General features: G+C 41.0%; 3 protein-coding genes across 3 annotated transcripts in view; 2 read left to right on the top strand and 1 right to left on the bottom strand.

Annotated features, from left to right (window-relative positions):
• Window positions 1-14,227: 14,227 nt before the first annotated feature.
• rab15 (RAB15, member RAS oncogene family) lies at window positions 14,228-45,474 on the top strand. Its single transcript, XM_008111622.3, has 7 exons — window positions 14,228-14,578; window positions 32,240-32,300; window positions 34,239-34,299; window positions 35,561-35,638; window positions 37,157-37,246; window positions 39,947-40,012; window positions 41,834-45,474. Exons 1-7 carry the CDS (start codon window positions 14,455-14,457, stop codon window positions 41,993-41,995), a joined length of 642 nt encoding a protein of 213 aa, XP_008109829.1. The 5' UTR covers window positions 14,228-14,454; the 3' UTR covers window positions 41,996-45,474.
• A 117-nt stretch (window positions 45,475-45,591) lies between these two features.
• Window positions 45,592-54,851, top strand: gpx2 (glutathione peroxidase 2). The gene is made up of 2 exons (XM_008111631.3): window positions 45,592-52,541; window positions 54,134-54,851. The coding sequence occupies exons 1-2, from the start codon at window positions 52,272-52,274 to the stop codon at window positions 54,482-54,484; spliced, it is 621 nt and encodes a 206-aa protein (XP_008109838.2). The 5' UTR covers window positions 45,592-52,271; the 3' UTR covers window positions 54,485-54,851.
• Window positions 54,852-59,012: 4,161 nt separating this feature from the next.
• The window catches only part of churc1 (churchill domain containing 1), a 15,171-nt gene continuing 2,094 nt past the window's right edge, over window positions 59,013-72,089 (bottom strand). Inside the window, exons 2-4 of the mRNA XM_008111640.3 lie at window positions 71,778-71,913; window positions 70,943-71,013; window positions 59,013-60,897 (exon numbers count right to left, since the gene is read on the bottom strand). Of these exons, the coding sequence (XP_008109847.1) occupies window positions 60,805-60,897; window positions 70,943-71,013; window positions 71,778-71,913 (300 nt within the window). The 3' untranslated portion in view covers window positions 59,013-60,804. The remainder of the gene's footprint in view (window positions 60,898-70,942; window positions 71,014-71,777; window positions 71,914-72,089) is intronic.

Here is a 72,089-nt window from a genome sequence, read left to right on the forward strand (position 1 = left end):
AGTAGAGTCTCACTTATCCAACCTTCACTTATCCAACCTTCGCTTTTCCAACATTCCAGACTATCCAACGCACTCTGCCTCCTGCCCGGATCCACAGCTGTTTCTTTAGGCAGCAAGAACTGAACTTTTTACAGATTTAACTTCTGACAATGTTGCTACTGTAAGTTCATTTTATGCAATTCTACCTTTATTTGTAGTCAATTTGTTAGTAGCCAATGTTTTTGTAGTCAGTGTTATCAATACATTGTGATGTTTTGGTGCTAAATTCATAAATACAGTAATTACTACATAACGTTAACGTGTATTGAATATTTATTTTCTGTCAATTTATTGTAAAACATGATATTTTGGAGCGCATAATGTAATTTGACGTTTAATAAGCTTTTCCTTAACCCCTCCTTATAATCCAACATTTTCACTTATCCAACATTCTGCCGGCCCGTTTATGTTGGATAAGCGAGACGCTACTGTAATGAGATATTTCGAAATGGGATCCAACTGTGACACGAAGTTCATAGTATACACACAGTCTGAAGGCAATTTTATACAATAATGTTGTGCATGAAACAGTTTGTGTACACTGAAGCATCACAACGTAAAAATGTCACTCACTGTCTCAGTTACCTATGTGAATAATTTTAGATTTTGGAGTATTTGAGTTTCAGAATTTTAGATAAGGACTGCTCAACTTGTATTAGAAGACATGCAACATGATCACAGGACCTTCTTCCCATTCTTCATCTTACAGCCCTTTGTGCCACTTGAAACCTACTGCAGAGAGTTTCCAGAGCAGGCTGAGAGTGCAGTGGGAGGGGGGGATCGCTCTCCACCTCCAAGAAAGCTGACAGAAACAGTTCTGTCAGCAGATTGACAGAGTTGGATTATACCCAGAATGTAGGATCACTGTGCCGCAAAGCATGAGCATTAACCATATGTTGTGAACCACAATTATTTGGCCTTCCCAACCTTGAAATTCACACATAAAAGGGATTCTATTGAATCAAAAGGAATTGCATTTATCTAGCAACCTGTTTCCAACCGTGATTGTATCAGACACCAATTAAAGCTCCATTGCCATTTTAAAGAGTCTCCCAAGCACCTTGCTTTGGACACTTTCAGTTTTGCCTGGAAAAGTAGGGTAAAGGTAAAGGTTTCCCCTGACTAAGTCTAATAGTGTCTGACTCTGGGGTTGGTGCTCATCTCAATTTCTAAGCCAAAGAGCCGGTGTTGCCCGTAGACACCTCCATGGTCATGTGGCCAGCACAACTGCATGGTGCACCGTTACCATCCTGCCCAAAGCAGTACTTATTGATCTACTCACATTTGCATGTTTTCGAACTGCTAGGTTGGCAGAAGCTGGGGCCAACACTCCGCTCCTCACATTCGAACCGCCAGCCTTTCGATCAGCAAGTTCAGCAACTCAGCGGTTTAACCCGCTGCCCCACCAGGGCTGGAAAAGTAGATTAAAGTAAAGCTTCTCTAAATCCAAGGTCCTTTGTTGTTCTCTTATCTTCTCCATATTGTTAACCAGGTGAATGCTGTTTATGTAATTTTTTTCCAGTTCTTGCAATAATCTCGATGGAAAAATTGCTCTCAACACTGAGGATCTCTTTGGCTATACAGGCAGTCCTAGAGTTACAAACATCTGACTTACAAATGCCTCATAGTTAAAAATGGGGCTGAGAGAAGAGGAAGTAAGAGGAATCTCCCCGAGACTCCTGAAAGAGTTATCATGAAGAAAAGGTGTCTCTGCTGAAGCTTGCTCACCAATCCTTATTTTAACAAGAAGCCATTTTTTTCTAAATCCAATTATCACAGGGATAGAAAGTGAAGTGAAATCTTCTAAACAGGGACACAGACAGCAAAACAAACATCACAGGGGTGTTAACCCTTCCCTATACTATCCTAAGCTAAAGATATGTATATTTTTAGCTGGAGTTACACTTTAAAAATGTACCTGTTCCAGCTTCCATACAAATTCAGTTTAAGAAGAAACCTATAGAACCTATCTTGTTTGTAACTTGGGAACCGTCTGTATCATGATCAGTAAGAATTGGAGCCCCCGGTGGCACATCGGTTTAAACCACTGAGCTGTTGAACTTGCTGACCAAAAGGTTAGAGGTTCGAATCCGGGGAGCGGGGTGACCTCCTGCTGTTAGCCCCAGCTTCTGCCAACCTAGCAGCTTGAAAGCATGCAAATGTGAGTAAATCAATAGGTACTGCTCCAACAAGAAGGTAACGGTGCTCCATGCAGTCATGTCAGCCACATGGCCTTGGAGGTGTCTCTGGACAATGCCGGCTCTTTGGCTTAGAAATGGAGATGAGCATCAACCTCCAGAGTTGGACACGAATAGACTTAACATCAGAGGTAAACCTTTACCTCTACTTTAAGAATTGGTAGACTTATCCCCATAAATTTGTCTAACGCAGTTTAAGAATAAAGTAGTAGCCTTTACTATGGCCTGTGGCAGTGGATTTCATAAATTAATTGTGTCTTTGAAGAAGGTAAGCAGCATTTAGGAAGAATTATCAATCAGGGATAATGGGTGTTCAAATAGTCCAAATATCTGGAGGGCACCACACTCAGGGAAAGTTACATTTCCTACCTGTATTTCTTCCAGGGATCTCAATGTGGCATTCCCTGGCAGCGTGACCATGATGTAATCTCCACTAAAATGGATAGGAATTGCTTTATTTATATCCTTCATTTCTTCTTCTATGAGACCCAAAGCTACGGCCACAGGGCTTTCCTAGATGCTGTCCACTGGGGGGAAAAAATCAGTTTCCAAATGGAGAATCATTGCTTCAGAAGCCTTCAAATGACATTATTCTCCGTTTTAAGGTTATTTTGGATATCTTTTATGAACCCAAAATACTTTTCTGAGCCTGTGACTTCTGATTTTTTTTTAATAGGCAGGTATGGCTCACAAAGCCTGGGAGTGGGCTGCAAAATGAGGCAGGTGTTCCTCCCTCTCTCCCTCCTGTCTGTTGTTGCCCATCTCTGATTTAGAACCTCTAAAAGCAATACTTGTTCAGTTAAAATAGAGGCATTGATTCTGACAAAAGTAGTCAAATAAAATGAAGCTAACCAAATGTGATTTAGAATTTATTGTTTTTACTTAGGGTTCTTCAGTATGAGAGTACATTCACACTGAAGATCAGATCGTAACATTTACTTTTCTGCACAATAGCTCATAGAATTCCCCTGGCAGCATGGCCATGATGTAATCTAAAAAAATTAACCTTTTCAAGGCCTGAGTCAAGCAAGATGCAGCATATCAGCCATACATAGAAGAGTTCCCCCTTCAGCTTTGGCCCTCAGAAGGCAGCATAGATAGATTTTGTATGACAACCAGAACAAAAGGAAAAGGTAAACTTAAAAAGAAAAGAAAAAAGAGATCATCCTGGTGCCATCCTGGTTGTGACATCACTACTATCCAGTCCCGGAACTCCATCCTTTTATGTGCCCAGTAAAGTCAATAAAATATTTGCATTTCCAAAACTATGAAATGTCAACAAACCGTCTACAGAAACACACATGTCACATAATTGAAACACAGGCAATTTTTTAAGTGCAAGAAGACTACCGTACACATTGCTGTTGAAAGCAATGGAGATAAGGCTTATGTTATGGTTAAATCTGAGTTTCATAGTTTTCCTTTTGGGAAGTTGGGTAACAGCTCCTACAACTGATGTGTGATCAATTTAGTCACAGAAATCAATTGCTCAGGAAAGACAAATTTAGTATAAGAGGTTGTATCTGAGATATAGACTGGTATAACAATTTTTCCTCTTTTCTCTCTCCCCTGTTGTCACTTTCATTGAAATGCGTATGGGTTTGGCTTCTATAGTGTACTATTCTCATCATGCTGTATAATATTCATATTTCATACATTCACAGAAATATAGTTGGATGATACCCTAAGCGCCATTCAGCTCTATTCCATTCTGCCATGTAGGAACACACAATCAAAGCACTCCCAACAGATGGCCATCCAATCTCTGTTTAAAACAATATGAAACTGGATCCCTTTCACACTAGTCACATGAATCAACAACCTCCACATGGTTTTATTTTTAGCCAGCCATTATGCAGCAGATTTTATTTGATCTTGGAAACTAATCAGGGTCAGCCCTGGCTAGTACTTGGATGGGAGATTACCAATGAATTCCAGGTGCTGTGTGCTATATTTCACAGGAAGGAACTGGAAAAACCACCACATCTGAGTATTCCTTGCCTGAAAAAGCCCCTCTATGAAATTAATGAAGTCCCCCAAAGCACACAAAGTTTGAAAGCACACACACAAACACAAAAATGCAACTTCACGAATCAACAGCTGTTTTCCTTCAGGGTTTAGTTCATTTCCTACTTGAAGGGGGAGTCAAAATAAGATTTTTAATCTGCATGAAGAAACAACAGCTGTATTTTTAGGACACTAAAACTGTGTTGGTTACATGGGCAGAGGAGTGAGAGATTAAAGCTACTCCAAACAGCTGTCCCATTTAATGTGAGCATCTGTTTTCTGGCTCTGGATATTTGGGTGTTATGAGATACTCATGATTCTGCATCTACAAACATTCCTGGGCACATGGGACATTTTAATGCACTGCAACACACTGAAATTCCAGTGAGGTCAAAAAGTATTCCATAAGTCACTAGATGCAAGCTTTTTTATCTGCTTGAACAAGGTAAACAGCAAACCCAGACCATATGTTGCTCTTGTCCAAAAGTCGATTTTGAAAGAACATGTTTAACTTGCACTTAAAAGGAAGAAGGAAATACATCGGGACAAGACCAGATTTCACAAGCTGGATGCCTTTGAAGAAAAAGCTACCTTAGGTTGAATTGCGCACCGACACACGTTTGGATCTTTTTAAATAGCTGGTGATACTGATACTGAAATTAAACAATTCAGTACAGGTCAAAATGGGGGACAGACTCAATCCTCAAAGCAAATTTCTTTGGCAATATAAATACATTAATAACTAAGAGAATGATTCCATGGGGAATCCATTAAAAACAACAGCACTTGAGTTAGTCACAACTAATTTAAGTCCTGTTGACTCTGACAGGTCTATTTTAAGTACAGAGTCTAGATCCAACCCAGTGTTGGACACAGTCCATTACTGGGTTGTTGAGAGTTTTCTGGGTTGTATGGCCATATTCCAGAAGCATTCTCTCCTGATATTTCACCCATATATATGGCAGGTATCCTCAATGGTTGTGAGGTCCATCATTTATCACAATTCAGATTGTTTATGATCCAGACAATTGTCTGTTAAACAGAAATCAGCCAAATAAAAGCCAACCTTCCTATCTGTGTTTGAATTCATATCTTACTTTAATTTCTCAAAGGAGAGGTAGGAAGCTGAAAACACTGTTTGTTACTTTATATACTTGAGTGTATTTTTATTACCGTATGTTGTTATTTGGTTCCAAGTACATGTTGCAGGGCAAGAGGGGAAAATAGTCTAAAGGCAGTTTAACCTCAGAGGCACTCTTCATTATGTTACTTCCCACACTACAGAACAGTTTTCCTTTATAGTTGTAAGCTGACCTCTGAGAAAGCCTGCTGTCTAATAAAAGCTTTGAATTCTCTCTTTCTAGAGCAGGGGGTTATATACATGGTGCCTTTGTGGAATGGTCAAGAAATATGTAAGATCATTGGGCTTGGTTCCTAGGAGTAGGAGAAGCTGGAAACACCACCCTATTTGATCTAAATATTATGATTTCTTCTCAACATTGGAAGAAGTGCTCCTGAGCAGCTACAGAGGATTACAGTATTTTCTTCATTGTGTTATTGTTTTATCTTAGATTCCTTCCTTGGAAACTTTTAAACAGAGGCTGGATGGCCATCTGTAAGGGATACTTTGATTGTGCTTTTCCTGAGAGGTCTGGTACCTCCCCAAACGGCATATCCCTTGATCCTATAGTACTGAGCCATGAAGTTCAAGGGGTGCCAAAATGCATTATTTACCTCTAAGGCAGTGCTTCCCAACTTTTTTTTGGCCAGGGTCCACTTGATCAGGGACCACTTTCCAACATTAATACCAAAAAGGTTACAAGTCAGTTTTTGGTCAGCTTTACATTTAGTTAGGTTATTTGGGGTGCTGATTCAGAAAACTGCATTGGATAGACCACATCAGCTCTAGTTTCTGATACAGAACATATGCCATCCAGCAGTCGCCATCTGCTCATCCACAGAAAACAGCATTTAATTATCTAGAACTGATGTGGTTTATCCAATGCAATTTTCTGAATCAGCACCCCAAATAACCCCAGGAACAGGCCTAAAAATGAAAACACCAGGTGCCCCCGCTTCCAGGCGCCACATAGAACAGCCCTGCTCAGGGGGATGAGGAGGAGAAGCAGCAGTCAGGAGGCTTGAGGTTGCGCCTTTCATGGGTAGTCAGCCTCTCCTTTCCTGACATCTCTGTTGCCTATATGAGTGTTTTGCAAGAAGTTGCAGCAGTGTATTTTAGTTCTCAGGGACCACTAGTGGTTCACGGACCACAGGTTGGAAACTACTGCTCTGCATCACAGCGACTAGAGCATGCATGGGCCAATTTCGGCCCCCAGGTGTTTTGGACTTCAACTCCCACAATTCTTGAAAGCCTACTGGCTGTTAGGAATTGTGGAAATTGAAGTATCAAACACCTGGAGGGCTGAAATTTGCCCATGCCTGGACTAGAGCATCTACCCACTTTAAATCTGGTGGCTGCCTCCTGCACAATTCTGGGGTTTGTAGTTTAGGGAGGTCCAGGACCTCTCTGGCTGAGAATTTTAAGGACCCCTCCCTAAGCTGCAACTCCCAGAATTCTGCAGGAGGCAGCCACAGGATTCCAGAAGCAAGAAATGAAAGGAGAAGCCTTTGCCTTGTTTGTGTATGTCTTATTGTATTTGACTGTAAAGCAGTGGTTTCCAGTCTGTGGTCCATGAGACATGCGGGGAAAATCAGCTCTAGATTATTAAAAAGGGTTTTCTGTGGGCAAGCAGATAGTGACTACTGGATGGCATGTGTTCTATATCAGAAAATAGAGTTGATGTGGTCTGTCCGATGCAATTTTCAGAATCAGCATGTTGTCGACCGCGCTTTAGGGGATCGGGCCCTTAAGGAGAGTCCCGATCCGGTCCTGAGAGAATGGACCTTGGCGGAGCCAATAGGAAAATATGAGCCGCAATACAACCTGAAGCCGAAATGAAGAAGGTCCGCCAAAGTTGAAGGAAAATCCGCCAAGGAGTCTTTATTGAGCAATTCAGCTGAAGAGGACTCTGGTAGCGATCATTCAGTCTACTAGGGTACCATATAATCAAAATAAAGCCATATTTATACAAAATTTCAGTCTGACAGCCCTTTGAATTTCCCACCCCGCTCCCCCCGCCCATCTGATCGCTGATAGGCTAGAAGGTTGAACGAGGCGGGCTTTCGTTTCCCGCCTTCCTCTGTTGGCCCAATAGGAAGCTGCCTTTTGTCTCTACCCAAGCCAATCAGGAAGGAGAAGGCGGGAGTTATTGAAACAATGAAGTGACAGGGCAGGAAATATCGGATTAATTCCTGCTAGACCGATTTCTAAAGGGATTAATGGCAGCAATCAAGGATGTCCGGGTTTCTGTCATGTATACAGATTTTAGATATGCCTTGGGGTGTCAGAGGTGGAAGTAAGAATGGGTGGTGATGAGCCATATTTACAGGCTCCGCAGGGCGCCTTCCTGAGGTGTCCTGGTTTTTCCTTTGGATGAGATATGACAATGTTTGCCTTGAGGCGAATCACCTTTAGGACAACACTCCGAATTCGGCGACTCAAGCCCCATATTGTCCATGCAATCTGAATTTGATTGGGTTTAGCGGTGGCAGATTATCCTTTTGTTTTTGGGAAGGGAAGCCTGGGTCATAGGAAATGGGATAGGTCCTGGGGTTCAGGTTGAGTTCAAAATATTTCCTATTTGATTTCATGACTTGACAATTATATGAAATAAAATGAAAAATAAAATAAAGTTGGAATATAAACCATGCTGGGAAAAATACATATTTTCCGGGGATCCCAAAGAGTACAAATACATATAGGCAGATAGATAGATTTCATGGAAATAAGGGAGAATTCATAAAAGTGAGTTACATTGCATAAAAGGGAATCATGAATGATATAAACAATTAAAAATATTTGATAAGAACGAAGTTCATAACATCTGGAGAACCCAGCATGGAAATTCATAAAAGTGGAGTTTTAGCAGCATGATTTTACAATTCATGAAGTTGTTATCTCTTGCCTCAGAGTGCAGGGATAATCCACAGTAAACTCCAGTAAAAAGTCTCAATCACCTTCTACTATAAATATATGGAATATAGAACATAAAGTCTTGATTTTTGAACTATCTTTTACAAAGTCCTGGGGGGGGGGGGGGGGGAGGGTGGTCACCTTGATCACAAGCACCCCAAATAACTAAAACTGAATCTTTTTGTTGTTGTTTATTCATTCAGTGGCTTCCGACTCTTTGTCATCTCATGGACCAGCCCACGGCAGAGCTCCCTGCCAGCCATGGCCACCCCCAGCTCACTTCAAGGATATCATCAATCCATCTTGCCCTTGGTTGGCCCCTCTTCCTTTTTCCTTCCATTTTCCCCAGCACCATTCTCTTCTCCAAGCTTTCCTGTCTTCTCATTATGTGGCCAAAGTACTTCATCTTTGCCTCTAATATCCTTGCCTCCAGTGAGCAGCCGGGCATTACTTCCTGGAGGATGGACTGGTTGGATCTTCTTGCGGCCCAAGGCACTCTCAGGATTTTCCTCCAACACCACAGTTCAAAAGCGTCTCTCTTCCTTCCTTCGCTCAGCCTTCCTGATGGTCCAGCTCTCACATCCATAGGTTACTATGGAGAATACCATTGCTTTAACTATGTGGACCTTTGTTGCCAGTGTGATGTCTCTACTCTTCACTATTTTATTGAGGTTGGTCATTGCTCTCCTCCCAAGAAGTAAATGTCTTTTGATTTCCTGGCTGCAGTCTGCATCTGCAGTAATCTTTGTGCCTAGAAATACAAAGTCTGTCACTGCCTCCATGTTTTCTTCCTCTGTTTGCCAGTTATCAATAAATCTGGTTGCCATAATCTTGGTTTTCTTGATGTTTAACTGCAACCAAGCTTTTCCACTTTCTTCTTTCACCTTGTTGATAAGGCTCCTCAACTTCTCCTCACTTTCATTCATCAAAGTGGTATCAGCTCCACTGGCTGCCGATATGCTACTGAGCCCAATTCAAAGTGCTGGTCTTGACCTATAAAGCCCTAAACGGTTCTGGCCCAATTTACTTATCCGAACGTATCTCCTCATATGAGCCAGCTAGATCCCTAAGATCATCTGGAGAGGCCCTGCTCTCGGTCCCACCTGCCTCGCAGGCGCGGCTGGTGGGAACGAGGGACAGGGCCTTCTCAGTGGTGGCTCCCTGGCTGTGGAACACCCTCCCCACAAATATCCGACAAGCCCCAACTCTTCTGGGTTTCAGAAAGGCTGTGAAAACATGGCTGTGTGTACAAGCTTTTAACGAGTAATATGATAACGTCGACATGGTCTGATTGAAGGCTGAAGCATGAGGTTTTTAGACAAATGGATCTAATTTACTTATGTTTTAATTTTTATAATGTATTTTAATGATGTATTTTTATAGTTTTAATTGATTATATGTACTGTTTTTTGTTTTATTATTACGTTCTTGGCATTAAATGTTGCCAACTGTGTAAGCCGCCCTGAGTCCCCCCGGGTGAGAAGGGCGGGGTATAAATTCTGGAAATAAAAATAAATAAAATCTGCATACCTAAGGTTGTTAATATTTCTTCCAGCAATTTCAACTCCAGCCTTGGATTTGTCAAGCCCTGCACGTCACATGATGTGTTCAACATACAAGTTGAATAGGGAGGGGGAGAGTATGCAGCCCTGCCGTACTCCTTTCCCAATCTTGAACTAGTCTGTTGTTCCGTGGTCTGTTCTTACTGTTGCTACTTGGTCGTTATCTAGATTCCTCAGGAGACAGTCAAGGTGACATGGTATCCCCATACCACCAAGAACTTGCTACTTTTTAATGATCCACACAGTCAAAGGCTTTAGAATAGTCAACAAAATAGAAATAGATGTTTTTCTGAAACTGTCTACCTTCCTCCATTATCCAGCAGGCTGTGGTGCAGCTGGTTAGTAGCCAGCTGCAATAAATGACTACTGACTGAGAGGTCATGAGTTTGAAGCCAGCCCGAGTCAGATTGAGCTCCCGACCATTAATAGCCTAGCTCGTTGTTGACCTATGCCACTTGAAAGACAGTTGCATCTGTCAAGTAGAAAATTTAGGTACCGCTTTATGTGGGGAGGTTAATTTAACTAATTTACAACACCATAAAAACTCCCAGCAGCATTCAGAAGAATGAGGAAGTACTCAATCAAGGACTTGGTGTCACAAGTGAATGATGAAGCGGCAGCTCCCCCTGTGGCCGGAATCAAGCATACCCCCATGATGCCAGAAGCTGGAAAACGTTAAATTGCCTCTGCGTCTGTCTATATGTTGTATGTCAAATGGCATGGAATGTTTGCCATGTATATGTGCATTGTGATCCACCCTGAGTCCCCTGAGAAGGGCGGAATATAAATAAATTAATTAATTTGGTCTCTCCTTCCTCTGCCTTTTCTAAACCCAGTGTTAGGGATTCCTCTTCTTCAGAAGAGGAAGGGGAGCAGGAAAATGTTCATGAATCTGAGGGTGAGTTGGAATCTGAGGAGGAGATTTTGCAAGTACCCTCATTTCAGGAGAGAAAGGAAACAGAGCAGAGTCGTTGTTCAGCTAGCATAGCTGCTAGAAATGCAGCTGAGTAATTAGGAACTGCCCTAGCAGCTGTGAGGGGACCCAGGGCTATAAAGCAGAAACAGGTGCAACCAGCTCTTGCTGATAACAAACTGACTGTAATGCCTTTGCTTCCCGTGTGCCTGCTCCAAGTCTGCATCTGGATTTATTGCTGTTTCTTTGTCTGAAGTAAGACTGCTATTTGTTTTGGGACTGTATCGGAGACTAAGAACTGCATCTGCCCTAAGACTTCCTTGCTTCCTTTTGCATTATTCCACTGAGTGTGCTGTACTTTATGTTTTGCTGAAGTAAAGCAGTTTCTATTTACTTACCACAGTGTCTTAAGGCTGATCTTGCAAGACAAAACAGGACACCCAGCTTGTACATCTAGCAATTCTCCCTCCGTGTATTGCTGCAGTCTATTTGACTGTATGGGGGCCCCTGGTGGCACAGTGTGTTAAAGCGCTGAGCTTGAACCTGAGAAAGGTCCCAGGTTCAAATCCTGGGAGTAGAATGAGTGCCCGCTGTTAGCCCCAGCTCCTGCCAACCTAGCAGTTCGAAAACATGCAAACGTGAGTAGATTAATAGGTACCGCTCCGGCGAGAAGGTAACAGCGCTCCATGCAGTCATGCCGGCCACATGACCTGGAGATGTCTATGGACAACACCGGCTCTTCGGCTTAGAAATGGAGATGAGCATCAACCCCCAGAGTCGATCACGACTGGACTTAACGTCAGGGGAAACCTTTACCTTATTTATTTATTATATCCCGCCCTTCTCACCCAATAGGGGACTCAGGGTGCCTTACAATAAAACACATACAGTAGAGTCTCACTTATCCAACATTTGCTTATCCAACGTTCAGGATTATCCAACGCATTTTTGTAGTCAATGTTTTCAATACATTGTGATATTTTGGTGCTAAATTCGTAAATACAGTAATTACTACGTAGCATTACTGCATATTGAACTACTTTTTCTGTCAAATTTGTTGTATAACATGATGTTTTGGTGCTTAATTTGTAAAATCATAACCTAATTTGATGTTTAATAGGCTTCTCCTTAATCTCTCCTTATTATCCAACATATTCGCTTATCCAACGTTCTGCTGGCCCGTTTATGTTGGATAAGTGAGACTCTACTGTATATAAAATTGTATAATACATTGTTAATCAATTAAAAAGTTATTAAATTACATCAGACATTCATAAAAACACTTATAAAATACAGATGGGAATGTTCGAGTCTAAAAAATACTGGGTCTGTCAATTGAGTTCCAGCGTACATAATAATAATTAGTGCTGCTAATTGTTATTCAAAAGTTACCTTTTGACTGTAAAGCAGTGATTCTCAACCTGTGGGTCCCCAAATTTTTTATTTTCATGTCAGGAGCAACCTGAGTCGCTTCTGGAGTGAGAGAATTGGCGGTCTGCAACCCCAGCACAGTCAACCGCGACATCGGAAATCAGTTTTGCCCGGATTTTCTGAGATGCCAGGGCAAAAAGGGCCACTGTGCTGGGGATGCTTTTAACTAATAGTGTTTTTTTTATATCCAAGGTGTTCCCTGCTTGGGTTTTAATAATGCTGTACTTATTTGGTTTTATCTTGTTTTTAATTATGTTGGTGCTAATCCGTGACATATGTAGTATTTGAAGGGCATATCCTGACATTGATATTTGCAGCATTTTAATGTTTTAATGATTTATATAGGGTTTTAATGGCATGTTCTATATTGTTATTTGATGGTCTGGCTTTTGTGTATTAGTTTGTTTGTCTTGCATGCGAAAGACCTATGGTCTAAGCATTAAATAAATTTGGAATTTGGCTGTCTGCAAGGATATTGCCCAGGGGACGCCTGGATATTTTTGATGTTTTACCATCCTTGTAGGAGGTTTCTCTCATGTCCCCGCATGGAGCTGATAGAGGGAGCTCATCCGTGCTCTCCTCGGGTGGGATTCAAACCTGGCAGCCTTCAGGTCAGCAACCCAACCTTCAAGTCCCCTAAGTCCCCCTTTTATCCCCTATGCCACCGGAGGGTCCCCAGATGTTTTTGGCCTACAACTCCCAGCCCAGGACCGGGCTGTGGTGCAGGCTGGAAAGCAAGCCAGCTGCAACAAATCAACAAATCACTCTGACCAAGAGGTCATGAGTTCGAGGCCAGCTTGCATCTTGTCCCTGTCTCTGTTCTATGTCATAGCATTGAATGTTTGCCTTTATGTGTGCAATGTGATCCACCCTGAGTCCCCTTCGGGGTGAGAAGGGTGGAATATAAATGCTGTAAATAAATAAATAAATACAGTAGAGTCTCGCTCATCCAAAGTAAACGGGCCGGCAGAACGTTAGATAAGCGAATATGTTGGATAATAAGGAGAGATTAAGGAAAAGCCTATTAAACATCAAATTAGGTTATGATTTTACAAATTAAGCACCAAAACATCATGGTATACAACAAATTTGACAGAAAAAGTAGTTCAGTACACAGTAATGCTATGTAGTAATTACTGTGTTTACGAATTTAGCACCAAAATATCACGATGTATTGAAAACAAAAATGCGTTGGATAATCCAGAACGTTGGATAAGCGAGTGTTGGATAAGTGAGACTCTACTGTATCTATGAAATGTCCAGAGTGAGAGAAAGACCTCTTATCTGTTGGAGGCAAGTGTGAATGTTTAAATTGACCACCTTGGTTGGGATGGAGTAGCCTGGCAGCTTCAAAGCCTGGCTGTTCCCTGCCTGGGGGGATCCTTTGTTTTAAAAAATGCTAAAATCGGGACAGTAAATAAACAACTACATTCAGAAGACAGGGAAATTCCAGACAAGAAACAATCAGGGCCAGTTAACACCTCCCAACAAAGGATTTCCCCAGGCAGGGAACAGCCAGGCTTTGAAGCTGTCAGGCTATTCAATGCTAATCAAGTTGGTCTATTGCAGCACTCACACTTGCCTCAAACAGAAAAGAATTATTTCCCTAGTTTCCAACATACCTTACAACGCCTGAGGATGCCTGCCATAGCTGAGGACAAAACATCAGGAGAGAATGCTTCTGGAACATGTTGGATAAGTGAGACTCTACTGTAAATAAATAAATCCCAGCCATTTAACCAGCTATTAGGATTTCTGGGAGTTGAAGGCCAAAATATCTGGGGACCGCAGGTTGAGAACCACTGCTGTAAAGGCCTTGAATGTTTGCTATCTATGTGAATGTTGTCATCCGCTCTGAGTCTCCTAGAGGAGAAGGGCGGGAATATAAATAAAGTGTATTGTGATTATTAAAGTGGATAGTGGTGTGATGATGTCCTTTGTCCTCCAGGTGTTTTGGACTCCGACTCCCAGAAGCCCTCCGCTGTCTTGGCTTGTGAGCGAGCAGGGGTTTCGGGAGCTGAAGTCCAAAACACACGCCTGGAAGGAAGAAAGGAGTCCCATTCACAAGCCGGCCTCCTCCTCCTCCTCCTCTTCCTCCTCCCCCTCCCCTTCGGAGGCACGTGCCCCCCGCGGAAGAGCGCGATCCGCCTGTCTGCCGCCCGCGGTTGCAGCGAGCCCCCGCCTCTTTCCGCCTCGCTTCCATCGGCGCTCCATCTTCCCGGGTTCGAGGCTGGGATGGCGCGGGGCTGAAGCCGGACCGGCCGCTCCGCCATGGCCAAGCAGTACGACGTGCTCTTCCGCCTCCTGCTCATCGGCGACTCCGGCGTGGGCAAGACCTGCCTCCTCTGCCGCTTCACCGACAACGAGTTCCACCCCTCGCACATCTCCACCATCGGTAAGACACAATCCGTACCTCCCAGGGGTCTGTAACACTGAGAGAGAGAGCCACCAGGGAGTTGAGGGATGGACAGGCACACTGCGTCTTTGGCGCGGGTTCAGCGCGGATGGAGAGAAAAAAATAAGGGGGAGGATAGGGTTGAAAGAACACACCCAAACTGGTCGAGAGCGGGAAATGCCTCCCCGCCGTCCAGTTACCTGCTCAGGGGTGGTTTATTTTACCACCGCCTTCCTATCCCAGCTGCCCTGATGATGCCACCTCACCTCAGAGGTGAACCTTTTGTAAATAGTGACGTCAGCGTCCTCCACAATGTTATAGGAACCTGAGTGGGATGGACTGGAGAGCCCAGAATAGAGCTGCCTTCTGGAATCACCATTAGTGCCCTAGGGTGGCATGGGGAAACATTGGCTCTATGGGTGTTTTGGGCTTCAACTCCCACCATTCCTGGCCTCAGGCCCCTTCCTTTTCCCCCTCAGCCGCTTAGGCGGCTGAGGGGGAAAAGGAAGGGGCCTGAGGCCAGGAATGGTGGGAGTTGAAGCCCAAAACACCCATAGAGCCAATGTTTCCCCATACCCATCCTAGAGCATCCTAAAAGTCTGCCACTTCCCACATGCTTGAGCATAGCCTGCTCCTAGGCATCCTAACCCGTCCGTATTTGCCTGCTATTGTATGAGCCCAGTCTATTTTTAGACCCAGGAGTCACTTGTGGGAGCAGGCTCCATCCGCGAAGAACATAACATGCCAAGCATCCTTCAGAGATAGGCAGGACCTCTCTGGTTCGGTCCAAATAGCAGCTTGTTTTCTTGGTTCCCCCCCCCCCCCCCACAAAGCGGCCAAGGCTCAGTCAAAATTGTCTTCGGTTACCATTGGCGGTGACATGCCTCAGCTAAAAGCCAGAGGGATCTTAGAAACACAGAGAATGGAGTTTCATGTCAAAGGCTTTCATGGCCAGAATCGCTGAAGGCACCCTTCCACGCAGCCCTATATCCCAGAATAATCAAGGCTGAAAATCCCACCTTATTTTTAAATCTTAAATGAATCTATTGCACTTTATCTATTTAAAATTTGTAACTCATAATGTGCACCTTGCTTATCCGCTATTGCAACCTCATTATTTTTAATTCGATGTTTTAATACCGTGTTGTGTTTTTTCAGCTGCTGTGTATGTATTATTACTGGTTTTTATTATTGTTCTTTGATGTTTCATATTTTATTTTATCATTGTTTTGTATCCGATTTTGCTGTGAGCCGCCCTGAGTCCCCTTCGGGGGAGATGGAGGCGGGATATAAATAAACATTATTATTATTGACACAACAACGTTGTATGACACAGCAAACAAGATAGACATGCTGGATTTCGTTTCACAAAACCACAAGTCGAACACTTCCCAAGTGTCTAGGACTGTGTGATGTATTTTCGGATGATGCGTGCAGATCCCAGCAGGGTGGCCTTTTGCAGTTGGCAGATCGTAATTTTGTCAATGTCTATTGTTTCCAAATGCCGGCTGAGATCTTTTGGCACGGCACCCAGTGTGCCCATCACCACCGGGACCACCTGCACTGGTTTCTGCCAGAGTCTTTGGAGTTCAATCTTGAGGTCCTGGTAGCGGCTGAGTTTTTCCTGTTGTTTTTCGTCAATGCAACTGTCACCTGGGATGGCAACATCAATGATCCAAACCTTTTTCTTTTCCACCACTGTGATGTCTGGTGTGTTGTGTTCCAGAACTTTGTCAGTCTGGATTCGGAAGTCCCACAGTATCTTTGCGTGTTCATTTTCCACGATCTTTGCTGGTTTGTGATCCCACCAGTTCTTGGCTGCTGGGAGGTGGTACTTGAGGCATAAGTTCCAATGGATCATTTGGGCCACACAGTTGTGCCTCTGTTTGTAGTCTGTCTGTGCAATTTTCTTACAGCAGCTGAGGATATGATCAATGGTTTCGTCAGCTTCCTTGCACAGTCTGCATTTTGGGTCATCAGCTGATTTTTCGATCTTGGCCTTAATTGCCTTTATTCTGATGGCTTGCTCCTGGGCTGCAAGGATCAGGCCTTCTGTCTCCTTCTTCAGGGTCCCATTCGTGAGCCAGAGCCAGGTCTTCTCCTTATCAGCTTTTCCTTCAATTTTGTCAAGGAACTTTCCATGCAGTGTTTTGTTGTGCCAGCTGTCAGCTCTAGTTTGTAGTGCAGTTTTCTTGTACTGGTTTTTTGTCTGCTGTGCTTTGAGGAGTTTCTGATTTTTGACTTCAATCAAAGCAGGTTCTTCGCTTTGCTTTACATAATCTGCCAGGGCATGTTCTTCTTCTTTGACTGCTTGTTTTACTTGTAAGAGTCCTCTGCCCCCTGATCTTCTAGGCAGATAGAGCCGGTCAACATCACTGCGAGGGTGCAGTGAATGATGAATGGTCATGAGTTTTCTTGTTTCAGGTGCCACCTTGACGTGGTGGGGGGGCTTAACTGCTCCAATGATGACTGAGGGCAGTGCTGGTGGTAGTGTAACTACCGGCAGGTCCAACCAAGCCAGAGAGGCCTCAGCTGAGGAGCAGAACTAAGAGCACCTAACCCATTAGCATTATGGAGAATCAAACTCAAACGAAGTCTATACTGGCTCGGTCGTCGCCCAGGATAAAAAGGACCACGCTGGATGCTGCTGATTCTGGACATCCATCGACAAGTGGGCTACGGAATCATCAAAACCCAAAAGAACAGTCACAGAAGCGGCAGAAATATACAATGCCAGAAAACCGCACAATTATGAAATGCTACTACAAATCTGAACCTCAAAGGCGTGGCTACCAAAAAAGGATGCATCAACTGTGGAAACAAGAGTACCCTGACTCACAGATAACAGAACCCCGACTGGCTGACTGTGATGACTCATGGGCCATGTAGTCCCGTTCCTGGCACTGTTGTGACAGATGAAGAGGAAAACTTAGGTTTCCCACCGTTTCAGCCTGAATTGGAGCTTTTCCAGCCAGAATTGGAGCCCTTGCACCTGCAGGAGGTTTGCCTTCCAGAAGTCTGCCAAACAAGCCTTGAGCCGAAATCTCCCCCATTTTCTCGCTGTGATTATTATAAACAACAGAAAGGCGCTCAAGAGGCGTCTCGCAGGAGCGCTAGAATTGCTGCCAGGCATTCAGCTGATTAAGCCTGCTTCCCATGGGAAACTCATGCATCTGGACACAGAGAATGGCTTTCGGTTCTGGTTCCCCAGAGAATTGTTCTTTGGCGGGAAAACGAGACCCTATTTAGGTGTTTTGCCCACGTAGGAATCTTGCGGAGTCAATTCGTCAGCTTCGGGAGTAGGTTGTGTGTGGACTACGCTACTCCCGCGTCCAAGCCCTTTGTTCCCGTTTCCAGCCTTGCCTTGCTTCCCAGGACCTTGTCTTGCTCCACGGACCTTGCCTTGCTTCCCGGACCTCGCCACGAATTTACCACGGATCCTGTTCTTGCTCCTCGTTTCTTGTTGCCTTGAATTAAGCCTAGTGTTCCAAGAATCAAGTTTACTTCCTAGCCTTGCTTAAGTTTCATGGACTAAAGGACCTTGTCATCTCCCCTCACTTTGCTTGGCAAAGTGAGTGTTTCGGTTACTGGATTACAACCTTGGACCTTAATATTTCATATTGGACATTGTTTCTTTGGACTAATTTTGACCTTTCCTGAAAGGTCTACTTCTGGACTATTTTCTACACTTGTTTTTATTAACTTTATATACTCCTACAATAAAGATATTAGATAGATTCTGGCCTCTGTGTATGATTATTGGTGCTCTGCAGCCTGGGTCCTGACACTGACCAACGAAGATTCATAATCAGAAACAAAGTGTTCAGTGAAGTTGAACTCGAAGAAATCCAGAAAATTTGCAAAGTAAATTACCATCAGACCACAGCACAGACAGCAGCAGAGACTCCAGCAATGCTTGGAATGGTGGAACAGATTGAACCAGAAGAAAGTGTGGAGCTTTTGCAAGAATTTGATGAACCAGCACTTGAAACATCTGCTGAACCACCAGGAACCTTGACAGCAAGACAACAAGAGCTCAAGGATAAGATCATGGCTCATGCTGCAGCAAATGCAATAAGACAGCGGCTCCCAACTCTAAAAACAGTGCCCAAGAGACACCTGGCGCCTCTCATGAAAGATGTGAATGCAGTACTCTCCACTGTCCAAATAACATCAATTGAACAAACAAACCAGTATGCCTACAGTGCAGCAGTGATAGTAACAGAAGAGCTTGGGCTCCTACAACCAAGGCAGCCCCAAAGAAAATCGACTGGAAAACCAAAGTGGAAGGTCAGGCTAGAGTTGAAAATCAAAAAGCTTAGATCAGATGCAAGTAACCTGAAAAATATGAAAGAGAAGAAACTGAAGAACGACAAAATCAAGCAATACCTGATCCGAAAGTACTGGCTGAACACCAGAAAAATTGAAGAAGCTTTGGAAATTGTGAAAGAACAAATTACAGCAACAGCCAGAAAAATTGAAAGGTATGAAGCCAGAATCATCCAGTACAGACAAAATCAACTGTTTCAATCAGACCAAAGACGGTTCTACCAGAGTCTGAACCAAACAACAGACACAGTAACCATAAAGCCAGAGAAAACTGCAACAACGAAGTTCTGGAAAGAACTTTGGGAAAATAATAAAAACTACAACAAAAACGCTGGGTGGATAAAGGAGTTTGAAGGAAAATTCTCACAGAACAAAATGGAACAGATGGAAATAACAACTGAAATGATCAGCAAACGAGTGCAAAAAGTCAAGAACTGGACATCGCCTGGTAGTGATCAACTTCATGGATTTTGGCTCAAACATCTGATTAGTTTACATGGAAAAATGGCCCAACAATTCAATGAGATGCTACAGAAAGGAAGTATCAGTGAATGGCTAACAACTGGAAGAACATACCTGATACAAAAGGATCCAGCAAAAGGAGCAGCACCAGGAAACTACTGGCCAATAACGTGTCTGCCCACTATGTTTAAACTACTGACTGGCATCATAGCTGACAGAATTCAAGACTATCTTGAAGAAAAAAACATCTTGCCATATGAACAGAAAGGCAACAAACGGAAAAGCAGGGGCACAAAAGACCAGTTATTGATTGACAAAATGATTCTGGAGAACTGTAAGAGCCGAAAAGCTAATCTTCACATGACGTGGATTGACTACAAAAAGGCCTTTGACTCACTCCCACACACCTGGATCATCAAGTGCCTGGACGCCATCGGGATTTGTAAAAACGTTGGCACCTTCATTGAAAACATGATGGAGCACTGGAAAACTGAACTGTTTGTTGGAAATGAAAGCTATGGACTTGTCAACATCAGAAGAGGAATTTTCCAGGGAGATTCATTGTCCCCTCTGCTTTTCATTATTGCCATGATCCCTCTGTCAACAATCTTACAAAAAACAAATCTAGGCTACCAAACATCTAAGAATTCTCACAAAATTTCACATTTGATGTACATGGATGACCTGAAGCTATATGGGAAAACGCAAACTGAAATCCAGTCTCTGACCAACACTGTCCGAATTTTTAGCACTGATATCAACATGGAGTTTGGTTTGGACAAATGTTCGACAGTGGCATTGAAGAAGGGAAAAATCATTGAAAGTGAGGGCATAAATATGCCCAATGACCAAACAATAAAGTGTCACCAGCCAGAAGCCTATAAATATCTGGGCATATTACAGCTGGACAACATCAAGCATGAACATGTGAAAACTGTGGTCAGCAAAGAATACACACAAAGGGTCAGAAAAATTCTTAAAAGCAAGCTCAATGGAGGCAACACCATCAAGGCCATAAACACCTGGGCCATACCTGCCATAAGATATACTGCTGGCATCATAAACTGGACACAGGCGGAACTGGACAATTTGGACAGAAAAACAAGAAAACATTATTATTATTATTATTATTATTATTATTATTATTATTTGAGTGTGGACTCATATCATTTATCTATTTATTTACGGTATTTATATCCCGCCTTTCTCTACCCCGAGGGGGACTCGAGGCAGCTTACAAACGGGACCGGTGCAGTGCCTTGGGCATAAAACACAGACATGAATAAAATTTTATTTATTTATTTATTTATTTATTTAATACATTTATATCCCGCCCTTCTCACCCCGAAGGGGACTCAAAGCGGCTTACAAATTAAATTTACATACAATATTATATTATTAGCATAGCACAATGCTGGCAATAAATTGCCATATTGTACTATATACTTTGAACCCAGTTCAAGGCAGAAATGGTGGGATTTTCTGCCTTGATATTCTGGGATGTAGGGCTGCGTGGAAGGGCTGCGTGAGTTTTCCGGACTGTATGGCCATGTTCCGGAAGCATTCTCTCCTGACGTTTCACCCACATCTGTGGCAGGCATCCTCGGAGGTTGTGAGGTATATTGGAAACTAGGCAAGGGAGGTTTATATATCTGTAGAAGGTCCAGGGTGGGAGAAAGAACTCTTGTCTGTCAGAAGCAAGAGTGAATGTTGCAATTAATCACCTTGATTTGCATTAAAAAGCCTTGCAGCTTCAGGATCTGACTGCTTACTGCCTGGGGAAATCCTTTGTTGGGAGGTGCTAGCGGACTGGAATTCCCCTGTTTTCAGAGTGTTGTTCTTTATATTGTTGAAGGCTTTCATGGCCAGAATCACTGGGTTGCTGTGAGTCTTTCAGGCTGTATGGCCATGTTCCAGAAGCTTTCTCTCCTGACATTTCGCTCACATCTGTAGCAGGCATCCTCAGAGGTTGTGAGGTAAGCTTCTGGAACATGGCCATACAGCCCGAAAGACGAATAGCACCCACTGATGTTCTTTATTTATCTTTATTTATTAAAATCAGGAAATAAATAAAGAACAACACTCTGAAAACAAGGTAACCAGACATGAAACCATCAGGACCAGCTAACACTTCCCAACAAAGGATTCTCCCAGGCAGGAAGAAGCCAGACCCTGAAGCTGCAAGTCCATTAAATACTAATTAAGGTGATTAATTACAACATTCACACTTGCCTCCAACAGACAAGAGTTCTTTCTCTCACCCTGGACCTTCCACAGATATATAAACTTCCCTTTGTTTGGTTTCCCATATGCCTCACAACCTCTGAGGATGCCTGCCATAGATGTGGGAAAAACTTCAGGAGCGAATGCTTCTGGAACATGGTCATATAGCCCGGAAAACTCACAGCAATTCAGTCAAAATTGTGACACATCAGTCTTAAGTTACTCTTGTTGTGAGCTGCTCTTTGGGAAGAGGGGGCTGGATAGAAATAAAGATTTTTATTATTATTATTATTATTATTATTATTATTATTATTATTATTATTATTATTATTCCAGAAACCATTGGCAGTAACATGTCTCAGCTAAAGACCAGAGGGATATTGTACCACCTTAGAAACGAAGAAAATGTAGTTGGTAGCATAAGCTTTCACAGATTGAGTGTACATCCTCAGATATTTTTCAGAATATGAGCGGAGATTCGTGTTGAGCAACTGCAGCTATGCCTTACATTTCAGGGATAGGAAACTCAGCTTCCTGGTCAGAGTTTCCAAGCCATTTCTTTTTCATCATTGAGCCTGCCGAAATTCTGCTGCAGATTGCGGAGCCTGAGTGTACTGTATATATTGTGTGAAAGGGAGCATTCCTAGAAGCGTCGTGATAAATGTGGACATAACTGTGTTTCTGTGCCTGCCTTTGATTCTAGGGCTCATCACAGTAGTCCGTTGTTTCAGGTTTTCTGGCTTGAAAAGGATTTCACTTGGACTCATTATGGTAGCTGAACGCTGACACTGTGGGTTGCATCTTTACTATATTTGCACTTTAATAACATAACTTCCACTGTTTTCTTTTCCGTACTCTTAAATCCCTCAGTGCTGACAGAACCATTTGTATTTCCCTTGTTTTCCCGTCTTCTTTGTCACAATTTGTTTTCATTTTTGTAAATGTCAGACTATAGTAGTGTTATTATAACATGATGTCAGAGTGTTATTACACAATTGCCATGTTTAAAAAAATAAATAAAGATAAAATATTAATCATAATAAAAAATATCACTGTGGCATGTAGTATTTCAGAAAAGCCGAGGAAAAATACAATATGACCCTATGCATATCTGACACCATGGATAATAGCAAATCCAATATTTTTATTATATTTGGGTCTGAAGCATACCACTGGGGAGGACCTGGGGAGGCACACAAACACTTCTGAGGAGGATTTTTTTTAAGTGAGGGTAAGTGAAACCATGGATACTGAGTCTGCAGATATTTGTTTATTTATTTGCCATATTTATATGTTGCCCTTCTCACCCCAAAGGGGACTCATGCTGTATTTGGGTCATGGTATATTTGGATACATGCAATGAAAGTATCAGAGTGGTGGTTTCTAAGAGTTAACAGGTCAGGATTGCACTATTGCACTATACCAGCATTTGTCTTTAGAGAAAAAAACTAGAAACATTGAAAAGCAGTTTCAAGAGTATAGACTTGAGCATAGAAAACAAATCAGGAAACACATTATCTTGAGAAGTCATGCCCTTCCAGACCAGGCACCCAAAGTAATTGGAGCCTTCTCTGCTGGAGATTTCCTTGGGATTCCCAAAGGATATAACAACTAGACCACAACCACATTGCATCCACTATAAATCATTCTTTCAATGAAGTGGAGTGGGACATTTTCATACAAACTGGCTAGTGAATCGTAACAGGCAAGTAGATCATTAAGAGATTGTTTCCAGCAGGACAAATCATATAGAGTCATTTCAAATGGCTCTACATCACACCAGCAGAGCCATGACATAATGTAATCAGGCTAATGTAAAAGCAGGATTAATCAAACAGTATAACAGCATTGTGTGATAGATGTGTCTGAGCCCTTCCACACAGCCATATAAACCAGAATATCAAGGTAGAAAATCACACAATATCTGCTTTGAACTGGAATATCTGAGCCCACACTGCCATATATCCCAGTTCAAACAGATAATGTGGGATTTTATTTAGGCGTGGGGAAGGGGCCTCTGTCCGTGGTAGACAAAATGTTGAAAATTAACTTTGATCGTTTTCCTTTTGGAAATCGACCATGGCAAAAAACGACTGATTACTAGAGAATGGCAAACCTACCGCTACAAAGTCATTTGTTACAATGAAACTTCCAATTGGTTTTCTTCCAATAGAAACTGATGCTTAAAGGGACATCCTTTTTTTTTTTTTTTTGCACTTGTACACCCTACATTATAATAGACCTTGGTAGTAGAGGCAGAGTAAGTTGAGTGTAGCACATAGTTCAGCCTGGAAATAATCGGGGGGGGGGGGGGGTAATCTGATCCAAAGATCACCAGTGTCTATTATGCCTTGAGGAATGACTCTAGGGTTTGTTTGTTTTTTCAAGCTGTGTTTCTGGTTTATGATTCCCCTAACTGTTCCCATGTCACTTAGAGACAAAATTATCAAAATGTGTGGTGGACCTCCCTGTACATTTAATGAACAGGAAGTGTGATGGGGATTCATTTTTGAAACCCCATCTTCTTCTACTAGCTCAGTTTTTCTCTATTACTTCAGAAGACAGAAATTTAGAGGGCAAACACATAAACCATATTTATTTATTTATTTATTTATTTATTTACAGCATTTATATTCTGCCCTTCTCACCCCGAAGGGGACTCAGGGCGGATCACATTACACATATAGGCAAACATTCAATGCCTTTTAACATAGGACAAAGACAAACAACATAGCACCGAGCGGGCCTCGAACTTATGACCTCCTGGTCAGTGATTCATTGCAGTTAATTGCACTGGTTTGCTCTCCTGTCTGCGCCACAGCCCCGGGCCATATCTGTAGTTTCACTTACCAATTCCCAGAGAAAAGACTTACTCTAGGATGTGCTAGGTTAGTGATCCTCGACATGGGGTCCTCAGATATTTTTGGCCTACAACTCCCAGAAATCCCAGAAAGTTAGGATTTCTGGGAGTTGAAGGCCAAAAACCTCTGGGGACCCCAGATTTAGAACCACTGTGCTAGGTTTTCCAGTGCAATTTCATGGTATGCTTCCACCAGAAGTTACTATGGAATTGTGCTGGAGGATTTAGCACATTCCTAGGGAGGGTTCCTAAAGAGGATCTATCCTGAGTGTAATGAAGAACTAACAGGGATGACATGTGTCCTGCATAATCTCGGTTCAGTACACAGAATGCCGATCATTGTCATGGCAGCAAAACAGAAGGGAACAACTGCAGTTTGGATTGCAGTCTTGTTTACTTTATTATTTATTTATTTGCTGTATTTATATACCACTTTTCTCACCCCCAGGGGGGACTCAAAGTGGTTTCCAACATTATAATGGCAAAATTAAATGCCTAACATACATATAAAACGAAAACATAAAATCTAAACGAAAACATATAACTATTCATTGAAATCAGTAAGACCATTAAACATACAATATAAACAACATTTAGATATGAAAACATAGAATTAAGACACCTAATATAATAATTAAAATCACATGATCTAAATTCGTAGACCGGGGCAATTCCAATTGTCAGTTGCACATATTCCATATTTATTTCTTGTACTTCCCACTCTCTTCTCTGGGAATAAGTCTCATTGAACTCAGTGGGAGAAGCTAGCTATGAGGTTGTACTGCTTGGCTTGAATTCTAATGGTAATTCCAGTTAGAGCAGTGGTTCCCAACCTTTGGTCCTCCCATTGAGTCCCAGAAAGCCCATCCAACTTACCACTGTTAGGAATTGTGGGAGCTGAAGTCCAAAACACGCGGAGGATCAAAGGTTGGGAACCACTGAGTTAGAGTAAACCTACTGAATAATTGTAATCTTACATAATTGTTGACTCACCATTCAACAGTGGTGTTAGTCGCTTTACTGCAATTGAGTATGCTAAGAGCATAGAAATGAAATGGTTCACTTTAGTAAGAATCACCCTTAGCCTTTAATCGTGAAAAATGAAACACCGTGGATCTCTTTGTAGCATCTCTAGTGCTGTTATTGGTTCTGAATGGCTACTTGAAAAGATTAGTAACAACTCAGAATACTCTTTATTTATCATATTTATATCTGTTCTTTAAGCTAATCAGAGAGACACTGACTGGCCCAATGTTACTCAGGATGCAACTAAACTGTAGAATTAATGCAGTTTGACACCACTTTGACTACCAAAGTCTCAAGAACAAATCCTTAAAACTGTGTATCAGAGAGGAAGTCAGATGCATCCTCAATGAACTTAATAGCTGAGTGGGAATTTGTATCTGGGTCTGCCCAGTTTTAGCTGAATACTCTAACCCAGAGCTTTCCAAATGTTTAATGCTAGTGACACACTTTTAAAACATGCATCATTTTGCAACACAGTAATTCAGTTTTACTACCAAACTGGCAGCTAGAAGAGATACAGAGATATACATAAATTGTAACAACGAAATGTATGGGGTACAACTTATCTTATGAAAACTTTTCATTTATATATTTAAAAATAGATTCTTTGTAATATAATTTTCATTTCCAAGATTTTTGTCATTTCTTGTTATGTTTATGCAACACACTTACACACTGCCAACACACTCGTGTATTACAACATACAGTTTAGAAAGCTCTGTGCTAACCACTACAGCACACTGGATATTTAGCATTGTGGACATGCACCGGTTAGTTACTCATAGAGCTGAAATAAGTAACCCTTTTCTTAAGTTTGAGATTACTTTGATCAAAAACATTTTGGTTCTGCATTCTAACTGTGGTGGCATGATGGCATGACACTCAAACATGGGGCCATTTGCAAAGTAAATTGAGGTCCACATAAAACTGAGCTAAGTCTTCACACATCTGTCTACAGAGCTTTCCTCTATCTAGGTTTCCCCACCTCTGCTGAAAAATTATGAACACAGTTGGTGAGGGAGAGAAAGAATCTCTTCAAAGAAAACCTAGTTGAGTTCATCTGTGTGAATGAAGCAAATGGGCTAAAAAGAGAATTCAAAAGACCAGGAGCCAAACACAGTGCTTTTTGAGTAATATGAATCATTCTTAAACCTAGATCTGCTGTGTGTGTGTGTGGGGGGGGAGGTTTGGGGGGGGCGGGGCAGGGAGAAGACTTGAAAAGATCACAGTTCTGGTTAAGCCTGCAGTACATGCTGCTCACTAAAAATGTAATGTGGTTCCTAGGGACTTTGCAGTACATTTGTGATCATGCTCTATTTACATATCTCTCAAGATGTGAAAAAAAACCCAAAACACCAAGATATACAAGACAATACAAAGTCTGGTTCCTTGCAACTAATTCCTGTTGAAATCAGGAATTGATTACATTCTATTTGAATATCTTGTTTTGTTGTTATAAGTTCTTGCTTTGTTTATTGGTTTTAGTTTGGTTGTTTATTGGTTATTGTTCATTTTAAGCATTGAATGTTTGTCATTTTTCTCTTGGAAACTACCCTGAGTCCCCTCAGAGCGGGTTAGAAATAAAATATCATCATCATCATCATCATCATCATCATCATCATCATCAAGACTGGGATCATAGAATCATTGAATCATAGAATCATAGAATCGTAGAGTTGGAAGATACCCCATGGGCCATCCAGTCCAACCCCCTGCCAAGAAGCAGGAAATCGCATTTAAAGTACCCCCGACATATGGCCATCCAGCCTCTGCTTAAAAGCCTCCAAAGAAGGAGCCTCCACCACAGTCCGGGGAAGAGAGTTTCACTGCTGAACAGCTCTCACAGTGAGGAAGTTCTTCCTGATGTTCAGGTGGAATCTCCTTTCCTGTAGTTTGAAGCCATTGTTCCGTGTCCTAGTCTGCAGGGCAGCAGAAAACAAGGTTGCTCCCTCCTCCCTATGACTTCCCTCCCCTCACATATTTGTACATGGCTATCATGTCACCTCTCAGCCTTCTCTTCTGCAGGCTAAACATGCCCAGTTCTTTAAGCCTCTCCTCATAGGGCTTGTTCTCCAGACCCTTGATGTTCATTGTTTGTTTCTACCAGTGTCTACTTTGAATATCAAAAGAAAATGGACCAGGAATTGGAATTTACTCATGCTCTCTCTTTCTTCATGCTTATGAGTTTCAAAGTTTAAGATGAGATGTTCTAAGTGTGGAAAGACATATTCAACACATAGATCTACTTTTCCTGGACATAACCCAGAAGTCCAGGGAGAGGAATCATGGCTTTCTAGAGAACATCAGAGCAAGTCCTAAGGTATTGTATTTAAGATTGGAACCTCTGGTGGTACCAGTCTCTGTTGAGTATGAAACTGATGGAAGAAAAGTGCATAAATCCTACAGTTCAAAGAGAACTTTCATTATAGTAGTGCCAGTCTTTTGCTAGAGATGAAAAATTATTGCCTTTGCAGGATAAATGGTTTATTAAAAGGGGAGGGCAGATAATGCCCACACTTCATTTTCACCTTCACGTCTTTAATTTTGGGAAGTGTGGTCCAGGGGCTTTAAAGATGTCCTAAGAGGCTTGGGGGCACACTGTCACAACCCCTGCTCGAGCAGATTCCAAATATGTAATCTGGTTGTTGTTGGGTTTTTTAAAACTTCCCACAATTAGAAGCAAGCATTACTATTTAGCTCCATACAGACAACATGTCCCATGTTGCAGAATTCCTTTAACTTGAAATGGTTGCTCAACATTTCCACGAAGTTGCTCTGATTCTGGTAATGACTTGTCTGGTTTAAGGACTTCATCACATTGAGGTCCAATTTGCTGGTGATAACGGGAGTGGATTTGCGTGGCAAATCCGGCAGGCAGCAGGACAAACAGCCACCCCACATCACCCCCTTACCCATCCCATTGGGGGGGCGGGACCGTCGCCACCCAACTTTCCCCTTCGCTCGCCCCATTCTTTCCTATGTTCTCTGGGCAGTGTTCTACAACGCTTCCGGGACTCTGGAAGCACTCCGCCCTGCCGGAAGTAGCCCTATATCATCTCATTGGCTCCGTCAGGCTCCGTCCTCCCAGCGTCCTGTAAGCATCCAAGGGCACTAACATTCTCTAATGTGATTAGGTCCTAAGTCTGTTCTGTGAGTTTCCAATAGGGAATTCGGATTTACTAGCATGGGATAACGGGTGGATGTTGTTAACACAGCTGGAGGGTGTCAGGTTGGGGAAAGCTACTGTGGATGACTTTACTTGCATTACAGAGTAGTCTTTGCTAGCAATAATTTCTGAGTCAAAATCAATGAGAGTGGAAGGGCATCCACCACTATATCATTGATGGACCTGCAACAATGCAAACCTTCGTGCTACAGTTTGTGCTGATGTTTACTTTTTTTCTTACCTGGAAGTTACTTCTTTATAGATTAAAAATACTATCTCTGAAATAGCTTCTTTCATTGGGCTGAGTAGGCAGAAAATAATACCCTGGGCTCAGTTCCCAGATGAGAGATTAGCGAGGTGACAGAGGAATGAAGTTACAGGTGTGCTGCCTTTTAAGAAAAGCTTGTTGTTCAAGTGTGACCTCCTGCTTGGCTCTGTTAGAGCTTAAAAGACACTCAGGTTGGCTGCAACCAGTTTTCACCAGGTAGCAGGATGTATGAAGAGCTGCATAATGGGATCTCTTCCTGCTTGCACTTCCAATTCCTTGAGGCATGGATCATTTCCAAAACATCCCCCGGGCTCCCACACAGTTGGTGACGCAGACCCACCATCCTCATTTGCGTCAAGGTAATGAGGTTCTTTCTGTCGTGACCTCAGAATGTGGGGAAAATGCCTTACATACAGGGTGCAAAAGAAATTGTCCCTGGCATGAATTGTATGCATTATGTGAGTCACCAGCAAAAGAACTGTACAATTGCTTAGGTACAAGGAGAAAATTTGTTTCTTCTTGCATCGAGAGGCTTATCTTGAAGAATGCAGAAACAGGGAACATTATCTTTTTGGAATATGACTTTCAGAATCCTCCTGGAAGAAAGTAAGAATTCTTTTGCTCTGTTAACCAGACACCCAATGAAGTCTGCTCGTTGTCTTAAATGCCTGCTGAGTTCTTCTGGGAAGCTTATAAGCAAAGGATGATGATAACTATGACAGACAGAGAGATATCATTCTTTTTTATGTTAACTGCAGATTAATTGTTTCTTTAATGTTTTGGTTTGTGACCATTATGGTTAATGCACACAGGAAATTGCCTGATATTAAGTCAAATGTCCTTCCATTTAGCTCAGTGTTTTCTGTATCAGGAGTGGAAATAAATGCAGCCCTCCTCATCATATTAGATTGCAAGTCCCAGCATTCCTAGCTAAAATAACCCATGGTGAATAATTCTGAGAATTCAGGCTAACAACATTTGGGAGGCTCCATGAGTCCTCATGAACAACAAGTTAAATATGAGTCAACAATGTGATGCGGCGACAAAAAAACCCCAATGGGATTTTGGCCTGCATAAATAGGAATCTAGCGTCTAGATCCAGGGAAGTCATGCTACCCCTCTATTTTGCCTTGGTCAGACCACACCTGGAATACTGCGTCCAATTCTGGACACCACAATTGAAAGGAGATGTTGACAAGCTGGAAGTTGTCCAGAGGACGGCAACTAAAATGATCAAGGGTCTGGAGAACAAGCCCTATGAGGAGCGGATTAAAGAGCTGGGCATATTTAGCCTGCAGAAGAGAAGGCTTAGAGGAGACATGATGAGGGCCAATGAATAAATATGTGAAGGGAAGTCACTGGGAGGAGGGAGCAAGCTTGTTTTTTGCTGCCCTGGAGACTAGGACACGGAACAATGGCTTCAAACTACAGAAAAGGAGATACTACCTGAACATTAGGAAGAACTTCCTCACTGTGAGAGCTGTTCAGAGTGTGGTGGAAGCTCCTTCTTTGGAGGATTTTAAGCAGAGGCTGGGTGGCCATTTTTTGAGGATGCTTTGAATGTGATTTTCCTACTTCTTGGCAGGGGGTTGGACTGGATGGCCTGTGATGTCTCTTCCAACTCTATGATTCTATGAGTTCTGTTCTGATCAGGGTTTCCAGAGATTCAAGTAGAGGTGCCTCAAGCTCTATCTGGATATATTAGAGCATATTAAACATGCTCCTGCCCTGGGGTATAAAACTTCAGTATATTATGAGTGCCTTTTGTGGTTTGACCATTGTAGTTCTTCAAGTGCCCTATAAGTTCTATATACTAGCCATATCTTAAGAAGCTTTTCTGTTAAAGTGGCTCATGGCTCATCTGGGGGGTAGGAAACTGACTATTCAAGTGTATGGACCAAAACTTCAAGAGCCCAGACAAAATGGCTAATGGAAAAGTTTTGTCGGAACTGCAATGTAAAACAGTTAGAAGTCAAAAATCACCCAATTCCAAAAGAAAAGATGAAGAGAAAAGAGAAGAGTTGTCCAGGCCACAGGTAGATGTTGTTTTACTTCTGCATTTCTCACTGCTAAGATGTTTCTCAGGTGATACATTTTGTGTGAGCCATATTTGTATATTATGGGAGGTCATAGAATCATAGAATAGTAGAGTTGGAAGAGACCTCATGGGCCATCCAGTCCAATCCCCCGCTAAGAAGCAGGAAAGGTCCTTTCAAAAATGCAACTTTCACAATAGATCCCTGTCTCTTTGGCAGAGCAAGCAAGCAGCTGCAATAGGAAGGAACTTGGAAGAAACATTCTCCATTTTCACTTTAGTTTTGTTTTTTCTCTAATTTTCTTCCGAAAGAGTTTGGGAGCCAGGATGTGAAATCAAGCTTTCCTGACCATATGCTCAGCTGTAGACATAGTATGGAACTTTTCGAGGTACACATATGCCTCATTTAATAAACCAAATGTGTTCCTGGATATTACTTCTTTAACAGACGCTTTAGTATCAAAGGTAGGAATAACGTGGATGGAATAGGAATTGGAACACACACACACACACACACACACACAAAGCAGTTGAATATGCTCCAGAAAACCTTTTTATTCAATATGTACTTTTAAAGCAGTATGTACATGTCAAATGAAATAATCCTGTCAAGTAAACCATGTAAAAGTAAACACAAACATTTAGGACTTTCTAGAGACAACTCAAAGGTTTCTTCCAAAATGTATCTCGGGGTGATATTTTCTTTTACCAGCTTGGCATACTGTAGTATGTTAAATTTCATTTCCTCAATTAAATTTTAAGTTGAGGAAAAATATGATTCAGTACAAATGGTTGAGCATTCTGTTTCACTAAAGGATTAAAAGCAGTACAACACCTCAGACAACTATGGGTACATCTATGTATATGTGCATCTGCATGCAGTTATGCATTTGTGATGTGGACATTTTCATAGAAAAATGACATCATAAATATTCCCCCAACTTCTCTAGTTCTGTGTGTTGTTGGTAAGAAATACTTCAGTAGGGAACAGACAGATTGTACTACATTGATCTACATTTAGGTTGTGTATGAAAGTGAGTCAGTGCAAATGTTGCTTGCATATTAACATAGTATGTGAATGGTGTGCGCAAATAGCTCAAATGGGTATCTGAGCAATGGCATGAAGGGAAACTAGATATCAAGAAGATCTCATGCGCACATGTGTGTACATAGTTCCCTGTAGGTCTCCATGTATATATTATAATCAATAGAGAACATAATTACATACATTATAATTTGTTGTTTAGTGCTAAGTAACCTCTGTCAGTGTAATTTCTTTTCTCTGTTTTTAGGGGTTGATTTTAAAATGAAGACTATTGAAGTAGACGGAATTAAAGTCCGAATACAGATCTGGTAAGTGATCTAGGTATTTTGACACAAATCCTCGGAAAGGAGGCTGAACATATTTGGGAAAGCAGATAAGAGTTCTTTGCGGTGGAATAAGTATGTGAACCTGGCTAAATCACACATTCTTTGCATTTTGTCTACAGGATGGGAAACAGTAACTTGATTTACATATGATTTGTAAAGTTAATCCACATATAAAATCTAAAGTATCCTGCAGATCCAGTATTTTGTTTTGTTGTTGTTGTTGGCTTTTTGAACAACAGCATCCAAAATCTCCCAGACAGTATATCAACTGGGAGTTATTTCCAGAAAAAAAAAACTATTTCCAATTTCTGGAGTGATGTAAGCTTTTCATAGTAGTTATTTTTCTAAATGTGGGTATGAGTACCCATGTTTAGTGCTCTCCTGCGCCATTTCTAGAACATTAAAACAATCCTCCCTTATGTAACAGAAATGGGAGCATCTTTGAATTAAGTTTTGCCATCTGGTTTTAAACAGGGGTTGTATATATTCCAACACTGATGGAGGAGGATATGCAGATCTGAAAATCTGTCAGTCTCCTTTTGGTTCTCATAATCCCACTGTGTTCGTCACCATCTTAGTACTTTACTGTGGTGCATGGCCTTTTCTCTCTTCCTACATGGAGATTTGTGACTATTTTCCCCTAACAGTATTATTTTTCTATGCATCTACCCATCTATTCTTAATATATTTTCCCATTTGATCAATGGCCATCCATGCATTTTTCAGATTTATGTTTTGATACCACATTTTCCAAATGTTTGATTTTGTGAACATTTTCTACACTAAGATGTATCGTAAGCCTTTTAATTATGCAGATTTTCAAGGCAAAGTTGTACTTTATCTCACTGCTAATCTCAGAACCCATGTTCATGCCATGCATGGTTAGCAAGGCACCAGTTTTGCTTTTAATTAGTCTCTTGAGGTATCCTACTATCTTTCCAAGAGATGGAAAATAATTATTAGGGTTTGGGTTTCTCTACAAAAACATCATTTTTTCTGATTACTGCTTAGAAATAGTTTCTTAGCAGTAGGTTTAAATCTGTCCAGCAGGTGGCATGCAAATAATATTCATTTCCAAAGCTAAGTCATAAATGTTCTTGGGTGCATCTGCAGGGAAATCACCTTGCGACAGTGTTAGTCATAGAGTCAAAGAATCAGAGTTGGAAAAGACCACAAGGGCCATACAGGGAACCAATGCATTTTTAAACAGTAATGATGACCATTTGTGAGTCAAAGAGCAAGTCCGTCATGAAATAGACTGTAAAAACAAGAACGTATTTGTGCTTTATGATTACATCATTGCCGCTTATTGCAAATCAGTCTAAGTACTTTTGGATTCGGTGGTCTCCTGACATCCAACCAATCCTAGAGTTATTGTTGCGAAAAGTGGGTCACAAAACTGGTGCAGGCTTGGTGCAACTGATTCAGAATATGATTGGTTCCTCTGGCCAAGATCTTGCACTAGAACTGAGTTCTGTCTGTATGGTTCCATATCCCCCCCCCCTCCCCGAGTTACCAGTAGCTGTCAAGGCTCAGAAAGGGCTGCTAATAGTGTTTACCAGTGGATAGAGGAGGAAGTGGGAAGCCAATTAAGATCGTAGACCTAGCTTGCTGGGACTGTGGAGTGGGGAGTGATATGAGGGATCTTCCCATGGATAGAGTGCGCTCTCCTTTTCATTTTCCCAGCTGCCCACAACAGCCATATCTTCATGGTCTCAATTGCCTCCCCCCCCCCCAATGGCCCATTTCTGTTTCTCATTGGTAAGAAGAAGCAGTCCCTTTTGAGATATAATAGCTGCCAGACAAGATTTTGATACTAGGGCAAGTGTAAGGGGCACATTTCAGAGACTAGGATGTGTTGAAGATCTGTGAACACATGGAAATATGTGTTCATTGTAATGATTTGTTTTTCTGTTCCAGGGACACTGCTGGTCAGGAGCGATATCAGACCATCACCAAACAGTACTACAGACGAGCACAGGTAAAATTGTTTTTTCGTACATGTCAAAAAAATTGGAGAGGGAGATATTTCCTATAAAGAACACATTGCTAAACTGTCAGTGGTGCCCTGCCCCTTTATCTTTTGTTGCCAGAAAAGGTTATGCTGGAATCCAGGGACTGGGTCTAGAATTTTCCCATGAAGACCTTAAATGTCTTTTTTGAGATACAGAACATTGGCTCTAATGGCCATCCTTTGCAGACTCCTGTGATGGAATAGCTTGCAGCCAATTTTTAGGGGCAGCTAGGAAGTTCTTCAGTAGAGTAAGGCTATCCTAACTTTGGAGATTAAAAAACTTTTGATAACTATTTCACAACAAGTTAAAACAGTTAAAAACCCAGAATCTCCCAGCCAGCTTGGCCAGCATCTTTGTCATGGTTTAGTAAAGAGGTACTACAACATAACAAAGCCTACCTGTGCCTGCCCAGCTAGTCCCAGGTGGTCTAACAACAATTCAGGTCTTGATTTTCTCACATGTTTCTAAAGTGATCAGCATGCTGATTTAGGGGACCATCCATAGACAGATTTGTATGGTGAAAACCTTTCTTTTACAGGTGAGGGTGCAGAGAGATGTTTTGCCACAATGCAGCTGACTATATGCCAGTTTGATTTATGGCTTGTTTGCTGCCTGTCTTTAGATGCCCTGAGCTATCAGGATCATGGCTTTGAAAGAAATACTAAACCCTCTTTGCTTTCCCTACTGTGATGCTGTTTCTGGCCTTTTGAATGCTTAGGTGGGGATATGGCAGTGGCACCTATCCCCTTGAGGTGGCACTGAAACTTTTCCCTTTTTTGCAAAATGGCCCTTGATGTATACAAGAATGTGTTCAATATGCTTTTCCGACTTTTGGGACCTATAATCCTCATCCGCCCCAACCAACATGGTCTCATAGGTCTCTAAATCAAATCTGGAGTGACGGTTATTTTAAAGGACAACCAACATGTCATCAACTAGTGGAGTGGCATCTTGATATCTTGGTAAGCTCACAAACAAAGGTCAGTTTCAGTGTGCTAAGGCAAGGGTGGATATCATGCAGCCTTACAAATGATGTTAAATTCCTCATCACTAGTTATAGCTGCTGGAAGTTGCAGTCCAGTTAAGCTAAGGTGAGATTTAAGACAGGTTTGTCACCTGTATCTCATTCTATGACATGGATAGATGACATAGAATTCTTCTCCTGTCATGTCTACAACAAGCAACTTGCCTTCCTCTTGCTTCATTGTTTTCTTGGCCTCTCCTTAGGGAATATTCTTGGTGTACGACATTAGCAGTGAGCGCTCCTACCAGCACATAATGAAATGGGCCAGTGATGTGGATGAGGTAAGTAGAAGGGGTCCCTTTGCTTTCTGCTCATGCCTGATGTGGTCAGGATGTCTGGAAAAAGATTATGTTGTGGCAAAATAAATGCATTTCAGCTGCTCAAAGGTATGTATCTCAGCATCAGAAGCCTTGGTTGCATGAATGTGTGTGCTTGCTCATACACACATTTGCACATACAGAAGTTATACATGCGATTCGGTGCTTGGTAGCTCTGGATGTAAGATTAAAACAAACAGCATTATTCCATTAGCTGGGCAGACTCCAAAAGGGGGCCTAGACAGGGAAGGATAGTTCATTTTACAAGGGGGGGGGGGGTGAAGGAGGAAAACAATTCCCCCCCCACACACACACACTTCCAATGTCATAAATGAGGGTTGTTTCGATGACGGCAACATGGGTGGGGAGAATAACAGAAGCTTGGGGGGAAATGGTTTTACTTCTTAACCCCCTGTCCCCCCCTATAAAATGGATTATCCTTCTCTGTTTAGCGCTCCCTTTTGGCCTCCGCCCAGATGATGGAATAGTACCAAACAAACTAAGGAATCCCAAGGACAGCTCAATTATCTTTGAGATCCAATTGTATTCCTTTGGAGTGTCTCTCTGCTTCTAATAAAAAGGACCTTTCTGTGGTTATACTTTCTCACACTTTTATGATATACTGTACAAACTAAAAGATTATTCAGTGAGAAAGCAGAATATCTAATAAATCTGTCTGCTGATATGTCATGGTAATAAGTGCCCTCATGTTGTGGTTGTACTCTTGGACATACCCACAATAATTTTCCAGGATATTAACATGATAGGGTATAGATATTTACTTTGAGATTTCTTCAATACTTACTCACAGCAGTTAGAGTCCCCCGGTGATGCAATGGGTCAAATCCCTGTCTGGGCACGACGACTGGCTGAAAGTTCAACTGTTCGAATCCGGGGAGCAGTGTGAGCTCCCATCTGTCAGGTCTAGCTCCCAATGCGTAGACATGAAAGAAGCCTCTCACAGGATGGTAAAACATCAAAACATCTGGGCGTCCCAGGGCAACATCTTTGCAGACAGCCAATTCTCTCACACCAGAAGCTACTTGCAGTTTCTCAAGTTGCTCCTGACACACACAAAAATCACATTGCTATAATCTGTGGCTATGCACTGAACATGAAAGAAGTTGGGCTAAAGGAGATGATATGAACCTCTGGTGACTTGTGTGATCCAAGTTGCACGTCTCTCACTTCCCCAAGATCTGATAGTTTTCAGTGGCTTTGGCCTCTTTCTGTCTATAGTACCTTCATTTCCTTAAGGCTTGTGTTGCTTCTAATAGCTGCATAGGATCAAGAATATATTGGAAAGTTACTTTCTTCCAATGATAGGTCTGCAGCAGTAGGAGAAAATGATCTGTGGAAATTCTCCAGTGCAGTTGGCCATATGGTCATCACAAATTTGAGTAATACCTTATGGGCCTCCTTTTATGCAGCTGCCAAAATGTGTGAGTTGGGGTATGCTGATGTTTCTTCCCTACTCTGCAGTATGCTCCAGAAGGTGTCCAGAAGATCCTCATTGGGAATAAAGCAGATGAGGAAGAGAAGAGGCAAGTAGGGAGAGAGCAAGGCCTCCAGGTAAATCTATATATATAAAAGAGTGATGGCATCACGGTAATTCACAAAACAACAAAAGTACAGGCCCCCCAACCTCAAAATTTGACAACACAACCCATCATCCACGCCTCAAGGTTGATACAACAAAAAGAAAAGAAAAATAAAGTCCTAATTAGAGGGAGAGCAATAATTTTTTTATCCAATTGCTGCCAGTTTAGAGGGCTAATCTCTGCCCACTTGGTTGCCTAGCAACCAAGGGACAGCCAGGGTTCAGTTAGGGGACAGGCAGATTTAGGCCTCACTTAGGCTTCTTCCACAGATTATCAGATTTGCACTGGATTATATGGCAGTGTAGACTCAAGGCCCTTCAACACAGCTATATAACCCATTTATAATCTTATATTATCTGCTTTGCACTGGATTATCTTGACTCCACACTGCCATATAATCCACTTCAGTGTGCATTTTATACAGCTGTGAAGAAGGGGCCTCAGATAATCCAGTTCTGAGCAGATAATATAAGATTATCAATATACAGTAGAGTCTCACTTATCCAACGTAAACAGGCCAGCAGGATAAGTGAATATGTTGGATAATAAGAAGGGATTCAGGAAAAGCCAATTAAACATCAAATTAGGTAATCGTTATACAAATTAAGCACCAAAACATATTATACAACAAATTTGACAGAAAAAGTAGTTCCATGCACAGTAATGCTATGTAGTATTTACAGTAGAGTCTCACTTATCCAACACTCGATTATCCAACGTTCTGGATTATCCAACGCATTTTTGTAGTCAATGCTTTCAATATATCGTGATATTTTGGTGCTAAATTCATAAATACAGTAATTACTATATAACATTACTGTGTACTGAACTACTTTTTCTGTCAAATTTGTTGTCTAACATGATGTTTTGGTGCTTAATTTGTAAAATCATAACTTAATTTGATGTTTAATAGGGTTATCCTTAATTCCTCATTATCCAACATATTCGCTTATCCAACGTTCTGCCGGCCCGTTTATGTTGGATAAGTGAGACTCTACTGTACTGTATTTACAAATTTACCACTAAAATATCACAATGAATTTAAAACACTGACTACAAAAACATTGATTATGAAAAGGCAGGCTGCGTTGGATAATCCAGAACATTGTATAAGCGAATGTTGGATAAGTGAGATTGTACTTTAATATGAAATAATTACTGGGATAGAATAATGCAGAACAATATAATCTCTAAAACCAGGACAGGAAATAAACAGGGGAATTCCAGACAGGAAACAATCAGGGCCAGCTAACACCTCCCAACCAAGTATTCCCATCATCAAAGTCTGGCAAATCCTCTGTTTTCTCAGGGCCACAGACAGTAGAAGCACATAATATATCGCAAACAACACCACTCTGAAAACAAGGGAATTCCAGACAGGAAACAATCAGAGCCAGCTAACACCTCCCAACAAAAAATTCACTCAGGGAGGAAACAGCCAGGCTTTAAAGCTGCAAGGCCATTACATCCTAATCATTTTTCCTAATTGCAGCATTCATACTTGCCTCCAACAAACAAAAAAACCCAATCAGAAATATTGTATATTCACAACCTTTAGGAAATAATATCCCCTGATGGCGCAGCGTGTTAAAGCGCTGAGCTGCTGAACTTCTGGACCGAAAAGCCACAGGTTTGAATTGGGGGAGCGGAGAGAGCCCCCACTGTTAGCCCCAGCTTCTGCCAACCCAGAAGTTCAAAAACATGCAAATGTGAGTGCATCAATAGGTACTGCTCCGGCGGGAAGGTAACGCCACTCCATGTAGTCAACCCACATGACCTTGGAGGAGTCTACGGACAACGCCGGCTCTTCGGCTTAGAAATGGAGATGAGCACCAACCCCCAGAGTCAGACACGACTGGACTTAATGTCTGGGGAAAACCTTTACCCTTGACCTTAACTACCACCAATTCCTCAAGACTTTATTTCCCATACCACCAGACTTCGCCACAGCAACGCGTGGCCGGGCACAGCTAGTGTCTTATATTGGTGCTAGTTGCCCTTTGCCAAGTCTAAACCCACACTACTAGCAAATGAGTTAATAAATTTGCTCAACTGTACTATCTCAGATTGCACAAGATTACATAGCTGCTCCATATCCAAAACAAAGCAAAAACCAACATCCCTTCCACAGAGAAAACCAGTATGCTAGGAACCGTTTCCCTGTGTGTGCGGATTTTGTTTTGCTTTGTTTTTAATGGAGGAGTGTTCAACCATTTGAGGTCACTATCACCCCTTGAAATTTGAAGTGGCATAGTTAGGAAATATGAAGCATAGACATAACCCAGACCCTATACAAAAAAGATCTGTTTTGTGATTTCATTGATGTTTTATAAAAGATAGAGAGATGAGTACTAGATCTGAATGTTAGTCAGCACTTAGCTAAACTATTTAGGAGACTCTGGCAGCTATATTCAAAAAAATGTTTATTTCTCATTCACTGATCTCAGCCTAGCAGCTTTCAAACCCAGCAGTAATGAAAAGCAAATTGTGGGATAAAGCATGACTCCAAGGCTACCTCCTTTGGAAGTTCTAGTCATAGCCAGCCCTACATAAGTTGCCTTCCTAAATGGATTGGTGGAGGGGAAAAAGAAAATGACTGTGGATTGGAAGGAAATAGAGCAACATCAACAAGACATTTGTGTGTAAACCAGTTAGGCCTTTTGTCTTGCAGCTAGCTAAGGAATACGGCATGGATTTTTATGAAACAAGTGCCTGCACCAACCAGAACATCAAGGAGGTAAGAACATCAAGGAGGCTGGGGGAACTTCTGAACATGTGGGTTTCCGGGTCACTAAACTGTCTTTGCAGAATACATCTAATTGGTGGGGGAAAGGAATGATTTTTCACTTGCAACATCCAGAAGTTGTCCCAACCTTGGGAATGAGAACTAATTGAAATACCGTATATGTTAATATAGCGAACAGTAAAAAAAAATTGAATTCATATGTTTCATTTATTGTAGACTTTAGTAGTGGTTTTGGGCCATTGGAAGTATTTCTATTGCATAAGACAGGGGATCCAGGCTTCACCGACACACAGCTTCCCTCTGTGCCATATCCCATTTCTGGTCCAGAGGATCTGCCCACCCTAAGAAGTAGTTTTTCAAGCATTACACTTGGCAGCAGATCAATGAAAATTGAGTTCCTTGCTTTGCATAAGTGGAGAGTGGCTTTCTGGCAGTGCAGAGCCACTATTGGAACAGTTATGTTGCTGGTATTTGGATGAGTGTGTAATTGGTACATAAATATAACGATTCAGCTACTAAATTCATTGGGAAATATTTAGGTGGATGTGTTATTCCAGCATTGAAATCATTTTGACTTAAAAACTGTGTTAACATCCGATTATATCTACCTGCTGTCTTTCTGCCAGCCAGCTAAGACCTTTTATTTGAGCAGGAATTTGGCTCTTAAATTATTGTCAGATGGATCTCTTAATGGGCAGGTCATGCTTTTATCTTTTTACTTCTTTAATGTGCTTTAAACTGTGGGTCTTAATAGAACTGTTTAATGTTTTTTAAGCTTTTGTATCAATTGGTTTTAATTGTGCTTTGTTTTTAATTCAGTGGGAATCACCTTGAGTCTTGTGCCAATAGAAAGGCATTAAACAAACACATTATACATTAAATACATATACATTAAATAAATAAACTAAATAAATTTGTAAAAAGTGAAAACCTTCATAACTAGCTGTAATTTAACCAGCTGATATTGGTTAGTGCTGATAGCCTATTGAAGATAATGTCCAGAATTTTGTTGGAGAGATACAAATTGCTAAAAAGCATAGTTATAGTCCTACTAAGTGAATGCCATCCCAAATTACCCCAGTCTCTACTTGCTCAGCAGCAGTCACTGCAATTAATAGGAAATCTGTACCCCTCCTGTAAGGAATTTTTTGCAACAGTCAGAAATAAGGGTCCTACTGCAATTGCTCCTCATGCCAGAAATCACTCACGGAAAGTCAGTCAGCTACTTCCCAATCAACAGGGGGACAGATGCAAATCAGTCACAGTGGCTGCTGCCCATTAGGTGGGAGTTGGGGCACTGTTATGGTTTCTATATATCCCCTAAACCAGGGGTTACATGGAGACTGTGAATACAAAATAATCATGAGTACATAACTCTAGGTTACAAATTTGCAATAGCGCAAGTACATTTTGGATACTAGTTTTTAAAGAAATAGTGCCTAAAATTATGCTCACAAACTCAAGTGTGTGTTTCTGATAGTCCAGAGTTGAAGGTTCCTTTTACAATTGACTATAAGTCCTTTTGCAAGTGGCTATAAGTCATTTCAAAAGGGAACAAGATCCATTGAAGGTATATATCTCTGTAGTCTATTCAGATTGCTACCAGGTAAGGAAGCTAAGCTAAATTTTGAAGGAAAGAAATCCCCAGAAGTTTCTAGTATAACTCTGAGGTCTAAAATGTATGCTTTCAGGCAGGTGAATATTCAGTTTGTGGACTAGTAATATTTGTGGACTTATTTGCTGACCGAGCTAAACCAAAGCATCCAGACTGTCGGGATGATCACTGCCTCCTTCATTCCCATTCTCTTTCAGTCTTTCACTCGTCTGACGGAGCTGGTCTTGCAGGCCCACAAGAAGGAGCTGGATGGACTCCGCACATACACAGCTGACAAACTGAACCTGGTTGAGCTGGAGGAAGATACGAGCAAACCAGAGGGCACAGAGCATCCTCCCAAGACGACCTGCTGGTGCTGAGGGCCTCCCAGTGTTCTTCCTTTCCCCCAACCCCAGTGCAGGTAGAAAGGCTGCCACCTAGAGAGGACTGGTTTGCTCTGCTCCATCCCTCTGGTCATTGGTTGTCCACCTGCCCGCCATCTGCCCTGCTGGATCCTCTTTGGGTTTCCTGGTGTTTCTCCTTGATTGGTGATTTCTGTTGTCCCCAAACTCCCTGGATCCAAACTCTCTCAGATGGCTCATAATGTGCAGAATATCACCCTGCCATCTTTATGGAAGGACTGTGGTTGGCAGTCATGGTTGAGGCTGGTCCAGCCGCCCTCTCAGACTCCAGGTGCCCTGTGGCTTGGACCCTTTCCACCAACAGGTGAACCATTTGGTTCTGTACCTGGATGGGGCAGGGCACCTGCGAAGTGAGAAGGAACTGCATTTCACTACCAATTTCCCAGGAAGGCCATTTGCTAACACACCTTCTCGAGCAAGCATTAGTATGGCTTGTTACTCTCCACACCCTACCCAACCCAAGCCCTGCCCCATGTGCTTTGCCTTTATCTTCTCTTTATCTTCTCCAGTGCCTGTGCAACACGGTGCAGATTTCGACCAGATCCTGATTGTTCCTGGCTGGGGCTTTTACAGCTGCCTTGGCAATAGTGTCTTGTTCATAGCACCAGGTTGCCTGGAGATGATTGTCAAAGCTCTCATCTAGACATCTTACCAAAAATGGACTCTCATTTCAAAGGGTGAAGTGACCCTTTTCCTCTACTCAGCAGAAGTGCTAGGATCAACAGGAGTCTAGCCTTACTGGGAAACAGGGTTATATGGTGGTATTTGGATCTTATCCAGACTTCCCTTACCAGTTATGGAGAAACTATGCTTGCTTCTCCCTAGCCAGAGTAGACTTGCCATTTGAAAAGTCAGTAAAGCCCTATCTTGTATGGCAAATAGAACAAGTTCTTGCTGGATATTAATTCAGAATTTTAAAGGGAATCTTTCCTTGCCCCCATTAGGTATCTTTGGTGGTAGTGGTGTGGGGCACTCCAAATACATCACTTAGAATATACATATATATCAATGCAGGCAGGGAAACCACTATGTAGCACATACTTGAATTTGGTTTTGATAGCTCTCTTGAAATTATTTGCCAACTACGTTCCTTCCAATCCTGACACAGGATAAGACCTAGCAATCTGTGCATAGATCTTCCAACCCAATCCATTATTTTGCCCTCTGGATCCATCATGCCAGAAATTGCTGAAGATCCCCTTTAGACTTTTCTCTGCAGATTCAACTTGAAGCTCAAATCTGGTCTGCCCTTCTGGGGATTCTCCCATTATGTGCTGCTAACATGACTCAGTCAGAACAAACTGACACCCACATGCATGTTTTACAGGCACCCTCCTCTCGCCTGGCCACTGACTCACTTGATGGGGGAAACCTCTTATACTCAGCGGCATGCCTTGGTATTCTAATCTCTCTTATGCGTGCCTGCTCCAGAGTAGCTGCTTCTTGCGTGCCAACACCTTGAGGATGTCAAGACTCTTCCTCCCCTGCATACTTGCCAGAAATGGGTTACATTTGCCCAATCTAGACAGAGTCGCCGTCTGCTGGGGACCTTTGGGGTAAGATGTGCTGGCTTTACAGAGATCCTCCTACCAAGCAGGGAGGTTCCTTTTGACAGGAGGCTCAGACCTGAGACATTCAGTCCATGGTTATTGTGGCATTAGGTTGTCTTTGTGGTGAGCCACTCTTTTCTAGCCACAAGCTTATACCAAATGGATATATGTTCCTTTGTTCTTTCCTCCTGTTTTTTCTCCATGGAGCTGATTAAACTGTAATGATAAAAACAAAGTGGGGAAGGGGGAATAACACATCATGAATGTGATCCTAGTTGTTTTGATTCAAATGTTTTGTCTTTGGGAGCAAAAGGGTGCCTTGCAATGAAGAAGAAGCGCTGGTTCAAATGTTCGTACTTTAAAAATATCTATTTTCTTGAGCTAGAAGAGTGTGAGCTAGTATCAAACCACTGAAATGTAGGGAAGCAGTGATATATTACAGAGACTGTTGCTGACAGAAAGGGTTCCTGTGGCCATGGTCCTCTGGCAATGGACTTTCCCATTTCAGGGTCTGTAATATGGAGTGGTCATCCACAGAAAGCCATCTTCCCTCAGAACTAATGTATGCTACTGATTTAATAGGAACTAAATGGAGAGCATGTAGCCATTCACCTGTAGGGTTTGCGTGAAAAACTCAAGTCTACTAGGAATGGGTTAACTGCAGTGAAATTATTGCAGTGGGGGTGTGCTAGAAAAATATGAAAAGAGGAAGGAGCCAGAATCTGAGGAAAATGGGATGGGCCATAAGAAGGTAACTACAAATGGATCCTTTGCCCAAGAACAAATAGCTGTTTTTATGCTTGGCAGTTACCTACTGATTGAATTGTACTGCACACAAAGTAAATGGGTTTCTTAGGTGTGTATATACCAGTTCTGAACCCCCACTTCTTAACCAAACCAGAAAGGCTTGTGCAATTTCAATGCAGATTGACGAACGGTTCAGTTATCACAGAGACCAGTTACCTATCTGCTGAACAATTGTGTGAATCAGTACCTTTGTGTCTCTTCATGCAGTTTTTGTTAAACTCGGTGGCTTGAACAGCCCTCAAGAGTGTCAGTCTTAGAGAGATGCCACTTTGTCATTGAAAATAGAAGCAGGCACTGGAAATGGGCAAACTTTTCAGGACTTGTATAACAGATATATAACGGTGTTGGTCCTTAGCAGACCAATGGCAGTGTCCTCCCCTATAGATCGCCTCTGCCTGTCACAGTTTAGCATCATGTCGGTGCTGCTTGCTCCACCTAGGATCTAAGAAATAGATGTCGTTCCACCTATATAATAGAAGCTGGGCTGTTGCTGCTGCTGCCAACGCACAAGGCCAACTCCAATATATCTTCACAACACATATTGACAAGAGGGAGCAGGTGAGCCTCCTTGCCCGTCTGTGAATTGGAGTTTTTATTTCCCTTAGACCCAGCCATGGCTCTTGCTAGAGCATTGGCACTCAGCAAGCTATTGATGAAGGCTCAGGGATGTTAGGCGACTCTTTGCACTGGGAGAGATTGCCACCCCAATCCAATGCCAGTCTTCACTGTGTCATATCAGGACAGTGTTCTCTTTGGAGGCCAGGAAGTTCTCCCTGGATTTACGGTTAGTTCTTGGAATTGAAAGCAAGAGGGATTCTGGGAATCTCTTCAGTATTTTGAGGCTCCCTCTGTCCTATAAGTCACAGGTCATAGCAACGTGTCTGTCTTTGAACAGAAACTGTTGCACATAACTTGTCATGGGATCCACCCAAACTTGCAACTGTATGAATCCTCTACTGTGTCTGTGACTCTTGTGAACTTTGCACTCTGACTGGGTTTCCTTGTATGACCTGTCATTGTAATTCATTATTTTAAACAAAGAAACAAAGAATTTGCAAAATAAAGGTTCTCTCAAAGTGATTGGGGACTGATGTGTTTCTTCATTAGATCATTGATTCACGTTGCCAAGCTCATCCTTCGGAGGAAGAGCAGACAGGAACACGAGGCAGAACAGGCAAGCTGTTTCCAGGACATGTGGATTTCCTCAAAAAAGCAGCACTGGAAACTTTTCCAGTGCTCTAAAGATTTTATCTGATTTTGCACTTGGCTTAAATGTTGCATTTAAACAGACTCAAAGCTTTATGCAGAAATTATTCTATTGGAATATTTGCAATAATATTGATAGAGAATAGCATATACAGTAGACTCTCACTAATCCAAGCCTCTCTTATCCAAGCCTCTGGATAATCCAAGCCATTTTTGTAGTCAATATTTTCAATACATCATGATATTTTGGTGCTAAATTAGTAAATACAGTAATTACAACATAACATTACTGCGTATTGAACTGCTTTTTCTGTCAAATTTGTTGTATAACATGAAGTTTTGGTGCTTAATTTGTAAAATCATAACTTAATTTAATGTTTAATAGGCTTTTCCTTAATCCCTCCTTATTATCCAAGTTATTCGCTTATCCAAGCTTCTGCCGGCCCGTTTAGCTTGGATAAGTGAGACTCTACTGTATTTCTCTAATAAATAGTATTAGAGACTCTCACAGTGGCAAAATTCCTCACAGTGGCAGGAAGGCCGAGGAAGCAACTAACCTCTGATAGGGATATCACTTGAAACCATGTAGATGTATCTTGTACAATTAACTTCTCCTGAGATGGGAGAATTCAAAATGACTGTTCATTTTCTGATGGGTCTATGGACCGTAATAAATGATGTTGTGATAAATAATTTTTCAAAGATTATGCCTGAAAAAACACTATTTTTAAAAGTCAAATATCTAAAGAGTGCTTTTCCATGATACATATAAATTATGTAAATTTCCTTTGCCCAGAATTGACTACCACTTTCTGCTTCATTAGTTGATTGCACTAGTCTGTTCCATTTCAAGTAAGGAAAGTAGGCTGCCTCAGAGGAAAGCAAAGACAACCCACCTCTGAACAAATCTTGGCTAGAAAACCTTGTGATAGAATTGTTGCCATAATGCAAAAATGACTTGAAGGCACCCAGCAACAACAAACTGTTAGTTGAACATTTTGTTTCACTGAGCACAGGCAACCTACCACAATTTGTATTGAATAAGAAGCAAACCAGTTGGGAAACAAGGAGCTGTCTGCATGCTTCAGAGTAATCGCATCCATGGGCCGGCAATTATCATTTTACTTCAATAGCATTCACAATAAATGGTGGAGTGATCAGAGAGTTATTTGTTTATTAATTCTATCTTGCTTTGTCCTCCAGAGGTTGGCACAATGGAAATAGAGCAGTTTTAAGGGTGGAGGGGCAAGTGTCATATATAATTTCTACCTTGTTCTCATTTCTAGGTCTGCCATCTATGCCAATCGCCTTTATCTTAGCTGTTACAGCCAGTGCCATCCTGAGTGACTTGCCCAGATCCGGTCTGGTGGACCCACCATCTGAGGTTATTACTGCCCTCTTTTCACAGAGTCATAGAATAATAGAGCTGGAAGAGACCATGTGGGCCATCTAGACCAATCCCCAGCCATGCAGTAAAAGCACCCCCGATAGATGGCCACTCAGTCTCTGTTTAAAAGCTTCCAAGGAAGGAGCTTCCACCACACTCTGAGGCAGAGAGTTCCATTCCTGAACAGCTCTTAGAGTCAGGAAGCTCTTTCTAATGTTCAGGTGGAATCCCTTCTCCTGTAATTTGAACCCATTGTTCCGACTCCTAGTTTCCAGGGCGGCAGAAAACAAGCCTGCTCCCTCTTCCTTATGACATCCTTTCACATATTTATATATGGCTACCCTATCTCCTCTCAACCTTCTCTTCTGCTGGCTAAACATACCCAGTTTTTAAAAACTCTCCTCATAGGGCATGGTCTCCAGACCTTTCATCATTTTAGTTGCCCTTTTCTGGACACCTTCCAGCTTGTCAATATCACTTTTAAATTGTGGTGCCCATATGTGGTGAGGAGGGTTGGTATTGTGAGGGGCACAGAATTCCATTGCCCAAAATACCGTTTAAACGCTGTAAGCAGCACAGCATGGTCAATGATGAGGTGATGGGAATTACTGTCCAGAGACAGAGTTCCTTATCTCTGATTTTGGTTTGCTGCAGAATAAACATTTTATGCAATTCAGACAACTCTCAAAGACTATAAATGAGCCCAGGAGAGACGGGGGTGTTGGTAAAGTGGATTCTGCTTCATATAATATGCTGTGAGACATCATGGCTAACTAGAACCCAGTACTCATCATTTCCTAGTCTTTGAAGAAGAATGAGATCCATATGCTGTACTTTTACATACTATACCTCATGTTCTGTATCAGATTAGTTTTGACTCTTAAGCAGTAAGTCTCATGAGTGACAAATTGCCATATGGAAGTGTCTTTGTTCTTTTCAGCGTTATAGTTGCTGAATAAAATTTTAAGTTGGATCTAAAGATAGTCTTTTTTAAAAAAAAATTCATTTGTTTTTATTGTTTTGTCGTTCTATCCCACTCCCACTCTCCCACCCTCCCCTCCTTGTACATACACTTTATACAACAAACTACAGAAGTTACATTTGAAATATCAATCTCAATCTTAATTTTTCCACTCCACGTTTTACGTAGTACATTCTCTAAGTAGTTCTTAACTGGTTCCCACATCCCCTTGATTATTGTAATATTTTCAATTTTATCTATATTATTCCATTTGCAATTTGTGATTTCTACATTTAACATATCAACTATATACTTATACCAATTCGCCAGAGTCCATTTTGTTTTATCTTTCCAACCCCTCACTAAAACAATTTGTGCACATGCTATTAATTTGTCAATCATTTTTTCTTTTTGTATATTCTTCACTTCCGTTATCCTTGCATGTAGTACATTTCTATTAACTATTACTATTTGTAGATTTAGCATTCTATTGATTTCTCCTTCAATCATTCTCCAGTATTTTTGCACCTGGTCGCACTCCCATATCATATGATTAAACACCCCTCTTTGTTCACAACCGTGCCAACACTTATCTTTCATCCCTGGTAAAAAACGTGAAAGTTGTGCAGGAGTTCTGTACCATTTTTGTAACATTTTCCTTCTTGCTTCCCTTAATACATTGTACTTTTCTTTTGCTGTATTACTTATTTCCCTTTGTATATCTTCCCTCTCAATTTCCTTGTCCATTCTCCATGTTTGGAAGGATAGATAGAGTCTGACCTCTTAAGTACACTAGATGTAGGTTGTACGTTGTGAGTTTAACTGCTCTGTCTGCAACATAAGTAAAAACCTGTGCTCTCACTGAGACCCATAGCAATCAATTGCTGATTTAGCTCCTTGGAGTCAGCCAAAATTGGAGGGGCTGTTGTGTTCTTGGAATACACTGGAGAGGTTTGCATTAAGTCCTGCACTCCATTTTCTTCCTTCCTTTTAGAAAATTATCTCCAATTACTGTGCTCTGATTACATTCTCTACCTTCCTCTGCTTGAGCTCATTGGGAATTTGATCCAACTGTTAATAATTCAGTGAGCTCCGTGTGCCAGGAGAAGCAGAACATTCATTAGGAGTTTTCATTGTCTGATGTTTAGAAAAAAGGCACACAGCAGCATTGAGGGATATTTTTTTCCTTTCACTTTTAAAAATATTTTACTATGAGCTGAAATTTCCAGTCAATTAAAAATAGATTATTGAGGATGTCTGCATCCATTCTATGTACACAAAAGATGTATCAATATGAATTCCACCTGGAGTGTAACATAAGAAAATGGCAAGATATAGGAATTGTGCTTGCACAAAAAGAAAAGTTATCATAACATAAATGTGTGTCCAGTATGCTACGTAAACGTTAGTTCATATAATAGCACAGGACTATTACTTTTGGAACAGTATCTATCATGGGATGCATGTGAATAATGCCGCCCCCACAATCTCTTATAACTCAGTCATGCCCTTTATAGTATATGATAAGATACCAGGGAACCTGAATTGGTTTACCTTACTTCACCCTTCTAATATTTCCTTCTGCCAAGGCAACGCCAAAGATGGAGGAGATCACATTCTTGGGCAAAACAATAGTCACTCTGATAAAGGGCAGTTCTAACTGAACTATCATTCCTATAAAAGTGAGTTGGTCACTCCTTGTTGCCTTTCTAATAACATTTACCAGAGAACATGTTAGACCATCCTTTCTGGGATGAACTCAGCATATACTCTGAAAGCTATGACTGGAATTAATTTAATTGCATTTTATTTGGAAGGGAGTGAGAGAGAAGAATGTTGCCTGCCTTTTGTTTTTTTTCTTCCCTCTCTTCAAAATTAGATACTTTTCTATGTTATTTTTTTTTAAAAAAAACAGAACTCATACCCATTTAAAGAACTATACTATTGATATGCTACATCCTCAAGATTTTCACATTTTTAAAGATCTTTCTCCTGGCATTTTGGACAACAAATCTGAATTTCCCCTTTCCCCAAACTGTGAAATCTGACTAACGCTGTCAGCTTGCACTGAGGCTTCCTTATCCATAGACATATTTAGAATTCAGAAGTTCTTTGTCTGCTTGGAAAGCAAATGTTTACAGGGTAGGAATATTTTCCCCAGCATGCATTGATCTGGCTTTGAAATTAGGATTTGGCTGTCCTCCACAAAAAGTTTTCCATCTTGGTTCTCCAAGTGGGAGTAGGCAGTGGAAAACTGGCACCAAGATGCCTAAATTACCATAAAAGAACAACAGTTTAGGTTTCCTTGGCCCTCTCAACATCCCCAAATGTCCAAAACCTAGGGGGGAAACTCAGTATTTTGCAACTCAAAGCCAAAACAGGCAGTGACATGAAGTGAGAGCAGTGCTGCTACCCTTGGGACAGAAAGTGGCTTTGTCCACTACATGTGTTACATTTTTTGTGACTTATACAAGAGTGTATATGCACATACATTGTTGTTCTACTGTATTATCAACCTCAGGAAGGCCAACTGATGTCACCTATCATATGCTTTTCATAGACTCATCAACAGATTGGTCTCATGATAATACCTCCAAAGTCATTCAGGAACATACAACAGTTTAAAAAGTAGCTTTTGCTAGACTCTGTAAACTGATAGTATACCATTAGATATCAATCACTTCAGCCTTTGGTCATTCCACTTCCAGTTTATACTGCTGCTGCAGCTGCCTTCCTCCACATTTCCCTGAACTAGGGTGCTACTGTTCATCCCCTCTTCTTCAGCACTTCTTTTACAGCTGATATTTCTCAGCTACCCATCAGGTAGTTGAAGGTGGGAGAACAAGTGCAACAAGTCTTCTAACAGATTTTAATTTTTAAGCAAACAGTTAGAACAGAGTAGTTTCAAGCATCAATATCTACACATGAAACAACATGTATCAACAAAGGAAGCTTTTTCTGAGAGCAAAGAACCATCAGGCTTAGTCTTGTTTACATCAAACACTTTTTAATCTTTGAAAAATTACTCGAGGCATTGCTGTTCTAATATTTATTGTACAATTTTGATCACTCAGCTAGATTCCAAGGAATTTCTGTTTGTACACATTTTCATTTCAGATATTTAATTATAAAATAGAATAGGATCTTGAGGACGTACACTGTTCACCCTTGAGCAGATAGCTATGGGGTGCTGTATTATGTAGTTGAAATTTTTAACATTCCTGCAACTTAGGCAGCAAACCTATTAGAATCATAGAATCATAGAGTTGGAAGAGATCTTGTGGGCCATCCAGTCCAACCCCCTGCCAAGAAGCAGGAAATTGCATTCAAAGTACCCCCAATAGATGGCCATCCAGCCTCTGTTTCAAAGCCTCCAAAGAAGGAGCCTCAATCACACTCCGGGGCAGAGAGTTCCACTGCCGAACAGCTCTCACGGTGAGGAAGTTCTTCCTAATGTTCAGTGGAATCTCCTTTCCTATAGTTTGAAGCCGTTGTTCCGCTTCCTAGTCTGCAGGGCAGCAGAAAACAAGCTTGCTTCCTCCTCCTTATGACTTTCCCTCACACATTTATACATGGCTATCATGTCTGCTCTCAGCCTTTTCTTCTGAGATGACGCCTTCTCAGCCTTCTCTTCTATTAAGTGATATAGTCTCAGTTTGTGACAACTGACATACAAGAATTGAAGGAACCACATTTCAGAACATTATTTTAGATTATATATTGTTGAAAACAGAATGGACCTTCCATTTTAAAAGTGTTCAAAAGTCTGAGTAGAATTGATCAGCCTAGTTTTAATCTAATCTTTCCAATGCACCCATACTGAAAAGCCATGGGCTGTGGAATATCCAAAACTGAGCCTATAGCCGTGTCGTCTTACAGTGCCTGTTAATGATTCTCAAGTTCTGCCACAACAGCCACTGTTCTTTCTATTCTTGCCCTGCTCTTCCACCTTAAACTGTGATCCTCAATGAAATTACTAGGAAGGAACATCCTATTGAACCCGGTAAGGGTTACCTCTGAGGAAACATGCATTGGATTGTGCTGTCGCACTCTAAGTAAGTAGCCTTATCTTAGGCAGCATGAATTATTGAGAGTTGGCTGTGCTATCGCAGTAGCTTGGATATCCATCCTGTGTTGCAGGCTTGCAATGGGACGCACCCTGGCCTGACCCGCTGCTTTGTTCCGAATCAGTAAAGTGCTGGATCAGTATCGGGGGCATGGCTCCTCTTTCGGCTCATCACACTAGGAGAGAAAGGCCTTTATGTGCAACCAATCACAGGAGCACACAGAGAAGCATTTTAAGCAAGCAACTGTGTCTGTCTGATGCTCACTGCTGCGGTGTGGTTGCCGATTTTGGTCCTTGCAGCCATGATGACTCCTATCGCCAAATCCTTTTATGATCTAAATGCCACTGACCTCCAAGGGGAGAAAGTGGATTTCAACAATTTCAGAGGAAGGGTGGTCCTGATTGAGAACGTGGCCTCCCTCTGAGGCACGACGGTGAGGGACTACACCCAGATGAACCTGCTGCAGAGCAAATATCCTCGGCGGTTGGTTGTCCTGGGTTTCCCTTGCAACCAGTTTGGCTACCAGGTAAGTGCCTTTGTTTCATTTTTTTTCTGCATTGCTCTTCCGGGAAGGAAGTTGCTTTTTTCTCACCAGGGCCAGTCTTGCTTTCAACATTGCTGTCAATCGATTTTGATCCCATTAGTTGTGGATTGGGGGATCATTTCAACTACTTATTGGGACTATTTCTGAGTAGATACACATAGGAGAAATCAAGCTGTGTATGTATTCTACAAGTGACATATTTGGAGGCCACACAAATCCTAAAGACTTCAAAAGAGGATGATGCATTTCAGCTAGGATACATTTTTTTAAGAGGAACGGGATATTTTTAAACATCGTTGGATCATCTACAATTGTTTAATGCTTAATCACACAGCAGTAATGTTGGATATAATGGGATTAATAGCAAAGGGATTCCTTTTTCATGAAGAAAATCTTCTACAGGAAAAATAAGGTTATGAAAACAAGGTATCACAGCTCTTGCTAGAACAGGGACAGAACCAGAGTGGAACCCATCAAACTCTTTCAGATAGGCTGCACCACTTGGTGTGGCTCCAAGGAGAAAGCATACTGTTCTATAACACTTGAGAGCAGAAATAGGGAAACTGGTTTTTTTAGTAAAATTCCCCAAAATCCTTACCCAGCATGGTGTTGCCAAGCAAGATAACTATGCAAATATTGTAAGTCCATTTGAATCCCATATTGAGAAGAGGGGGGGGGGAAGCAAAAAAGAAAATTCCCTTACATTTTCATGTTTGGATTAATTTTATCTTCTAAAGCAAAAATTTTAATGCCCTTCACTAAACTGTGCAGGACTCCAGATATTATTTTATGTTTCATAGACACCTTATACACCAAGTTTGAAAATAACTTTATACACAATATTTTTTAATAATTTTGTGCATGAAGCGGTGTGTGGTCATTGGCTCATCAGAAATAAAAGGTGTCACTACCTCTGCCACACAAGTTCAGATTTCGGAAGATTATGTGTACTCAAGTACAGTAGAGTCTCACTTATCCAAGCCTCGCTTATCCAAGCTTCTGGACTATCCAAGCCATTTTGTAGTCAATGTTTTCAATATATCATGATATTTTGGTGCTAAATTCATAAATACAGTAATTACAACATAACGTTACTGCGTATTGAACTGCTTTTTCTGTCAAATTTGTTGTAAAACATGATGTTTTGGTGCTTAATTTGTAAAATCATAACCTAATTTGATGTTTATTAGGCTTTTCCTTAATCTCTCCTTCTTATCCAAGATATTCGCTTATCCAAGCTTCTGCCGGCCCATTTAGCTTGGATAAGTGAGACTCTACTGTATAACCAAGTATTTTAGTACTCAGCTTGTACCTTTGCCTGTCTGTAGAAATACAGTAATATTATACTAAAGAATTAAACTTGCTGATCGTTCAGGACAACCAACACCAACAGCCTTCAGCAGACATGTCATAATTTCTTATGATAAAGCCAACTATATGGGAATTTCAGCATGAATCAAAATGGGTATCAGGTTGCACCAAATTGTTATGCTTGGTGTCATTAAGAGAAATAAGTATCAGACAAAGCTTTGACACCATTTTTTCTCTTACACGTATGCATTTGATCCTAACAGGAGAACTGTACCAATGAAGAGATCCTCAACAGCCTGAAACATGTGCGGCCTGGTTCAGGCTTTGAACCCAATTTCACTCTTTGCCAGAAATGTGAGGTGAATGGCAAGAACACCCACTCTGTCTTTGCATATCTGAAGGACAAACTCCCTTACCCAGATGACAACCCCTCCTGCCTCATGATGGAGCCCAAATTCATCCTATGGAGCCCTGTGAGCCGCAACGACATTTCCTGGAACTTTGAGAAGTTCCTGGTGGGACCTGAAGGAGAGCCATTCAAGCGCTACAGCCCCCGATTCCTCACCACCAACATTGAGCCTGACATACAGCGCCTCCTGAAGCTTGCCAAATAAGCCAGGGAATCGACACTATTTCTGAAATTATTCAAATAGCCATAACATAGCAGCATGGGTCAGAAGAAAGGCTAGAAATTCACTGCACTGTGGTCATGCGCATCCCCCTTACGGATCACCAAAAGAATCAAGGAAATACCCACAGCACCCTTCCTTCCTTTTTCTTCCTCTCCTCCTTTTCTGCTGAGTGAATCAGGTGCTTCATCCTATCTCCTACAACAGCCAATATCAGATCTTTACTAATTGACGGTGTCCTCCTAAAGCTCAACAGAGGGAACCTGAAGCATGTAAAGGTGCTGATCCCATAACTTTTTATTTGCTGGGCATTATTGGTTTCATAAGTGAAATAAAAAAGAAGTTGAAGAAACCACTCCTCCTTCTCTTATGTCAAAGCCAGATAATAAAGCCTACTCTGGATTTGTGGAAAGGGATAACACATTTTTGTACATGGGTGAGATTCCAGATTAACATTCAATTAAGGAACAGTTCAAAATGCAATCAATAACCTTGAATGTCACCAATTGACATATCCTCTATATGTGATTTGTTGTTCAATGAAGACATCCAAAAGGTTTTCAATACATTTTTCATCCGCAGGTACAGAACATGCATTTTAACAGTATTAAATAACAAACTTTGCTGAAATTAGTGCTTTTCTGATCTAGATTACAGTAGATTTTAGGAGGGCATCAAGACTAAACAATTAAGCAATAGTTTTAACTTAAATGTAGTATGAATGGTCTCTTTAAAAAAAACCCAACCAACATCATGTTTCTTTCTATATTATATCCCAGAATTACCGTAGTTCTAAATGAGAATTTACTTTTTCAAAATAGCCAATCAAAACTGATTTGTATCATCTACTCAGTTTTTTATTGTGTTAGGCTAAGATCAAAATCAATAAACAAAATGCACAGTGATTTAAGGACAGTCTTCTATTGTAATTACATGTTGAATCCCAACACTGGAAAGCAGAGCCTCAAAGCATATTTTGATTTCTTTTGAAATATAATTATTTAGTATTTTTGTAATACAAATACAAATTTGTAGCATTCTAAAATTTAAAAAATGACTTAAATATTTCAGTTATGTTTGAACAGTAATACAGAAATGCCTTTTTTTATTAATTTCAACTGAATTGCAATTTAGGTCCTTGGAATACTAATTACTTACCTATTAGAGTAACTTTCCAAATTCTGTTAGAATTCTGTTAGTCTAGTTCAAAATTGGATCTCTCCAGAAGAATTTTACTCACCTTTAAAGAACGGGCAAATCCTCTGTAGAATATAGAGTACTTATAGGGGTTCCTAACTAGTATGTTAGAACCATATTATCATAGAATCAAAGATTTGGAAGAGATCTCGTAAGCCATCCAGTCCAACCCGCTGCCAAGAAGCAGGAAAATCGTATCCAAATCACCCCCGACAGATGGCCACCCAGCCTCTGCTTAAAAGTCTCCAAAGAAGGATCCTCTACCACACAATTATGCGTAATCACATCTTTTTCTTTTGACTCTGCTCAATACAAACCCATAGAATTGTTGCAAATCTGTGACAGAACAAAAGTTAAAACTCTGCAATCAGGCCACTTTTCCAGGCCAGAGCTTGCAATAGTGTCTTTTTAGAATAGTCTCTCCACACCCACAGTCTAGTAGACCATATTGTCTGAGGGAATGTAAGAGTTGTAATCTGTTAATCTGATTTGTTTTGGAGTGATGGAGTCCACATTTATTTCCTTGTCAGGAAATGAAGTTACAGTGTGAAGCTAAGCCTTTTTGTCTATTGAAATGAAGAATAGAGAAAGTGAGCGTGCACGCCACATCTTTCCAGAATGCTGTTTTATGGGCTACTCCCCCTATTTGGAGGAGAGGGCTCAAAATGCATGGGAGGCAATCCCAGTACATTCACACCCTAATGAGAGAACAAGCCTCTTTCTAGCCAATTTACTTTCTGACTAAACGGGGAAGACATTCCCAAACACTGAGGTAGGCTTAACATATGGAGGGACACGAATCCCAGAAAATATTCAGTTTCCCAGTTCACAAAAGCACAGTCTCACTCCCTTAAATCGCAGAAGATGCATCTCTGAGAAGCAAGGAGGAAACACACAAAGTGTCCCAGCCTTGGATGTGAATTTTGAGGGCCACATGCTCCAGAAAAACTGGGCAAAATCCATGATTGCTGCAGGCAGATGAAATGCCCGCAGTTCTGTTTATCATCCCCTCTTCATCTGACAGTAGCAGACTGCAGCATTCGCTGCTGCTAGTGCTTCGTCCAGCTAGCAAAGGAAGGCTCGCCACACAGGTAAAACATTTGATACAGCACTGCTGAATCATTCCCCAAAGTGCTCAAATAAACAGGAGGGCATCAGGAGACTGGCACAGGTTGGCACACACTGCTGCATAAGGAAAAATACAACGTGAGCATAGCCAGTTGCGTTGCCTTGACTTTCAGGGCACATTTAAACCCCAAAACATAGAAAGTCTCCTGTGGTTTATGAACATTTTGACAGATGCTTCACACAGCTGTCCAGAGCTTGGTATTTACTAGCTCCTCACCCATTCTATATATATATTCCCCTTACTCATTGATCTCATATCCTGGTGAAGAGTAAATGAAGTTCCAGTAGTTTTTTCTTTCATCTGCACCTTTTAAAGGCAATGTCTACTAAAGTTTAAGTTTCAACTGCAAAGGAACAACTGCACCAAAAGCAGATATATCCCAACAGGGCAGGTCTTCTCAATATTCATTTTTGCCTCTTTCTTGCAGGTAAGCATCTCTATTAGTATGCAGAAGCCGCAGAGAGAACAAGGCCAGTGTTTGCAAACTGGGTCAGCGGTTCCGTGCAATGTGACTGCCATTAAAAGCATGGCTCAGTCTTTGTAGGATTCATGTGGCTAGATGGATGAAGAGGAAGATTTGACCTCCACCCTCCACCAGTCCCACCACTGTTCAACCATATAATCTTGGGAAATTAATAGTAATGCATGCCTCAAAGGTCTAAATCCAAAAAGCATGTTGACCCACAAACAAGATGGGAGATAATAACACTGAATTGAATATGCCTGTTATGTGAAGGCCCATTACTTTCATGATCTCATGAAGATCTCAAGATCTTTCATGAAGGAAAGAGGCAAAGGTAGTAGTTGAGTCCCTATATTGAAAGACAGCAAATAAATAAATACATACATACATATTTTCTTCATACACTTTAGAACAGTGGGTCCCGACACCAAATAGGGTCCCATTAGCTCAATGTTGGGGTTCCAAAAATTTTGGAACAGGACTAGTTTTTGGAACTTTTGATTGCTTTGGACATTTACATGAATCTATTGTGCAGTGTTCACAGTGGACTCTGTAGAAGATGCTTCAGCTGTACTTTATAAAAATGAGAATCAGCCTGTTTAGAAAGCCCTGCAAATGCTGTTAGCAGTAAACATTTAGGTTTTATACCTATTTTACACCTCTATGCACTTGGAGTCATGTAAAAATTTCTCAGGCCAAAAGGGGTTGTGAGTGGAAAAGTTTAAGAAGCCCTACTTTAGAGCATCAAGGCCCGTTTCTCATCATTGCCATAATCTTATTTGGTGCCAAATGGCTGCAGTAAGGAATAGTATAAAGAGCTGACAGAGATCTCTCTCCATCGTGTTTGATTTGTTGCCAGGTAAGAGCTATTTCCCTGAAGTGCTAAAGTGCAAAAGGAAAAAAGCATATGTGTCTAATGGATTGAGGCAGAAGGCCAGGTCTTGGAGCGTGCCTTTTAGCTTAAAAGATACATAAAATCTATGATTCTCATTAAAGACTTCACTTTGTCAGGCCTTCCAGGAATTAAGATCAATATGCAACTCTTAAGATAATAAGGCTGAGAAATAAACACTAACCGACAAGAATGGAAGCTTAAATGCAATTGTTAGTCCCATTAAATCAAGAACAACGTAATAAGTCAACATGTATGTAAATTTGACTGATTCAGTGGGTTTACTCTACTCAAATGCAAATTTATCCCAAATAATTTTCCCTATAGTAGGAAAGGGAAAAGAAAGTGTGAATGAGGAAGTAGCACCACTGAGAATAATGAACTTTTGCAGACATCAATTTGCTTCCATCAGTGCCTCTGCAGAAGTGGAATCATATTTATAAATATCTTGTGTTAAAATAAATTAGCTAGTTTGAAAAGTCCTGCTTGATTCTTTCCCCATCCCTGGGCCATTTCCCCTCTCAGATGAGAGAAACTGACCTGGCTAATTCTTTGAAAACTCCACAGTAAGGAAAGCAATATGAAATTCTGCCAATGGAACTGTTGGCTGTTTAAACTTTTAGAAACACTGGATGAACTTCAGGCTTGTTTTAAGTCACTGATTTCAATGGAAGAGAAGCATATGTACAACTCTCCAAAGGGAAATATGAAAATTAAATCTTATTTGTATCTGTAAGGCATCCTCAAGCATGTTTTTCTTTTCATTCTGAACTTGTAGATTTCCAAAGCTCAGCAGACTGAATCAATCATTCAAATAAGCATTTCAACATCATCCATTTAGATAAAATTGTATTTAACATTATAATCAGAACTGCCTTGCTGACTAAAAAATCTATTACATTAAGTATCTTTCACTTCCAAAAGAGGTCATCCAGACATTCAGGAGATAAGACAGTGACCTTGACTCTGTCCACATCTTCTGGTAAGAAGATACACTGCTTCCATTTACTTACCGCAGCTAACAGCAGAGGAAGGCTGTATTCCATTCTCATGGCCAAATAGCTTGGTAACATTCAGTCTGATCTGTGTTAACTCTGGACTCCATATCTGTATAATATTTCACCATGTACCCAAACAAACACAATATCACAGCAAATGGTAGTTCTCTTGATGGCTGTCTGATGATGTAACTTTGGCATGCATGAAAAATCTGGCTCTGGCGTTTAAGCAAGGAGTAGCGTGAATTCAGGGCAAAAAAATAATTGGCTCAATGCACATTTCAGCAGAGCAGTTGGGTCATGAAAACAGGCTTTTAGAATGCCAACTACAGCAAGTGCAGAAACCAGTGTGGAATCTGTCACTACAACCTGCAAATTTAGGGCTTTCATAAGTTAGAAGTTTTAACTTGAACATCTTGTGGGTGGACTGCACTAATTTCAGGCATCAGCAAACCACTTGCAAGGGTCAAGTGTCCCTCAAGCCCTGGTGAGAGAGATTAAATGCAGTGCAGGAAAAAAGGGATTCTCCTGCTGTTTCTGTCCTTGGTCAAGCTCCTAAAGAAGTCAGACACAAGGCTAAATCTAACTGCTGGACTTAACCAGAACAGATACACTGAATCAATTACTGAATTGGAAGTCCCTCAATGAGGGAGAAAGGGCAGGATATAAAACAAAGTAAATAAAGTCAACAAATATGTAAACCCCATTTATTCAATAGGCCTAGTTCATCAATTGAATTAAGGGTTTGTTATCACATGTATTCTCTCCATTTATACTTGGGATCTTGATTCTGGGACTTCTTTCCACTAGAACAACAGCAACTGCTGGAGAATTTCTATTATTTTTGCCTTTTTCCAAAACTTTCTGCAAGATCCTATAGTCCACAATGCTTGAAAGAAGACTTTGAGTCACAAGGAAAGGTGGGTAAGGAATAAAATTATTATTACAGTAGAGTGTCACTTATCCAACACTCGCTTATCCAAGCCTCTGGATAATCCAAGCCCTTTTTGTAGTCAATGTTTTCAATATATCGTGATATTTTTGTGCTAAATTCGTAAATACAGTAATTACAACATAACATTACTGTGTATTGAACTACTTTTTCTGTCAAATTTGTTGTATAACATGATGTTTTGGTGCTTGATTTGTAATATCATAACCTAATTTGATGTTTAATAGGCTTTTCCTTAATCCCTCCTTATTATCCAAGATATTCGCTTATCCAAGCTTCTGCTGGCCCGTTTAGCTTGGATAAGTGAGACTCTATTGTATTATTATTATTATTATTATTATTATTATTATTATTATTATTCAGAATTGTTGTCATATGCAAAAAGCACTAGAAGAAAGAAACATTATCTTTCTCCATAGCTTTCTGCAAGAAAAAGCTTACCAAGCTGAAATTTGGTGACCCCACAACTATTACTCTGACTTTCCATGTCACGATGGACACCCTGTGACCCTCCAGCTATAGTCAGAACAGTTAGATCGTGTGAGGAGATGTAGCCCAACGATATTTGGAGTGCAACTGTACACCAACTGGATTGTTCAAGATGTCTTATTCCACGGTTTTGTTGCTACTGGGCACAAATGAGCACAAAATAGCCAGTTACAAAATTAAAAGCTTTAGAACAACGGAGTCATCAAATGAGGATCGTCAGGTAAAACACTGATGGAGTCTTCTGCCCTGCCACAGAGCATACAGAGCATGGTGTATTCCTGCAATGAGAGACAACACACACTTACAACGGGGCAGCAAGTTCATTTGTTGCACACTCAAACTGAATATACCCACTACACTGGTCATATATCAGGCAAATATAGCATCTATTTAGTTTGAAGGCACAAATGAAATTATTTAGATAATCAAAGACTACTTGTAGTTCACACAAGATGAACTTGGCAGGAAAGTTAACTATTCTGAATTTTAACATGATAGAATAGATAGTCTGTGTCACATTGGTCCATGTTATGATGAAACGTGCTTCCTAATGGGAGTTATTCAGTTATTTTCTTCAGCTCTTCTTATGAAAACATAAGGGTGGGATTCAAGCTGATTACCTGTCACAAAAATGTGCCTTTTGTTGGCACACCATTTAGGTGGAAGGAGGCAGTGGGTACAGAGTATGGCATTATAAGAATGTTTGAAATAATCAAGTTTCTTTCCCAATTGGTTATAAACACAAAACGTAAGGTGTGTGGGTAATGTAGCTTTAATGAGCCTGCATAACTCCTTCTTCCTCCCTAATAATTATGCAAATATATGAATATTTGCTTGATCAGAGCAATATAGAATGTAGAATCCAGTGTTTCTTGACACATAATCCTAGTACTTCCCTCTCCCAAACCAGAGAGCGTACAGCCTTGGCAATGCAATGTGTCACTTGGGCTACTGATGGATGAATTGAAGGATTTATAGCATGGCAGAGACAGTCATTGAAATTATTTTTCAATACACAGTTTATGGGCCAAGGGTAGAGTCAGAACTCTCTGTCCTGCCTTGTTAGCTTCTATATTGCCTCCTCAAATTACAGTCACCCCCCACATTTACAGTTCTGACTTTTGCAGATTTGATCATTCGTGGATTTGTTCTTTCTAGGAATCTCTATGTCAGTGGTTCTCAACCTGTGAGTCACTAGATGTTTTGGCCTTCAACTCCCAGAAATCCTAACTGCTGGTAAACTGGCTGGGATTTCTGGGAATTGTAGGCTAAAACACCTGAGGACCCATGGGTTGAGAACCACTGCTCTAGGTCCTCCAGTGCGATTCTATGTTCAGCTTCTAGCAAAAGTAAGCCATATAATCATGCTGGAAGACCCAGTAATTCATGGAGAGGTGTTCTCTCAGGTAAAAACATAGCAATTCCTTTATTTACAGCTTTTTATTTTCATTGGGGTCTTGTGCCCCTAACTACAGTGAATGTGGAGGGCTGACTGTACATCTTTTAGCATCTACTTTTGGGAGATGTTGTAATGTTTTAAATGTGACCACTTAAAATAAATATAGGCTGCAATCCAACATCCCCTTCAGCATAATGTAAATATCCAATTTCGAGACAATATTGTACCAGCACTGTGCAATCCCACGCAGAACAGCAACACTGTCCAATATATGCTAGTGACTGGGTACTGCTGTGAATTGTGCGACAGCAATGAACAATGTTGCTGTATGCACAACTCTACTGTTGTCAGCAGAATATATCTATTGTGCTATGGCCAACAACTTATCTCACAGTCATAGTGCAAATTATGCACATATATGTCACTAACAAAATGTGCCTTGCAACTGTAATTTCTTTCTGCTTCTAGTTGTCAGAAGGAACAGCATGGAAATTGGTAATCTGGGGCTAGCAGTTTGGAAAGTTAAAATGTAATCAACACTGCCATTGAACACATGTCACAAAGATTAATGAGATAAGTAAGAGGATGGCAATGGTCTCAAGAGGCCAGTATTTACCCAGCAGAGAGGAGACAGAGGTGTAACACAGAGTTCAGACTAGGACATCCAGCTCTGAATAATTCAGTTTAGAAACCTGGTTTCCAAGGTAAATTGGTCCTCTAGGGGTAAGTAGCTATAAAGTAAAATGTTATCAATGACTAGCTTGCAATTTTGCTCAACTCCTAACATAGAAGGGCAAATCAGTCCTCTAGGATTGGGCAGAGTACAGAGTGACAGAATCTATTTTTCTTGTCTTAAAAAAATAGACTCAAGGTCCATGAACCAATCAGATAAAAAATTAATTGTCTCAGAGACTGTGTAGTGACCTGCCAGAAAACATTCAACAGCTAAACCGGCTTCTAAGAATTCAAGACACAACTGAAGATTTATCTCTTCCAGCTGGCTTACCCAGTCAATTTTGAACTGTGAATTCTAACCTGGATTTTATTGGTATTGGTGAAGTCTTTGCTGTGTGTATTTTGATATATGCATTTAAATGGTGTTGAATTTGTCTGTTTTGACATATTGTACCCCACCTCAAGCCATAGGGAGAGGCAGATAACAAATAATAATAACAACAACAACAACAACAACAACAACAACAACACCATCAAGGCCATAAACACCTGGGCCATACCTGTCATAAGATATACTGCTGGCATCATAAACTGGGCACAGGTGGAACTGAACAATTTGGACAGAAAAACAAGAAAACTCATGACCATTCATCATTCACTGCACCCCCGCAGTGATGTTGACCGGCTATATCTGCCTAGAAGTTCAGGGGGCATAGGACTCTTACAAGTAAAACAAGCAGTCAAAGAAGAAGAACATGCCCTGGCAGAATATGTAAAGCAAAGTGAAGAACCTGCTTTGATTGAAGTCAAAAAGCAGAAACTCCTCAAAACACAGCAGACAAAAAATCAGTACAAGAAAACTGCACTACAAACTAGAGCTGACAGCTGGCACAACAAAACATTGCATGGAAAGTTCCTTGACAAAATTGAAGCAAAAGCTGATAAGGAGAAGACCTGGCTATGGCTCACGAATGGGACACTGAAGAAGGAGACAGAAGGCCTGATCCTTGCAGCCCAGGAGCAAGCCATCAGAACAAATGCAATTAAAGCCAAGATCGAAAAATCAGCTGATGACCCAAAATGCAGACTGTGCAAGGAAGCTGACAAACCATTGATCATATCCTCAGCTGCTGTAAGAAAATCGCACAGACAGACTACAAACAGAGGCACAACTATGTGGCCCAAATGATTCATTGGAACTTATGCCTCAAGTACCACCTCCTAGCAGTAAAGAACTGGTGGGATCACAAACCTGCAAAAGTATTGGAAAATGAGCACGCAAAGATACTGTGGGACTTCCGAATCCAGACTGACAAAGTTCTGGAACACAACACAGCAGACATCACAGTTGTGGAAAAGAAAAAGGTTTGGATCATTGATGTCGCCATCCCAGGTGACAGTCGCATTGATGAAAAACAACAGGAAAAACGCAGCCGCTATCAGGACCTCAAGATTGAACTTCAAAGACTCTGGCAGAAACCAGTGCAGGTAGTCCCGGTGGTGATGGGCACATTGGGTGCCATGCCAAAAGATCTCAGTCGGCATTTGGAAACAATAGACATTGACAAAATTACGATCTGCCAACTGAAAAAGGCCACCCTACTGGGATCTGCACGCATCATCCGAAAATACATCACACAGTCCTAGACACTTGGGAAGTGTTTGACTTGTGATTTTGTGATACGAAATCCAGCATATCTTTCTTGTTTGCTATGTCATAATAAAATAAAATACAATAACATAATAATAATACATCACACAGTCCTAGACACTTGGGAAGTGTTCGACTTGTGATTTTGTGAAATGAAATCCAGCATATCTATCTTGTTTGCTGTGTCATACAATAATTATTATTATTATTGAACTGGAAGTGGTGGTATAAGAACCAGAACACATCTGCATATTTGGACTAAACTTTATGTTCAGATCCTAAACCAAGTTCATATTTCTTTATCTCAGCCTTGGATTTTCTTTCAAGAACATTTGTAGTTATTGCTACTGTTAAATCACCAGCATAATAGGAGCCCCCGATGGCGCAGTGGAATTAATCCTTGTGCCAGCAGGACTGTTGATGGAAAGGTTGGAGGTTCGAATCCAGAGAGAGAGATGAGCTCCCATCTGTCAGCTCCAGCTTCTCATGCAGAGATATGAAAGAAGCCTCCCACCGGATGATAAAACATCAGGGCGTCCCTTGGCAATGTCCTTGCAGACAGCCAATTCTCTCCTCCCAGAAGTGACTTGCAGTTTCTCAAGTCGCTCCTGACACGAAAAAAAACCCCATCATAATATACTACTTGCAAAATGAGTGCACAGCTCCCACATGTCTACCTCAAAATATCCCAGTCTACCTTCTGATTCATGTCTTTAAGCTCCTTGGGATCAACGATGCTCTTTTCAAAACACTACAGTTCTGGAGCAGTCAGCTAATGTGATGATTTCAACATAAACTGGCATCCCTCTGTCCCATAACACAGTCCTCCATGCACACAAGACAGACAGAGCTGTGTTTTCCACTTAATTGCTTCTCAGTCGAGGCAGTTCTGAACCAGCTTTCAAGTTACCTTAGAAAAGGTTAAAACATCCCTCTTGTCCTTAGCTGAGGCAGTGTTCCTAAGCATATATTCCTGACAGGTATTTTTTTCTCTGAAATCCCTAGAACTAATTGCCAGCAAATGAGCTTAGGATCAAAGAGCCTCAGTTGGAGAACTACTGCTTTTACAATGATTATTTGCAGGTAAATGGATTTAAGCAGAGAAATCTGAGGAACTATTCTACCTAGACAAGCTTTGTGCCATACTAAGCAAATCCATTCTCTGTGACTAGAATGTGAATTTGGTGGAGAAAAACATAAGCAGCATTAGTCATCACCTTAATTTTCAGAGCCTTTTAAAAAAGTACATGTTTCAACAAGAAAAAAAGTGCTTGAATCGAACAAGAAGGAAGTGGACGCAGATGCTCTAATATTGGAAGTAAAAGGGAGTGTATTCTGATTTCCATGCATCACTATTATGTATTTTCCCATTAATCATTTCCAAATAGTAAAGCTAAAATGTGTGTGCATGTATAATCTGAAAAATCAAAAAAGCCACAGCCAGTACCAGGTCCAATATTTTGCCATGGATGTCATGCTGCATACAAACAGCCCTGCTTGTTTCCTTTCCACTATCTAGACATCTTTTGAAAACAAAAAGGAAAAGGCATAGCAATAGCAATTGAACTAGACCAGTATAGCCAGATTAAGCCTGCCAACCTGCTTTCAGGCTTAAATCAAAGTAATGGCTTTAAGCTTTGAACTCCTAAAAGAATTTAACTAGGTTATCTGAAGGAGTATTACCTGTCATAAATACCAACCCCATCTAAAAGCAATTGTTAGTCAAAATATGAGAAGATGCAGTGGATCAACTGTTGAATAGCAAGTCAACATTTAAATACTATTGATCCAACACGTATATTTTATTTGGAATTAACAAATGGATTTAGGCCGGGGGTGATGGATGGGGATTGTACAGCTGTCTAGACATTTTTCAGCAGCCTTCTTTAAGACTGGCCAAATTGAGGAAGGTTAATATAACCTTATGATACTAGATCATCTGTAGGCTACATTATTCCTTGATCTGATATAATAATAACAATAATATTTATTTACAATGCCCATTTCACTCAAACATTAATGTTTACAAACAAGGACAAAAACAACAAAACATAACACTATAAATGCAGTATACATGACATGAAATTGCCAACACCCCACCAATCACTACCTATCTCAAGAACAACTCAGAACTTGAATCTGATAAATCAGAGGAAGGTTTTCAGTCCCTTATGAAAACAGATGAGCTAGATGTCTAAAGGTAGACTGTTGTTGTTATGTTTATTTATACCCTGCTTTTTCTCAGCACAAAGAGACTCAAAGCGGCTCTTCTATAGATGAGGAGCCAGGTCTTGGAAGGTAATTCTTTACCTATGCATCTTAAATCCCCAGATAGTGCATGCTAGCCAATCTGCCATGTACTGGGGAAACCTTAATGTCTTAAATACTAGAACATCATAGCCTCACGTCTGAGGCACTTCTTCAGGTATTGTTGCCAAATAATACACAACAAGAAGCTATAGAATAGCAGGCTTCTTTCGTGATTTTACCCTTATTGGGGAACATCCTTGCAGATTTAACCAGAAACTACAAGATTCTTTCCAATTTCCTGAAAATTTTAATGACTGGATTTTTTAGATCTGTAGATGCCAACACTGTTTTATCCCTAGTGCTGCTTCTAGTATGCATTGCTGGCAATTTTATCTTGTTTTTAACCTCACTTGTTTTAACATCACTTTCTATTTTAAAATTTGTTTATATGCTGACCAGAGAATTCTGACAAGAAGGCAAAACATTTTAATATCTTTAACACTTTACGTTACCGTACATTGCCTGTCAAAGGCAAAACTCGCATATGTAACAAAACTGGCATGGAGGCTGGCTAGCTGTATGTTCTGTTTCTAAGCCTTGTCTCTAGAGAAATACAATCCTGTACAACCAAGCTGGTCTCTCCCAATAAATCAAGTATCAGAACTTCAATGGCAGACTGAGGTACCCTGTAAGGTTTGACAATGAAAGAATATGACTGACAATGAAAGTGATCTTTACTACTCTAATCCCAACTCATCACCACTAGTATTATGTGAACTTCCATAATGTTCTTCTCCTACAGAAAACAGACACTGGGCTTACCAACACTTATTTTTCTGTCCTGAACAAGCCAGATCTGGGAGGCAATGACTTCAAACAAGTGAAGGCCTTGGGCACTTAGCAGTCATGATATTTATGCCGAAATTACTATCCTTTTGACAGCTATTTCCAAAAAAAACACATCATGACAGTATTGATTTCACTTGAAGAGTCAGGATGTGTTCTGGCCAAAGCAATACGTTCTATTGCAGCATGAACAAAATCCACCGGGTATAACTCTGCTACACTGGTTAAGTGAAATCACTTGTTAAAACAGCTTCACTGGCTATGAGTTAATTACCAGGCACAATTCAAAGTGCTATATGATTCAGGTACTGAACCGTATAGCCCTATATGAACTTGCCAGAGTGTTATAGTCTACAAAGAAGGGCTATCTCTCGATCTTGCCACCATCACAGGTTCTCTTGGTGAGGACACAAGATAAAGAGCTTTCTCAGTGGCTGCTCTCACCTTCTGGAAGGCCCTTCAATGGGAGGCAAAGCTGGCCCCCTCCCTGCTCTCCTAACTAGAAGACAAATATATATATATTTTAATATGACAGCACTTGCAGGGAGGCCTCTTATAAGAGGTACTTTATGTTTAACCTTTGAGTGGTTTTAGATGTTTTCAATCTATCGTTTTAATGAAATTATTTTAATTCTATTTCAAAAATTTGCGTTTAGTCTATTCATTTTGTGAGATGCCCTGGGTCCCACTCCAGGATAAATAAATCATACAAAGAAAAGGACTATGGTCAGATAATAATGACCAGTTCACTGTTAATACTCAGAGAAGACAACACCCAATTGAATAAAACACAGGGACTTACAACATGAATCTACCAGGGGCACTAGAAGGGGAAGAAAGACTACTTGTGAGCAAGACTCTGATGAGGAGCAACAAAGGAAGCGGATCCGGGAAATACTTATGGAGCCTACTGATGATGACACATTTGAGGGCTTTGAGGGGGATGATGGGGTTGAGGATCAGGAGGATGGGATGACAAGTTCAGAGGATGAGGTAATGGACTGGACTAAGGTGCGAGAGATCCAGGACATCTTTAGAGAACCCACAAGTAGTGACACGTTTGAGGGTTGGCACAGTGGGGATCCAGCTGGGTCTTGGGGAATTATGGGTTTGGATAAAAGATGGACCGGGTGGAGGGATCGGCAAGAGGCTTCAGCTGAAAGAAGGTCTGGTGGGGCGTTGTCTGATTCTAGCTCTGAGGAGGAATTGAGGCAACAGGCTGCAGCTGCTAGCAAGGTGTTGGCTGATTCTAGTTCTGAGGATGATTTGTGAATAAAAGTGGGTTTGGGAAATGGATCACCTTTGCAGTCGGCAAAGTATTATTTGGGTGTTCGTGTGTCCATGTGAGCTGTTTGAGAAGACGTGCTTTAGGAAGACTTCTGTGAACTTGCTGTGCTGCATTCTTTGGCTCTGTGTATGACCTGGACTGGATTTCGTATTGCTGACTTCTCCTTCTCTGACCTGGATTTTGTATTGCTGACCTCTCCTCCTCTGACCCGGACTGGACTCAACAACGTCAACATTGTGTTTGGGTGACTTCGACAGACGTCTTCAGGGCCCTGCTGGTCGTCAATTCCTGCCTGCTGATGTCCTGCTGGGAATTGGAGTGCCTTCTTTGTTGTTTTACAAAGTTTGTTTTTAAACCGGATTATACTCCGGTTTAATCCGGGTTATTTTCTAGGGTCTGGGGTTTTGAGTTGTTTGCTGGGAATTCTGTGTTTCACACTGAAGATTAAGTGTTCTGAGCCTTTTGAGTTTGTTTTTGGGCTCCTTTTGGTTGTGAACTAATAAACTATTTTACTATCATCTGGTCTGCCACTTTAAGGAGTCTGTGTTGCAACAGTTACCAAGTCTAAAAGTCCTCTACCCACTATCCTATAACTCAGAGCTTTTTGTGTTAGTCACATGCTTTTTAGACATAAATCCTTTTGCGGCACAGTAATTCAGTTTTACTGGCAAACCAGAGGTTAAACCAACTCCTTACAAGAGTACTTGTGTCATGACACAGTTTGGAAAGCTCTGCTATAACATATAAGAAATGCTGAAACCAACATTTGCCTATCATTGTAGCAGAATTTTGATATCAAGGCTGTTATCTTTTTATTCAGGCAGCTTTTAAAGAAGAAGGTTTTAAAGATCAAGTTGGGGGGTACTGTGGTTTTTAGTTTTAAGTACGTTTTTATGAATTTAAACTGAAATTTTAATATCACTGATATTTAATTCTGTTTTAATCTGTGCATATTTGTATATTTTAAATTGCATTGAAATGCTTTTAATGAAAGTCGCTTTGAGTCTCCTTATGGAGAGAAAAAGTGGGGTACAAATAAACATAATAACAATATGCTTAACAGATTACTTAATATGAAAGTCCAAACAAACACATTTAGGATCAGGATACAGAAACCAATTGCTTCGGTTTCTTGAATACTTTATTACTAAAATTAGAGAAAGTATAGTCACTTCACACCAGTTTTTGACGGATGTAAAGTTCTGTATTTGCATTCTGTTAAGACAGTGTGTTGAAATGTATATGCTACATTTCAATACACAACCTTCATTGTTGTTATTGATTTGGATCCAGTTTAAATCCACTTTAGGGAGGGGCCTTTAAACAGCTAGGCCAGACAGGTCCTGGGCCTCACCAAACTACAAACACCAAAATTCTGCAGGAGGCAGAAACCGGATTTAAAGTGGATAAATGCTCAAGTGTGATGAGATCCAAGATAGCTGTGATGAGTTACTTTTTCAACCCCTGTATTATCTCTCCTTTCCCTCTGTTCTCCATTTGTAAGCAAGGGCAGGGGTTTGAAAATTGTGGGAGGAGGTTCTGGATTGCTCACAAAAAGCTAGAGCGTGCATCTTCAAACTGTGGTCCTCCAGCTGTTTGGGCCTCCAACTCACAGAAATCCTAGCCAGCTTGTTCAATGGTCAGGAATTTTGGGAGTTGGAGGCCCAAACACTGGGCCTCAGTTTGAGGAAGAAGGCTAGAGGATACACACAACATCCAAAGCAATATGAGGGGGAGCAGACTCAGAACTGCATGGGTAGACCATTACACACTGCCTCCATGACTTATGATCACAACCACTGTCTATCAAGGAATTGTCTGTTAGACACCAAATGTCTACATTCTTGATACGGACCTCACAGTACCTCATTCTTTTAACTGAAAAGCTACAAGTAGTTCAGCCACTGGAAAACTCTCTGAAGATTACAAAGAAACAAACAAAAACCTATAAGACCAAACAGAAATGGCTTTGATATTTTTTAAGATGTGGATTTTCAGTGGCACCAACATGCAACACAAAGCTATGCACATATATCCCAATGTAATTTCCCTGTGTTTAATGTAGGCTTAGCCCAGGATGGCAGTGTGGGTTTCTAAGGGTTTTCAAGTTCTAACAGTGTAACAACTTTAACAAAAAAAGAAGCATAAAACAAACAATGGGGGAAACCCAAAATGAACAATATCTGAGACTACTGAATCTTATAAGGATCTTACCTGGTAATCATCCACTACACTGAATGTGTACTCATGTCTGGCTATTACATGGTGACAGTTCTTACAAACATCTGAAAAGAAAAGAAAGTTTTAGAAAAACAAACTCCATTGTAAGGCATTTTTTTGTGTCAGGAGCAACTTGAGAAAGTGCAAGTCATTTCTGGTGTGAGAGAATGGGCAGTCTGCAAGGCTGTTGCTCGGGGGACACCCAGATGCTTGCTGTTTTTTCATCCTGTGGGAGGCTTCTCTCATGATCCTGCATGGGGAGCTAGAGCTGACAGACAGGAGCCACTCCCTGGATTCAAACTGCCTACCTTTCAGTCAGCAGTCCTGCTGGCACAAGGGTTTAACGCACTGCACCACCAGGTGCATCATCTTTCATTAAAGTTAAGAGTCCAGTCATGCTAATGCTTTGAGGTAAATGTTGTGAAAATGCACCTCCGGTCTGCAAAAGTATTTAGGAATTAGAGAGGAGTCCAAAGGAAGACACAATACAATTAAATTTTATCAAGGACACTCCTGCATCCCATCTTGATTTTTTTTAATTGTACCTCCTTTCCTCCTCCTACTGCCCGTGGAGGGTGGGGGAGAGGAAAGAAGTGTCAGTAACATTGCATTTTAGTTCTTTAGCAAAGAGAATTGCCACGGATGGCAGTTAAACTGAAACTTTGAAGTGACAGCCTACCAGCTGTGAGGAATTGTGGGAGTTGAAATCCAAAACATCTAGAGAGCTGAAGTTTGCCTATGCCTGCTCTAGACATAAAAAACTATTAATGAAACACAAGTTTCCCATGCCTGGAACATGCCAAACTCTTTGAATGTTTAGCCTCCTTACGGTCATAAGTGATAATCTCTTCTCCATCCTCTTCTTCTCTTGCTCTGTTTATTATCATCACAAAATCTCTCTTTTTGCATTCAGTGCAACCGACATAGTTCAGCAAGTAGGAGCCATTCTCCAAACAGGTGTTACCCTACAAGTCAAGCAGGAAAGAAACGTTTATGTAATTAGTTCTCTCTGTACAGAAAATTTTCATTTTATGGTCAAGTTACATGTCAGCTCTCCAGTTGGAACACTCCATAATTTTTAATCTACTTCAAAAAGCAGCCATGGAGATGAACTGAATCATTGACAAAACATGCAGGCAAT

The sequence above is a fragment of the Anolis carolinensis genome, chromosome 1 (assembly GCF_035594765.1).
Source record: "Anolis carolinensis isolate JA03-04 chromosome 1, rAnoCar3.1.pri, whole genome shotgun sequence".
Lineage (NCBI taxonomy): Eukaryota > Metazoa > Chordata > Lepidosauria > Squamata > Dactyloidae > Anolis > Anolis carolinensis.

What these genes read in the sequence shown, in the direction of transcription:
- rab15 (XM_008111622.3), top strand. Translation starts at nt 14,455, where the DNA reads ATGGCCAAGCAGTACGACGTGCTCTTCCGCCTCCTGCTCATCGGCGAC. An exon ending in AGTACTACAGACGAGCACAG is followed by an intron (nt 34,300 to 35,560) that starts GTAAAATTGTTT and finishes GCCTCTCCTTAG; the next exon opens with GGAATATTCTTGGTGTACGA. An exon ending in GGAGAGAGCAAGGCCTCCAG is followed by an intron (nt 37,247 to 39,946) that starts GTAAATCTATAT and finishes TTTGTCTTGCAG; the next exon opens with CTAGCTAAGGAATACGGCAT.